The following is a 72089-nucleotide window of genomic DNA, read 5'->3' on the forward strand; positions in this document are numbered from 1 at the left end:
AAAATGGGATGTCACAGTCTTGGTAGCGGGATGCAATATGGTAATATATCTTGCAAATCACATTTCATTCCTCTCCATTCAGTCAAAACAAATACAATAAATCTCTCCCATCATCACTCCTTATCACCTTGCAACAATAAATCTACCCAAAAGCAACAATAAATCCACCCAAAAAAAAAAATACGCCTTCAATCAGTTTTTTTTTTTCATTTTGATCACCTCAATTTGTAATTTACATCAGAAAACCTAGGAGGTTATTTTTAATTGAGTCATGATTTTCACTATTGGGGATTACCACTTTGGTGAGTCATACTAGGCTTAATAAACGATGATTTGGGTCCAAGTTTCTGTGTGCTGATTATGTGCTTTGATGAGTCAATTGGATAGACCCCTAACCTAGTATTTATGCAAACATTCCTAGTAATAGGACACATATTACATGGACTATTTCATGTTCTCTTTCATGTGTTCAAACAGAGGAATATAAATCAATTCTTGATGTGAACTTCCGTTATAACATACAATAACTCACTCACTAAAAACTATTATACTGTATAACTCATTCTTAACATTTTGCAGACATTTGACACATTTCTATATACCGATATTTAGAAATGGAAGCATATATTCCATATTAAAATGACATCAATATTATTTCGCACTTTGAAGAAGAATTATTCTTAATATTCTCCACTTAAAAGAATATTTTTTCTTTGATAAAATGTGAAAGTGACTTTTATATATATATATATATATATATATATATATATATATATATATATATATATATATATATATAATTGCTACCATGAATTTTAAAATCCAAGTCTCTTTTAGTAGCACAAATAGTGTTGCATTCTTTTTATAATTTATATATAATTTTAACTATCATGATACATGGCCAATATTATAATTTTTTAGTTCATAAATTTATGACAAATATCATTGTTTTAGATCAAAGCCTACAAATACTTTTATTCTTTCGTATTATACTAATGTTTAATTTTAGTTTCTTTATGATTTTAGTCATGATTTCATTTTTTTTTAAGAACAAACACTTAGTTATTATTACATGTTGTTGATATATGTCTAGTTATTTAAAATATCAAATAACGTAATGTGAGAAAAACGAGACTAACAAGAGTTCGAGATACTTTTCAATCACATCAAAGAAAAAAAAAACATATAATGAATACAATTTCAATCTATCTATATACAAATAATATAAAAATCTGGTATACTATTACAAATATTTTTTAATAAACTGATGTTAATTATGTCATATATATAGTATGCATTTATTTCACTGTGCAAGCATGTTTTGGTTTTGATGGTTAATATATTGAGGGTAGATTTTAAGAATAATGCAGAAGAGGATACATACGATGTGGTCAGAAAATGATATCAATCGTTGTAACGTGGGATAATAGATGATGAGCATGCTTGGGTTGGGTGGGAAATAGTCACATAAGAGAGTTGAAATAAGGGGTTTTCAAACCATTGCATTCCATGTGCAACTTCTACTTTAGGTACTTTTACTAATAATTCATATCACAAACCTCAAATGCTTTGCTTCTACCCTTCTAATTTATTATCACAAGTCATAAAGTTACACGTTTACATTTTAAAATTGTGCATCTTAATATACTAACTTTTTAACATAACAACATGCAAACCGTGATACATTGAACTATTTTCATGGGTAAATTGTCTCATAGTTGATGTCTAGAACTAGATTTTTTGTTATCTAATAATTATGTATACATTAAGTTAGTTAGATTTTTGTTTTAACTCTAACTAACTTTTATCCATCTTATGTGTCTTACTTTCGATATATACAATGGTTAGAGTATCTCTTTTATTTTGTGTGACGTCCTAATTATTATCTTTTTCTTCATCAAAGAAAATTATAACATCTTTTATTTATTAAATATTTCACAAATCTTATTTATAAAGCTAATATTTTACATGAGTATACACCATAATTATACAATATAAACTTATATCACATATATCTTATAGTTATTTTCCTTTTCCTAATAATTTTACAACTTTATTTTTATTCTTTTTCAGAGTAGACTAGTCCACCTACATTGTGTAAAAAGGAATTCACATAAGTCGTGATAGTCAGAATTGTAAATATAACGATAATGGGTCGTGTCAAATTAATTAGGAGTGATGTGTCAAGAAGAGACAACACTTATGTTCCTTAGCCCTTAAAAATTATTGTATTGTTTTTGCACATCGATGGTTCATTGCATTCCGGTAAAGATGACTTGGATGATTGCATTAAATTTACTAATAAAAGGAAATGTTATCTATCCATTTGTTATATGCATATATTTTAAAATTTTATTTTTCATGCACAAACAACTAAATAGAAAAATAAATACCATAAAAATAATATGAAATAAAATTCAACATTTATGTACACTTTATTTTTAATTGAACAAGTGTAAATTACTTTTGTAGTGACTAGTCAGTATATATAAATGAGCTTCAAATAGTCAATAACAATAATTAAAGAACATCTTCTCTTGAATTAAATTTACTCATTTAAATCCCCAAAGATACAATCTTTGTAACGACACATTAAAAAAATAAACTTAATTAATGAAACATCACATAGAATAGTATAAAGGGCATTGTCATGGAGTAGAAATGTTACTGCTTACAATTATCCAAAATACTTATAGAGAAAGACTAAGACACACCACGATGCAATTAACAAAATGAAATAAAGGTTTAACGGTATCCAAAATACATGCTCATGGAGCAAGACAATACATAGGCCACAGTGTTAGTATTATGGTGCTTGATTTAGTCCCACATCGCTTAGAATTGTGAGATGTGGTTCTCTATTTTACTATATAAGAGACCTTATGTAAAGCTTTGAGATACACCAGAAATAAAAAATACTTCCTAGTGTAGTCGTGGACGTAGGCATACACATTGTACGCCGAACCACGTTAAATTCTCTGTGTCTATTTTTTCTCTCCTTTATTCTTTCCTTTATTGCCTTGTTCCTAACACACAATGCCTTAAAAGAAAACTTGGAGTAAGGGGATCCAACCCAAGATAAGCTAAGCAACGGAATTTCCATCACACTGATGACCACAAGGGGTTCCCACATCTGCTCACATCAATAAATTGATGATCATCGCAAAAGGAGAAAATCACACATAAGAAAAACAAGCAAACAAAAAGGGGGTAAGCTAGTGTAAAAATGTTTTAGCATACATTTGATCATACAGTTTAACAGCCAAGAATACATAATCCAACCAAGCATGTGATAGCAAACAAGTAAGACTCTAAAACTCGATTATCCAGATACATATTATTAGTCGGATTCACTAGATGCTTGCACTTGCGGTGGCCTCTACTGCTTTGTAGAGCCATTGCCAATGGGTTTCACCCTACCACGCACAAGGTTAGCCTTCATCTAAGGCATTATCCTGCCAAAGACTAGGGCCTCCTGCTACTCTCACCACTTGAATCAGTACACTCTACGTGAGACTAACTAACTCTTTAGAGCTTCAGGATGCAATCCTTACTCGAATCCTTACTTAATTATATACTAAGGCACCACCACGAAACCTTACTAAGAGGTTCGTGGAATTACGTCCATTACCTGAGGCACCACCATGAGCTCTCACTAAGAGGGTCATGGAATTACGTCCTTAGATGAGGCACCACCATGAACTCTCACCAAGAGGTTCATGGAATTACGTCCCTATATGAGGCACCACCATGAACTCTCACCAAGAGGTTCATGGAATTACGTCCTAACCATACCATAGCCATGTTTCACCAACCAGCCACAATTTATCAAAGCATAATAGTCTCATGCCAATATTCAACCAACCAACCAACAATTCATGTTTTCCATTTCATACTCAACAAAGTAAAATCTCATTCTCATTTAATCTCATACAATATACATGGCATCATACTTCATTCTTTTACAGTAAAACACTTTATCAGGCAGGCAAGCAACCACATCAGGGAACCAATCAGAACTAGAGCACGAAACTTGCCCCAGTATCGCTCAGGCTAGAAGTCCTCGCTCAGGCGGGAGAGGTTCTCTCACTCAAGCGAGCCCTTCTCACCTAGGCGAGAGCTCGAGCAGTGGAACAGTGGCTTCTGCGATTTCTCGCTTAGGCGAGACCTCCTCATCTGAGCGAGATTGCTCCTCGCTCAAAACGAAGGCTCGTCGCCTGAGCGACAGTTGGAGCAGAAAACCTGGGTGAGATTTTGCTAGTCTCGCCTAGGCGAGACACGCTCGCTTGGGCGAGAAAACCGGTGCCCCTCCACTATTCACGCGTGCAACAGCTAGGCATTCGAGACTCAATTGACATTTATCAATATTCCAAGCAATCACAACAACACCCAAGCATCTTAAACACGAAACAAAGCTAAAACAGGCAGATATAAAGAAAACACGAAAATCTTAGCTTCTCTTACCTAGAAAAAGGCTAGCAAAAGACACCGACAACTAAACAGCTGAGCATTATAGCTCCAAGAGCAGGTTCATGAGTTGAAAATAGTGGAATAGATTGAACACAAGGTTACTAAGGTGAACCCTAACTAGAACCATGAAATATCAAACCAGAGGAGAAAGAGTAAGAGTTGAGAACCAACTTACGTGAAAGAAAAATGGGTTTGAGCTAGCTTGACAAGGAGTAGATGCCAAACCCTAGCAGAGCTTGCTGCTACAGTTCAAAGAGGGAGGAGGGGAAGAGTTTTCTGAAAAATTGGCAGAATGAGAGTGTTAGGTCTGATTTAGAGGTTTTAGGCATCCTATTAACCAGTCTTAGGCCCAACCGATTAGGGTAGGCCTTTAAACATTGGGGCAGAATCAAAGTGAAGCTTACAATCTCCAAATGCAAATTACCTTAGATATTTAGGTTTCTCTCTCTGTATTGACCCTGCCTCTTTTCTTTTACTTATTCTCTTCAGTCCACTCTCGCTTTTTTTTCACCCTCTTATAATCACTTCACGTTGGTATTTATAGGAGAAATGATAATCATTGCATTTGGTTCAATTAAACTAATTTTTGAGTTCACTATTTTCGTTTGGTAGGGTATGAATTGCTATTAGAGATTTTTCTTTCTTTTGATTCACAGTAAAAAAAATAAAATTTATCATATGCATATGTCAACATATGATATCATTACGGTTATCTATTACCTTTTATTACTTTTAACAATAATAATAGTTTATATATAGATTTTAACCTTATATTTGTATATAACAGTTATTGCACTTACTAAATATAACATAATATAGATATTATAACATATAACTATTGTTCCATTTTTATTTTTATTTTAGTAATAATATTAATATTATTATGATTTTATCCATATAATAACTAAAAATTTATTTTACAATTATTGTAACCATTTTATTTTTCTATCAGTAAGTTTATATTATAAAAAAAATTACTTGACAAATTTATTTATTTATCCCTATATAATATAATAACACACACACACATATATATATATATATATATATATATATATATATTATTTATCCCTATATAATATAATAACACATATATATATATATATATATGATATGATCCTAATTTATTTTGTTTTGAAAATATGTTATTATAATTTTTTTTTGGGATGTTACAATTCTTCCTGAGTTACATATATTTTGTCCTCGAAATTTCTATTGAGTTAAAATAAATGAGGGTAAATTCCTCTTTTTTTTTCTTTTAATTTTTTATATAGTATCTTCATTAATTTCATTCCAAATGACTTTTACTAGTGGAATTGAGTATATGTAATCACTAAAGAGATGCTTAAATTGGACTAGAAAGATCTCAGTAGGCAGAATCTCATTCTGTAGAATTATGGTGACTCGTTGGTCAAAGGTGAGCTTGCTTAAGGAATCCAAAGTCAGAGAATTGATATACTTTGTAGTCACTGGTCGAGCATAAGCTCGTTGAGCATGTTTAGAGGAATTTATCTTTGAGAGCTCTAGTGATTCACTCGCTAATGAGCCATCTAATCGTTGGTCGAGTGAACTTTTGTGCACTTTTTGCCCATCGAATGGATGGTATTGTTGAGCGAAGGCATTAAAATCTAGCATTTACCTTATGTGATGTTTTTAGATGTGTGGTAGCAAGTGTGAATTATTTCTTAGAACATGAATGGTGTATGGGATTGAATATATGGTTGTGAGAATGAAATATGATATGGTTACTAGAATCTCAAGGAGAGATTCTATGTGATGATATTTTTAGTGTGCGCATTGATATAAGGATTCAATATGGAGGTATGATTTCTCTAATAACTACTCACACTCAAGTTGAGTAGAGTAAATTATGTCATTAAGAGAAGAATGAGGTCCTAGTTGCTAGATTTGCTCAAGTTCTAGGTGCAAAGAAGACTTACCTTATGAGTGGTTAGGTGATAACCCTTTGAGGCCAAAATTTGCAAAGTTTGGGAACCATCGCAGGTGCACACCACTAGTGAGTCCGATGTCAAATGCATGTATTCGGATAATCGACTCTAGTGTCCACTGATTTTATGATTATATGCAAATTGTGTGTGTTATCTTGTAACCTAATTTTAGTTTTCATAATAGTCCTTGTTTACATCAGCTTACCCTATTGCATGTTTGTGTGCTTGTTTTTTGTTATCTCTTTTGCAATGATCACTTAATGGTGTGAGTAGAGGAGGATGCAAGTGATGATACTCCTCTTTTGGCTAGTAGTGAGGATGTAGAGTAGAGTCTGATAACATAGAGGCAACTTTTGTGTTGCTTAGAGATGGAAAACTCTAGGTTTCTTTTTGTGCTTAGTTTTGTAAATAGGTTGATATTACTATAGTTATTCTGGGATGACTGTATTAATACTTTATATTCATTTTGCACTATCTGTTTTGCTTTATGATTGTAAAATATTTTGTTTAATAATTTTAAAATTATTAAATGGAATGTTACAATATAAAAAATAAAATACCGTTTTACCTAAATAGCACATTTACATTTAAAAGTTATCCTAATTGTCAAATATTTATATAGATAATATAGATTTTTTTAGTCCATTATAATTCAATTTTATTGAGAATTTGAGAACTTTTAAAAATATGAGAAGTATAAAATATATGAAAGATATATGATATAAAAGAACTTGTTATATTTTATATATTATATATATATATATATATAAATAAATGAAACAAAATGTAACATAATATCAAATATAAATTACTTATAATATCTTAATCTTAATATAAATAATAACTAATTTCAGAAAGATATTACAAATATTTGTTCATGTAAATAAAATAAATTATTTAAATATTCTCAACAGATTTTTAGAAAATCGAATTTTTCAATGAATTCTTTCTAAATCATAATGAAAAAAAATGATGTTTCAAGAATTAAATTTGAACTTATTCTCCAACATGCTTTTCCGATTATAATTGAAAATTGAATTATTCAAAAATAAAATTCTGACATGAAAAAAAGAAAGATATAATTTGTGTAAATATTTTGCTATCTAGATAATTTTTAATAGATGTGTGGTATTTAAGTAAAAAACATTAAAAGAAAGTGGAACTAGAAACGAAGATTTTGAAAGGAATCTATGTTAGAAAGATGATAAAAAATAAAGGTTATGGTGTAGTCGAAGTCCAACAAATGAGATGATGAGAAGCATTAAATTGTGCAGAGCTGCACATTGTTTAATGCCCTGTGAAGAAATGAAGTAACCAATGTTGAAGAAAGAGAAGATGATTGTCCACTTTAAACACCACAACCTCCATTAAAGGCACTGTACCATTGCTTCCACCCTACCCATTTCATCATCAACACCACAACAATCCCTACACCTATAGGACCATCCCTTACCTTCACATTTCACTTTCACCCTATTAAACTCACAATAAATAATTAAATCTCATCGCCTCGTAAATCCAATCGTAGAAATGCCAAACTCTCATTCTGGATTCTGTTTCCTAATTCTCCTAACAACACATGCAAATGTTCACCAAAAATATCAATATAATATACTATTCTCCTGTCCACCAAACATATATACAACAACCCACCAGAAGGGCACAAACAATTAATAATAACTATAATTCAACTTTGTGTAAACTATTTCTTTTCTTAATAATAATAACTGTTTAAACTCTGGAATTATTTTTTTGCTCTTTAAAATTGTTATACAGTTATAATCTGTGACGATTTTCAAAATTATAAATACCCACATAAACAATTATATATCAAAACTTAACTAAAATTAAAAAATATTTAAAAAGTCATAAATAATTGTATAACCTACCAACTAATTAAACTTTCTCAAACTCAAAATCAACAGTATGAATAGCATGAGAGGCAGTGAAGTCAATTTCTCTTAAAGCAACCAAATTTTTACTATTAACAGCAAAATTGTACCTGGAGCACAAATTAAATGAGCAGGTATAAGAATATGAACAATGTTTGCACTATTGGAATATCTATATTCACACATTAACTCAAAACTTTGTATAACGTATAAGATAGTTGAAAATTCAAGTGAGATACATCTAATAAAACATAAAAAAGGTGAACATCATATAAGATTTATAAATTTATTGTCTTTTGAATTGAAAATAAGGTGAATCATTTGTATAAGTTAAACTCAGATCATATTTATATAATTCATCTGCAAAGCATTTTTCTGTGAAAAGAATGACTCATAAGTGATATCAAGTCACATTTATGGTGATATTTTTGTTATAATATCTAAAACATGCTCATGAAAACTTGATTATCAATTGGATTAGGCAACTCTTGAATGCGTCTACTACACATTCTTCCCCCAAAATACAAACAGTGAAATTCAATGATAAGTTCAATTATTTGTACGATGAAAATAAGTGTTACCAGCATACACTGTTAGGTCCTTACCCTTCACCTGTGGAACTGTAAGGAGATGTGACTCGGAGACATTGACATTACTGTTTTGTATTCCATTTGTAGAGTGGCCCCTCTTGCTTTCTTCTTTCAACACTAAGAAAGCAAGTGTTCAGAAACTACTACTAGTGGTGACAATTTTTTAGAATCAAAGACTTGACCTACCCTTCATACAATTGTAATCACAAATGAATCATAGGATAGTTGTAGGAACCAAGTTGTACAAACAATGCTGCTGATAAGAACTTCATAAATATCTCTCTGTAAGTTTTTTCTGTTGATTGAAGTTTGTCTCAGGCTTAATCCTACAAGATTAAGGTATTGTACTTGTATGCAAAATCATTGAATAGAGAAATGAAATTAGATGGAAAAAAGAGTGTCAACTTGTGTCATAGCAAAATACAGAAGTACTACAATACAGGTTGCTGTAACTAATATCCCTATGAAGTTAAAGCCAAAGTTGAACTACTATATTGATTAAAGACCTATATAAGAATTTAGGAAGAGAATGATGATCAATGGGAAAGTCTTAGGGGCATAGCACAAAGAGGCTATGGAATGGAAAGTGTTGTTAACATCACCATCATTTGTGTTAGATTCTACCAATTTGATCTGCTGCTGGCATGGTTTTACCCCAAATGGAACATGATTTGTTGCCAATGCTCCAAGAGGGCAACAGAGGTTGGGGTTGTTCCAGGCCCCAAAACGTGTTCCCATTTTTCCATAAAAGTCCATAGAGAATTTGAGCTCTCCTGCAAGATTGTTACCACTAACATAGAGTGCGTTGAGAGAAGGGAGAGTTGATAGTTTTGGTGAAAGGTTGCCTGTGAGGTTGTTGTCACTGAGGCCTAGAAATCTCAACCTCTTCAATTCTAACATAGACTCAGGAATTTCCCCATTCAAGCCCATGTTAGAGAGATCCAAACTCACCAAGTTATGAAGGTTTTCCCAGTTCAGGGTCCTGATATCTCCACCTATTGCATTGTTGGACAAAACCATTTCCTCTAAAGAATACATCTCTTGAATGCTCAATGCCAACCCACCAGAGAATCTGTTATCCCCAAGGTCCAAAAGGCTCAGATTCTTCAGATAACCAAATTCCTTCAACAGATTCCCCTCCAAATGGTTCTTGCTCACATCAAGCTTCAAAAGGGAGGTTAAGCATCCAAGTGTTAAAGGTAAAGACCCGGATAGTGAGTTTCTGCTTAAATCAAGTATCAACAAGTCACTCAGTGTACTGAAAATATCTGGAATGTGTCCACTCAGATAGTTTTCTGCAAGGACAAGCCTTTTCAACTTGTTCAGGTTGCCAATCTCTGCTGGAATTTCACCTGTTAAACCATTTTCTAACAGTACTAGGGACTGAAGCTTCTTGAGGACACCAAAACTTGAAGGGATTTTTCCAATGAGACCTGTGTTTGATCTAAACTCAAGTGATTTTAAGCTGCCGGCCAGATTTTCCCAGTTTGCATTGGGGATTGTAACCTGATGCCTGCGTTGTGATCTAAAGCATTTGAATAGGGATAGAGATTTGAGATGCTTCAGCTCAAACAAATGTGGTTTGAATTCCACATTTTTGGCACAACTTAGAGAATTCTCTTGGGTTGGTCCAATGTTCAAGGCAGTAATATACCAAAATCCATCAAACAGATCACAAGAAACCCCCTGCAGCAGAAAACAATACTGAGTATCAGTTAAACAATCTTTTAATATCATGTAATGTTTTGGAACATTTTTGTAAAGAGAAAATGGCTTAATAGGAAACAGCTATAGTGATTACTTATTAGCATGCAATATTTTTCAAGGACCAGATTAACTGGCAGGGAAAAAAAGAAGACAAAATAACTGATGTTCATACTTTGAAGCCATCATTTTGTAAGAAAAAAGATAATAAGAATTTGAAATTCTTGAATGAAAGGATGGTCTCATAACTTCAAACAGAAATAGTTTAAAATGTGCTAAACTTTTCCACAGCACAGTGTAAAGGTAGTTGCTAGAAAATTTTGCACTTTGATGTATAGTTATTGAGAAGGGTGAAAACTGAAAGGCACCTGAATAGGAGTCCAACCACAAGGATCTGGATAGAGATCTGAGCCATTCCACCAGTGACCAACAAAACCTTGAATGGTGGAGAATAGAGCATCTTTCTCAGCCTTCTCCATAGGAGCAATGTCAAGTTCTACTTGTCCATGACACCAAGCACTGAGAGAGATGATGAAGAGAGCAATGATGGCATGAGAAAAAGGCTTGAAGTTCCTCATGAGGTAAAGAGTGAAAGCAGCAGTAGCATGAACAGGATAAACTCAAGGTGTGGAGGGAGCAAAATTGATGAAACAAAGACAAGCAAAAGGAGCTATTGCACAATTTGCATAGTGATTTTGATACACAAATGATTTTTGACATAGAAACAAGATGGAACTAAATTACAAGAAAAAGGACAGACAAAGGAGGAGGAGGAGCAGGTGAGTTAATCCCTCAACAGTAACGAAGCATGTGAAGACAAAAGAAATAGCAAGATGGGTCCCTACGGTATTTTAGGCAGTGGTATTTTGCATCAGGAAAGGAAGAACAGGATCCTGAAATTGTGTTCAAAACTTAAGAGGAAAAGGAGAAGAATAATTGTAGAGGAAGAACAAATGCATAACAAGAAACCTGACTTCTTTTCCTCTTTGTGTTTATGGAAAAGCTAAGGAAGTATATAGCAGATATAAGGGAACAACACAAGATGTTTTGTTAGCTCAGTTCTCGAAGCTCAAAGTCATAATATTAAACACCCTAATATGGCCAGAGCTGTATCAACTCACTGAAGGCCTATATATAAGATGAAAGCGACATTATTGAACACTCTTTCTCATTCAATTATTGAATGCCACATTATTATCATTCTTATCTAACCAATAAATAAGGAAAATACTTAACATTTTCCATCACAAAGTCATAATATCTTATATCTTTTCACCAATACCTTAGAGACTGGTATGCATTTTTCAAAGTAAAAACTTCCAACTATTTAAGAATAGAATGGTTTTTAAGGTAGTATATATACATGAACTAATTACTCTTCTTATTATACTTGTGTGTAATTTTAACATGTCTCATTAGATTGATTAAGGGTATTATGAAAAATGTTTTTAAACTTTGATACATTTTTTATCTCCCAAATTTTAAAAATGAAATTGCGTTAATTTTTTTTACATGTCAAACATGTTTTAAGATAACGTTTCATTGGTTTTGACATGTTACAACTCAAACCTCACTTTTAAACATTATTTAACAAGTCCAAAAACATTAACGTCATTAAATTAAAAAAATTATATCCATTTAATTTTAAAATTTTGAGACTAAAATATATCAAAATTTGAGAGAGAAATAAATTCTAATTTCGTGTCCCCAAACCTAAAACATATTTAACCCAAAATTTAAAGTGTGATTTTGGGATATAGAAGGAGAAAAATGACATTAGTAGGGGACCATATCATGCATGCAAAAAATGAAAGGTGCATGTAAGTGCATGCAAGACAAAGTAGGTTTTTATCTGTTATTGCCTTGTTGTCTTGTTTTGGTGGTGGTGGCCTGGGGGATTTTAACAGCCCTCTGAAACTGCAGAGGGTAAAAAGGACAACATATCACAGTGCCTTTGAAAACTGAAGCTAACCATATTGTTTTCATTGCATTGCATTGCGGTTGGATCATGAGGACCACATTATTTTGTACCATAAAAACCACTTCTGAGTTTTGCTGGTGCTCAAAATTTGTAGGGTGTGAATGCAATTCCTGTCTCTGGCAAAAGGAGAAGAAAGATGATAGTAATAGTATTGTTGTATGATTATTTAGTGGAAAAATGTTGTGGTTTATAAAAAATGTGAATAATCATTGAGTGCCTTTCCCTTTGTATGAGTATGGGTTAAGGAAGAAGAATTTTTGCTTTATTATTATATATTTTGACAAAAAAGGAAAACTTTCATGTCTTTATTCAAGTACTTTTGTTTGGATCCTATAGTAGTTTTAAACCAAAGACATTTTTTTGAAGTACAAAGAATACTTATACCATCTTTGATCAATTTTAAGTGCTGCAAGTATTGGATATGGTTTTTGTTCTTTTGTAACTCAATGATTTTGCAGGACTTAATTGGATACTTTTGATATCGTTTGAATTGGTAGTTTTTATACAAATTAAGTTATACAACATTATATTGATCTGCATGTTAGGTAATGAGTAATAACTACTGTTTTCTTGATACCTGAGAAATTATTATAAATTATTTCAAATTATATGTCAGAGAATTTATTTTGTAAGTGAGTTTAATGGTATGATAAAATTTTAGTTATAATTAAAAAGTTGTTGTAAAATGAACTAAGGACGATAAATAATTGACTCTGCATAAGATTTAATTTTACTTGTTCATAATTATAAGATTAAAATACTCCATTCATCCATGTTTTTGTTGAAAAATCTTAAATAGGTCCTAAGATTTTTTTTAGTATCAATTAGGTCCATATTTTTGAAAATGTGTAACAATTAGGCCCATTCCGTTAGTATGATATTAACGGTGTTAAGGACATGCCACGTATGAGCTCCTCATTTTTTTGAATTTTGAATTTTAAATTTTAAATTTTTTTAAATTTTTTTTAAATTTTTTTAATTTTTTTTTGAAAATTATTCATGCTACGTGTCACATCAATATTGTGCCACGTGTCAAGTCAGTAAGGTGACACGTGTCAAGTCATTGTTTGAATCTCAATTTGGTCCATATATTTGTTATTTTAATTATATTTTAGTCCATTTTTTTTTTAATTTTCAATTTCATCTTCTCCAAATTGAGATCAAATTTAACTTTTATATAAATTTTATAATGATATTTTTATTAAACAATTTTAATAATATTAAGTTTATTTTTATTTTGTTTTAAAATTTTAAAATATTTATTTTAACTTGTTACAAAATTGTTTTAAATAATTTATATACAAATGTTAGAGTTGGTTTAAAAATAACAATTTTATAAATTTAAATATAAAATTTTAAAACAATTTTGTAAAAGGTTAAAATAAATATATTTAAAAAATTTTAAAAAAATGGACTGAAATGTAATAAAAATAACAAATATATGGACCAAATTGAGATTCAGACAATAATTTGACACGTGTCACCTTACTAACGTGACACGTGGCACAATATTGACGTGACACGTGGCATGAATAATTTTCAAAAAAAAATTAAAATTTTAAAAAAAATTAAAAAAAATTAAAAAAAAATCAAAAAAATGTGGAGCTGACACGTGGCATATCCTTAACACCGTTAACATCATACTAACGGAATGGGCCTAATTGTTACACATTTTTAAAAATATGGACTTAAATGAGACTAAAAAAATCTTAGGACCTATTTAAAATTTTTCAACAAAAACATGGATGAAGGGAGTATTTTAACCTAATTATAATACCGGGATCCATAATCTTATAAGTATATACTTCTTTTTTACTGTGTAGCCACCTATGACATAATACTAGCAGCTGTATTAATTACCTTTAACAATAAATAGATGAATATTAAACATTAATAAATATTTGCACTTTTTTTTATTAAATGATTATAGAATAATCCAGAAGAGAATGGAAAAGACAAAAAAAAAATGAGGAATCGTATCTAGACGAGAATGGAAAAGACAAAACGAAAAAAGAAAAAAGAAAAAAAGAAAAAAGAGAAGGGTGAGAAATGGTGGCATTAGGGAAGGCAACGGCCAAGCTGCAATAAGTTAAGGCCTAAGCCTAAAATTAGGTTGAGAGGTCGTTTTCTTCCCTGTGTTTCTTCAGCTACCCTCTCATGAGTAGTTTAGGATAGCACAGGCAGTAAAAAAAACATTAATTTATGTAGTTTAATTTTTTTTCTTCTTTTACTTTAAATGGAACTAAAATAAAAAAATAAAAAATACAATTTATTTATAATTCCTATGAAATAAATATTTATTATAAAAAATATATAAAATTTAAGTAATAATTTGTGAAAAAATTAAATATAAACAATAATTGATATTTAATATTTAGTGATCATTATTTAAAATTTAATTATGTAAGAGTTAAATGTGCATGTTCAGAATTTATATAAATTGATTTAATATAATTATCATTAAAATTAGATTGAGGTAAATTTAGTCAAGTTTGGATATTTTTCCGACACGTATTGTTTTGTAAGTTACAAATCATTATATTATATCATTGGACAAATAGTTTAATGCTAGCTAATAATTAATAATTTCTTTTAACGTGTGATCATTATAAAAATATTTGATTAATGATTTTTTTTAGTAATAAAAAATAATTAATTATTATAATGATTAATTTATAGACAAAAATTATTGGTGACTAAAATAATTTCAAAAAATTATAATTGATCTCTAAATTAGTAACAAAAATAGTTTCTATTATAAATTGGTTTTTAAATTTATCACTGACATGAGTTATTTAGATTTTGACTATCAAAAGAATTGGTCTCTAAATTAGTTTCTAATTACAAAATTGATTTCTAAATTGGTCTCTAAACATATTTTTTAGTTATAAAATTAGTCACTATTTGATAATTTTTTTGTAGTGGAAGAAATATTCGTCTAGAAGGGGAATAAAGCATGCTGACATATTATAATTTTCTTGTGTAAAGGAAGTATGAACTAAATGTTATAATTTGAAAAGCAAGCACACCCAATTTTTATATTGTTTTATCGAAACTCGGGCTATGTCTAGTTTTCCTTTAAATGCATAATCTAAGAGGTTTCACTAATCAAATTTATTTGATTACAAGCAAGTACATAAACCTTTTCAGGTTATTAGTGTCAACCTCTTCAAGTATTAGAGTGTCTTAAGTATGTTAACTATTTATAAGGAAAGTTTCAATATAATCATGAGAGATTTATGTTCTTTTCATTCTTTCTTCTTTAGTATCTTTTATGAATTTTGTCTTTCTTCTTCTTCAATGCAAATGACCATCGAAGGTTTTATTTCAATCTCATTAATGTATATGAGTATCTTTACATTCATCATTTCAAAAGAAAATTATTGATGTAATCTTTGAGATAGTCTTTAGCTTTTCTTCCTTTAAATATGTTGTTTATGAGATTTCTTCTTTTGATTACTTTCCCCTAGTGTCTTCTATATTTGTATTTCTTTATTGGAAGTTTTCAAACCATATGACCATTGAAACTCTTGAAACATAGAACATTTGATTTCATCTCAACCTCTTTGTACACATTGCTTCATAAAGAAAGTCTTGATAGAGTCTTCAAGTTCATCTTTGGATTTTCTTGCTTGAAGCTCCTATGTAATGAAATATCTTTATTGAAGCTTCAACTCAGTATTTTGTTCTTTGAGATCAACAAATGCTTGAAGTGGGATGTTCAAATTCTTTTTCTACTAAAATGGAAACTTTGTAAGACATATTTCATTAGTAGTAAAATCAATGTTAAATGACATTTGATAGTTAAAATAGTTTTCTATTTCAATATATTTAATTTTCTTGTGATTTTTTTTATTTCAATTTGTTTATCTAGAAATAATTTGATCGTTGTAATGAACCGATGATAATAAATCATAGGAATAGGGAAATGTAATGCAATAACATCATTAATGCATCAACAAGGTGTTGCAGTCATTTATTGGACAATCCAGCTTCATATTGTCTGATCAAGCCAAAATTACATCAAAATTACATCATCTGATAAGTAAAGTTTGTATTATGATCAATTAAGCATGTTTTGGTCTGATCAGTTCAAATACTAAGTCTTTTGTGTAATACATGTTGAATCGTGTAATCAATGTAAACATAAACTTTGATAAAGTTATGTTCATTCAGGTGATGAACCCACTGAAGAACAATTATACACCTATATTGAGTTTGATTTGTGGATATTTTTTTTTATGATTAATAAAAAAATCAACAAAGTTCATCTTATGTACTCACCTTCTTTTACTAATCTTTGTCACACTAGACACTATAGTTGGGGAGCAAAACAATAGGTGGGTGTGCATCATTGTTGCAATCATGGGCACAGTATCACATAACATATATCACATTGTTTTCCACCAACAACCTTCATACCCCATATTGAGTAGATGGAGCAACAACAAAGTTCCGAATTTTCAGAAATATCTCTCACAGTGACCTTTTAGGGTATAAGTTTGTGATTGATCACATTCAAGCCAATGAGGTCATACAAAAAATAAATATCATTAAATTCAATTCCACAAAGTCCTTAAATTTTATAAATATCACATTCTGTAACGTACATTGATTTATTGTAGTTTATACAAAATTCATATAGAGACTTAGATACATCCACCCTGGTAGAAGTCTACAAAGATGTTCAACTATGGACCATATAATGTCATGCTTTGCTTTACAGTAGTTCAATTGACCAGTACAATAGAGTGAATTTACAATTTGGTTAGTTTCATAAGGTCCATGTCCCACCAAATAACTTGAAAAGCTCCACAGAATGACATGTGGGAATGATCAGACAAAAATTGACTAACAAAGCATGCTCAATATATTGAATATGGAACAATTGTTGTGAATTAATGTTGTATAGTCATTTAATGCAAGGACCTCTATTCCACGCCCATGACTACATGGAATCTAATAAGGCCAATTCCATATACTTATTATGTATGTTGCAACTACTATGAGATCCATGGACACAACAAAATTCACCAGAGTTCGCATTTCATATTGTAAACAATAATAATTTGTCATATGTGGACCCTTACCATCATTCCTTTGTAGTTAAACAATTCATTACTTCAGCACCATAACCTATGGATGATAAAAGACACTCATTTGCATATAATTTAACTTATTTCTTCTATAATTTGTTTGCATCAAGTCTCATAACACTATCTATCAACCAACACTTACATCCAATTTATACATCCAAGACACTTTGATAATCAAGTTGATAGTTCTTTAACTTTATTCCAAATAAGAGATATTAGGGAACACAAGTAATGCCTTACCTCAGTCTTTGATCTCTCGAGCTAGCTCCTTCTCGGCTTGCACACGTCATCTCCTAAAGTAAGCGGTTTGGACCCTTAAGGGATTACCTGCGGAAGGGGCTCCGGCGATCAAGTCAGCAAAAAGGCTCTCAAAAGTCAAATATCAGATTAGGGAATTAATGAAAGCATACCTTTAATTGTTGGGGTCCACTCGTATTTAGAGAATCATTAAACGTGTTTGCCCCTTCTTGTGGGTTAGGCCTTTTTTGAGTCATTTTGGGCCAATACCCAGATTCCTTATGGGCCTGGGTTGAGCCCAAGTTCTGAGCGTATGTGAGAGGCTTAAATTCGAAGTTAATGACCTTATATTCAACATGATACTTTATAGTAGGTGGCCTAAGCCGCTATGTGAATTTGTTTAACTGATTACCCATATATTGTTTCTATTTGTGGGACTATACCTAGGTGGTTTTGGCCGTGTAGTTATCCAAATATGCCCAGGTATAGTACATCAGTCTCCCAATCTTTGGTGAGATAGATATCGTGTCGAAGGTTTGGATGTTTATCAATTTGGGGTAAGTAACGAGTTGTATTAGTGCATGCAATGTATATCCAACATATCGGTTTGGTGAATTTTGGCAATGCGGGTTATCATGACAATTTGCCTACTGGTCCTGATAGTTCTCGGCAAGAAAAAAATATTTCTTGATATGGTATGGTATAGTAGTCCCCTAGTCTTGAAATGTGAGGAACATTGCTAAGACTAATGTCAGAAGCATCGAATGTAGGTGGAGGGGTGTCAGCTGTTAGGAGTCTTAGCAGAGGGATTTGCGCAACCGTTTTGAGTCCTGTGACGCTTCGCATTCGTCGTGACGTTTCGCCTGATCATTGTTTGGGCGGGAAAACTTGTAGTGGTTCAAATGCTGGCTATAAATAGAGGTAATGAGAAATATTTGTTCACCTTGGTTCATTTCCTAAAGGTATGTCAAGTGCTAGTGGTAGCGTGTCTTCGTCTAGTTTGGGTAGTGGGAGTGAACATACAGGGGAAGGGGGTAGTAGTCGGTCAAGGAGTGGAGTTAGTGGTCAGTTGGCTAGTGAAGGGAGGATCCCAATGGAGGTGACTATGGAGACAAGAGAAGATCCACCAAAGGAGATAGCGGAGAGTAGCTTGCCGGCAAGGGCCGGATACAGATGTGTGGTCGAGGATGTGTGAACTAACATTCTTTGTTCAGATGGTCTCAGTTGTTAAAATCTTGGCTTAACTGCATACCTGTTTTCGAGAGGGGTGCCCGGAGGGATATTGTGGCTTTGGAGAGAGTCAGCGCCATCGACTACGTATGTCATGGCCAGAAAGGTGCTTCTGAGGGGTTTTTCTATATGTATATGTGCCATTTCTCACAGTTGTACGTGAGGTTGCCTTTTGATGACTTCACAATAGGGGTATTACGTTTGTTGAATGTTGCCCCTACTTAGTTGCATCCCAACAAATGGCGTATCTACAAGCTTTCCGGGTGTTGTGCCGGTCATTGTATTTGCAGCCATCTCCGCAATCATTCTTATACTTTTATGATACTCGACCCAAGAATCCAAATACATGGTTGTCGTTGATAAGCTGGCCAGGAATAAGTAGGCTGGATGGTTTTACACAGTCGTTTAAGCACTTCAAAGATGGACTTTTTAAGGTGGTAGTCAAGGAGCTTGGGCGTTCCTACTTTTACAATGATGATGGGAGCGCTAAGTTCCCATTCAGCTGGACCGACAATCCTTGGCGTTATAAGGATATGAAAAGGGAGAAGTTGTCGCTAGCCGATAGGGAGGTGGTGGAGACCCTGATGAAGTTTAACGATAAGATGCCCACTAAGGGCTTAGTTAGGGTTTATTATTTCGTACATCCCATTGTTGATATAGAAGGTATATTTTTTGTGTTTTAAGTGATATGTTGTGTTTGAGAGAACTGACCGATGTTTTACTGTTATTATAGGTCACATGGCACAGCTTGGAAAAAAGAACATGAATTTGTTCCAAGCCCTTTCGTAAGGAGAATACTGAATTTCCCAACCTTCAAGATCCACTAGTGGAGGTGCACGTCCATGTCGCACGAAGAGAAAGGCGGACATGCCAGCCAAGCAAGGTGGTGGAAAGGATGTTAAGAGGGTGAGGGCTACCTTATTGGGGTCGGGGTCCTCTTTTGATGCGAATAAGCTTGGGGCCAGGCTGATCGAGTTGCTAGAGACTACCGTCCGACGTGATAATGATATTAATTTGTTAGAGTCTTTGGTTAATTCTATTGACAACATGGAGCCTAATGCCATGGTTAAGGCTATGCTCGAGTTTAGAAGCAAGGCCTTGATATTGGGATGTAGGGTGGGAAGCTTGTACCAGAGAGAGCTGAATGAGGGTAGCTGGTCCAAGGTGGAGGAGTTGAAAGAGAAGCTGAAGGTCCAAGCCAATGAACACGCAGAAGAGAAGGCGACTTGGAAGAAGGAGAGGGAGGAATTGCTAGAAAAGAGGAAGAGGTTGGGCTCCTAGAGGGTGAGATGTTTGGACTCCAAGAAGAAACTTAATGAGAAGATTACGGATCTTGAGACCGACTATGATGAACTAAAAGAAAAACAGGATGGTTTGGAGAGCAAACTTGAAGACCTGAACTATCAGATTATCCAAGAGCATATTAACGGCTTCCATAAAGGTTTGAGGCAAGTTGCCTTCTTCCACGAGGATATAGATGTGTCAGACGTCAAGTTTGACGTGAATAAAGATGTGGTTGATAGGCAACTAGTAAACGAAGCAGATTCAAACCCGGAGGAAGAAGCGGAAAAGGTGGCGAATGAAGCTGTGGTGAATATTGATGAGGTTGCGACCGTGGAAGTGAACATGGATCAGATATAGACTTAGGATTTATGGAGCTGAGTATTTGATTCACTTTTTTCAACCTAAGTCTATAATAACCCGTACATTTTTCTTATTCTTCTAATATGATGAATGCTTTATGTATATTTGTCGGATGAATGTGCTTCATATACCTATTGTGTTGTATGATGCCGCTAGTTTGTGTTATAGGCGCACGTTGTCTGATATTTATGTCAATTTGGTACTTGTTATAGCTGTATGATATCGACATTATAGACTGTATACTTTGTTGATGGGAGTTTTTAGAAAATAATCAAGGATTTGAGAAAATGACGTAACAACTTTGATATTCGACCCAAGCCGCCTAGTTTAGTATGTGGTGGTGAACTTCGAAAATTACTCAACGATTTTGTAGAAAACAGCGTGATGGTATTAGTGTTCGACCCAGGCCGCTTATTGTAGTAGGTGGTGGGGAAGTTTTTAGAAAATCTCTTAACAATCGTTAACAGAACAACACAATTGTTTTGATATTCAACCCAGGCCACCTACTTTAGTATATGGCGGGGGAATTTTAATGAAATTAACGTAATAATTTATGTTTGACCCAGGTCGCTTACTTGTTGTAAGTGGTGGAGAACTTTAAGAAAGAAACGTAATAATTTGTGTTCGACCTAGGCCACTTACTTTGGTAAGTGGTGGAAAACTTAAAAAAATTAACGTAATAATTTGTGTTCGACTCAGGCCGCTTACTTGTTGTAAGTGGTGGGGAACTTAAGAAAATTAACTGAATAATTTGTGTTCGACCCAAGTCGCTTATTTTGGTAAGTGGTGGGGAACTTAAGAAAGAAACGTAATAATTTGTGTTTGACCCAAGCTGCTTATTTGTTGTAAGTGGTTGGAAACTTAAGAAAATTAACTGAATAATTTGTGTTTGACCTAGGCCGCTTATTTTGGTAAGTGGTGGGGAACTTAAGAAAGAAACATAATAATTTGTGTTCGACCCAGACCGCTTACTTGTTGTAAGTGGTGGGGAACTTAAGAAAGAAACATAATAATTTGTGTTCGGCCCAGGCCGCTTATTTTGGCAAGTGGTGAGGAACGTTTAAGGAGTAATTTGCGAATCTGTTGAATATAGGAAAAACCCTTTGCTTTTATTCATGAAGTTTGGGTGCCTCGTTAAAAACTCCATGCCAAAACCCTCCTTAGGGAAAAAAATGTCAGGTGAGTTAAAAGAGTACACCCAGGGTTACAAGTTGTACTCATTATATTGACAAAGTTAGCTAAAGTAGAACTTTATGTGAGATACATTCCACGTGTTCGGTATCTCTTCTCTTGATAGCGGCTCGAGTCTATAGGCGCCTCCTCCTGCATCCTCTTATATTCGATATGGGTCATCCCAATTGGCTAAGAACTTGTCGTCCTTTTTTATTGCATTACTGACCATTCTCCAAACTATGTCTCTTTTAACGAACGTTCGTGGGCATAAGTTTGAGTTGTATTTTTTGACCGCTCTCTGTTTTACCCTTATGTTCTGGATTTGCGCTTTTTATCGTAACTCAGTTAATAGGTCTAGGTGGGTGCACAAATTTTGTTGGTTCTGGTTGGGGTCGTATACTTGACGACGTAAGGAAGGTTCTCCAATTTTGATTAGTATCATTGCTTTCGCACCGTACACCAAGCTGAAAGGGAATTCGTTAATGGTGGATTGGGGGTGCATCTGTAGGCCCATAATACTTCCAACAAATCTTCTGGCCATCAGCCTTTTGCACCATCTAATCGTTTTCGCAACTCGACCAATATGACCTTGTTGGTGGCTTTGGCTTGTCCATTGGTCTGTCGATGCTCTACGGAGTTGGTGATGTGTTTGATGCCAAGGCCGGTGTAGAATTTGGCGAGCTTCTTATCTATGAATTGTCGGCCATTGTCAATTATGATAGTGTGCGGGATTCCATATCAACATATGATGTCCTTCCATACAAACTGTTGGACTTGTTGTGATGTGATTGTGGCCAATGGCTTAGCCTCTATCCATTTCGTGAAATAGTCAATGTTGACAATGAGGAATTTCACTTGTCCTTTCCTTGGGGTGAAGGGTCCCAAGATGTCCACTCCCCATTTCGCGAATGGCCATGAGGAGAGTATGAAGTGCAACGATTCTTGTTTTTGGTGAATGAGGTTGTCATGTTTATGACATGGTATGCATTTCTTGACGAAGGCTTCACAGTCTGCCTCCATGGTTGGCCAGAAGTAGCTGGCTCTGAGTATTCTGGTGGTCATAGTTCGTGCACCTGAATGGTAGTCGCATATTCCTTCATGTATTTATCTAAGTATGTATTCTGCTTGCTCCCATGTAACACATTTAAGTAAAGGTTGCTCATACCCACGCTTGTACAATTTGTTGCCTATCATCGTGTATCGTGTCGCTTTTGCCAGCCATCCCTTGTCGGTATTGGGTGGAAGGTTACCGATTTTGAGGTATTGGATGTATGAGGTTGTCCAATTGTCGGTATGGCCTAGGTTGAGGCAAATGTTTGTTATGGATGGTGCAGATAGTGTCTGTTGTAGGAGGGATTTATGCCTACTTTGAGCTTAGTACTCGCGAGTTTGGACAAGACGTCCGCTCGTACGTTTCTCCTCTAGGGATATGCTGGATATGTACTCGGTCTAATCCGGATTGTATAATGTTGTGGACCAGGTGATAGTATTGGAGGAAAGTTACGTCTTTTATTTGAAATTCATCGTTGAGGTGGCCAACAGTGAACTCGGAATTTTTTTTGCATATTAGGGAGTGTATACCGACTTTGCGTGCTAGTGATAATCCCGCGATGATGGCTTCGTATTCGGCCTGGTTGTTAGAGATTTTAAAGGCGAAATGTAGGAATTTTTCGATGAGGGTGTGGTTGGGACCCTCTAGGAGGATATCAGCACCTGTGCCCCTTGGATTAGAGGAACCATTAACATAAAGTGCCCATTGGTTTTCCTCGGGGGTGTGTTGGAGGTCGTTGACAAAGTCAAGTAAGCATTGGGCTTTGATGGGACCGTGTGGTTCGTAACAGATGTTGAATTCAAAAAGTTCAACGGACCAGGACGACATTCGTCCGGCAAGGTCAGGTTTGTGGAGGATTTTCTGGATGGGGTAGTCGGTCTTAACAATTATATGGTGGTTTTGGAAGTATGGGTGTAGCCGTCTTGCTGTGTGCACCAAGGAGAGGGCTAGTTTTTCTACCATTTGGTATCTGGTTTTAGGATCTTACAAGGTTCGACTGACGAAGTACACTAGATGCTGGATCCCGACAAATTCTTGGACCAGGGCGGTGCTGACCGTGTAGTCTATTGCGGTGATGTATAGTAAGAGTGAGAGGTGTATATCTGGTTTGTGGAGGATTGGGTGGGGATGTAAGGGTATTTTTGAGGTCTTGGAAAACTTTTTTACAATCATCATTCCAAGAGAACTTTGCGAATTTTTTGAGGAGCTGGATAATGGGTCGGGTTTGTTCGGCCAGTTTTGGAAGAAATATGGATACGAGGTTAGCCGACCTACTAGGCGTTGTACTTCTTTGACGTTGGTAGGGTTGCACATCTCGATTATAGCTTTGCATTTTTCAGGGTTGGTCTCAATTTCACGTTGTGTGAGCATGAAGCCTAGGAATTTCTCGTTGTCGACGCCAAAAACACATTTCTCGGGGTTGAGTCTGAGGTTATACTGTCGTAGAGCGGAAAATACTGTGGACAAGTCTTGTGCATGTTGCAGGTGGCTGGGTGATTTGAAAACCATGTCATCAACGTATACTTCGACACACATGCCCATCAAATGGTTGAACACTTTGTCCATTAACCTGTGATAAGTAGCGCCTGTATTTTTGAGTCCAAAAGGCATAACCTTGTAGAAGTAGTTATCATCACTAGTAATGAATGCGATTTTGTTCATGTCGGTTGTGGCCATTGGTATCTGATTATATCTGGAATATGCATCTAAAACTGAGGACTTTGTTACTGGCTGCACCGTCTACTATCCGATCAATGTTGGGTAAGGGGTATGCATCTCTAGGGCAAGCTTTATTAAGATTTGTGTAGTCAACACACATTCTCCATTTTCCATTAGCTTTTTTGACTAGGACAACATTAGAAAGCCATGTGGTGTAGTGAGCTTTAGCAATGAATCCGGCATCTAGTAATTTTTCGGCTTCTACCTTTGCTGCCAACCATCTCTCTTCTCCCAATTTCCTTTTCTTTTGTGAGATGTACCTGGCTTCTTTATATATTGGCAACTTATGGACTGCTACTTGAGGATCTACGCCGGGTAAGTCTGCAGTTGACCAACATTCCTTTGAAGTTAAACAATTCATTACTTTAGCACCATAACCTATGGATGATAAAAGACACTCATTTGCATCTAATTTAATTGATTTCTTCTATAATTTGTTTGCATCAAGTCTCATCTATCAACCAACACTTACATCCAATTTATACATCCAAGACACTTTGATAATCAAGTTGATAGTTCTTTAACTTTATTCCAAATCACTCCACAATCGGTATACTTTGAAATCTAGTGACCAAACACAACCACAACAATCACAATTATCACGATGCAATTCACACATAATCGACGCATCACTATAGAATCAATCACTATTACAAAAAATAAGAGCTTATCATTATGATAAAATTATACTTTAAAAATTTCTCAACTTATTAATGTGAGATCCCAGAAATTTTAATAATTAGAAAAATATGCAAATATGGTTACATATTTTAAGTAGAAGATAAAACAGTTTGTTAGTTATAATTTAAAGGATTTATTCTAGTTTAAGATTTATTTTATAAGCATAAGATTTGGTGAATAATTATTCAACTAGAAAAAATATTATTAGATATTAGGAGATATTCTTGGATATTATTATATATTAGATATTGTTACAAATTAAAAAATATTCTTATATGTTGTTAGATAATAATAGGTGATAATAAAATATTGTATTTGCCTTTGAGATATTAGCCTTATAAATACAAGAGGACAAGGTTTACGAGAGAGAATTTTAATAAAAAATGTGGCAAGTAAAGGAGGAAAGGAGAAGGTTTTAAAGGTTGAGTTTTGAAGGGAAAGAAGGAAGAAGTGAAGAGTAAAGGACAAGGGGAGCTAATTATTTTAATTGTTTCAAGATGTTCTAACTTGTTTAAACTTGTTTTTACATCTTATTTATTAATATATATATATATATATATATATATATATATATATATATATATATATAATGAGGTTTGGTGGTGTATTCATGTTGTGTGAGAAACCCTGTATGGACAAGGGAAAATTGTTGATATGTTTGTGTGTTTGTCTCTCAGCAAAAGTCTTAGGTTCTTAGTAACTTTGTGTGGTTATACAGCTGATGAACTTCGCTTGTAAGTCTTTTTGAGAGAGCAGTGGGGAGTGAACTTCGTTCGTAAGACTCTGGGAACCATGAGCAGTTAGGAACCTGTAGACTGAGATATTTGCGTAGGAGACCACACATGTGTTTGTATGATGTGGTTAAAACTATTATTATGATAACTATTGTTGCTCACCCACCTGTCTGTGATTGTTGATTCGTTTATGTGTGATTGTTGATTGACCATATTGTAAAATGCAATGAAGGGTGAAGAGTGCATCTTGAGCTTAATTTAACTAATTTTATATAAATTCAACTCACTCATATTGACATCACATTGATAAGACTTCTAATGATTTGAAGATAACATCGTAAACTTCAACATCATCTAGATCAATTTCAAATTCACTATCATTAAATTGAATAGCAAGTTCATGTAAAGTGACCTCATTCATAGTTTGTTCAATTTCTTCTAGGATTTATTATATGATTCATTGTTGAGAATATTTTTTAATATCTTTTGACTTAAATTACTTTTTTAGAAAATATTTCTATTTTTAAAAATATTTTTAATTTTAGAAATTAGTTATTATTTTAGAATTAAAATTTTTTAGATAATGTAAATATTCTTATATTTTATATTCGTTATATTTTTAAATTTAAAATATTTATATAAATTTTTTTAATTTGTTATAGTAAATTGATTAAATAATTTATTAAATCATCGTTGTGTTAATAAAACATTTTTAACTAATTATACTTTTTTTTGTGTTCTTCATGTTTATAAATGTTTAAATCTTTTTCCTTATTATAAATTTAAAAACTCTAATTTTAATCGTTCTATATTTTATATCGCATTTCCTAAATTATTTTTAAAAAGTTATTTCATGAATAATAATAATAATAATAATAATAATAATAATAATAATAATAATAATAATAATAATAATAATAATATAAAAGTCTATTATTCTTTTGTCTTTCATAATTTATTTTTATTTTAAAATACCATTACTATGATAAAAGATTATGCTTAATTATTATACAAAACTAATATTTCAAAATCATAGTGTATTTGTAATATCCAATTTAATAGTTTTTAAGTTACTAAACAAAACATTATATCATGATCAAACAAAGCAGAGAGTCAGAATAGGCCATATAGAATGTTAATACAGTCATCCAAAAATAATCGTATAAGTCGCAAACTATAAGTGTAGCCTATGCTAAGGAAGAGATAACATATACATCCAAAAACTCTATTCCAAAGCATGAACAAGAACCACTATCAGGCATCTCTATCCACGATCAACTCCTGTCCAAGAGGGGAGTATCATCACCTGGATCCTTTTCTGCTCACACCAATTCATAGGTGATCATTGCAAAAGAGGACATACACAAAAAGAACATGCACAAACAAGAAGGGTAAGCTAACTAAAAGAAGAGAAATCATGCAGTTCAATTATAATTATGGGCAAGAGTTTTCACATCCATCAGAATTACTTAAACCACCACAACACAACACAGATACATGACTCTAGACTCAATATCCAGATTATGTAAGCGACATTGGATCTCTTGGTGGCTTGCACCTGTGAAGGTTCCCAAACTCTGCAGAGTTTGGGCTCAAGGGGTTATCACCCAACCACTCCCAAGGTAAGTCCCCTTCGCGTCTATGACGGATCGGGTCCACAGACTAGGACCTCCTGCTACTCCTCATGACATAATCCATTACACTCTACATGACCCTTAATGGTTATTGGAGCGTAAGGATACCAACCAAAATTGAGTCCTCATGTCCTTACATATACTAAAACATTTCCCTTAGAATTTCCCTTAAAATCCTAGTACAATCACACTTCTCATATTCCAATTTCATACAATATCATTACCTAGTCTACTAGTTATGACAAACCAAGCATAGTATGAACAAATACCACATTATCTCGTTTAAAATACAGCTTCATCCATTTAAAATAGGGAATTAATCATAACTCTGCAGTGATTCTCGCTCAAGCTAGAGGATCTCGCCTAGGCTAAAGGATCTCGCCCAGGCGAGAGGGCTATCTCGCTTAGGCGGGTCACACTCGCCTGAGCGAGGCTCCAAATAGAGGCAACTTGAAATCTGGTCGAATTCTCACTCAGGCTAAGTTGTTTCGCTTAGATGAGAGTGACTCTCGCTTAAGCGAAACAAGCTCGCCTAGGCGAGGTTTTGCGTAGGAACATGGGTGGGTTTTCTGGCATTTTTGCTCAGGCGAGAGCTGCTCACCTAAGCAAAAATACCATATTTCCAATCTGTTCCCACATGTACAATCCATGAAATTTATGCCAACAACTCCAATTCAGCACAAATAAGTGATCCAAGCATCGAACAAACATAGATTCATGCAATCAAAGGTATCAAGGATAATTATATACGAAATTTTAAGCAAAACAGTCAGCTTCCCTTATCTCTAGAAGTTACTAACTAGCCAGAACACTTCCAACAAGGGGCACCTTAATTGCACAACCTAAGGAGCTGAAATCTAGGTTCACAAACTGAGAATAGGATCCTAATTTGCCTCAGCAAAAATGGAGCTCCAGAATTCCAAATTGGAGAGAATTGGGGAGGCTAGAATTAACTTACATGGAGGAAAAGGAAATTCGGCTAGGGGAAGAGGTCCTATTTTGGTCTCAGGTTCACTTGCTGTCACAGGAAGGAAAGAGGGATCAGAATTGGTGCTCAAGCCTCCTGGTTAGAGAGGAGTGAGAGAAACAGGGAGGAAGGAGAAAAATATGCTGAATGAGAGTGAAAGAGTGTTGTTTTGTGCACTGGCAAAGAGAGAGGGGAAAGAGTGTCTAAAAAGGGGGGTCTCACATCCTCCCCAACAATAAAAATTTTTGACCCAAAAATTGAGACTTACCAGAGAACATGTGGGGATATGACTTTCTCACATCCTCTTCTAATTCCCAAGGGGAATCACCCGTCCTCTTGTCCCAGATGACCTAGACTAGACTGATGGACTTCCCTCTCAACTGCCTTGTCTGGATATCACCAAGACCAACAGGCTGAACCTCCACTGAAAGATCTCCTCTAATTTGCAAGTCTTCCACCTCCAGCACTTGAGAGGGGTCAAGCACATACTTCCTTAACTGCGAAACGTGAAACACCGAGTGGAGGTTGGTCAACTAAGGAGGCAAGGCGATCTCATAAGCCACTGGTCCAATCCTTCTCAAGATATGATATGGACCAATGAACTTAGGAGACAATTTCCTCGAGCGGATTGCCCTTCCCACACAAGTGGTCCCCAAGTGCAAACTCCAAAGGTCTTCTCCTCTTATCAGCATAGGATTTCTGCCTACTTTGGGATGCTTTCATTCTTCCTTGTATGAGCTTGACCTTCTTAGTAGTCTGCCTCAACAACTCTGGTCCCACCACCATTGACTCCCCATCTTGGTACCCGCATAAGGGAGTCATTCACTTCCTGCCATAGAGAGCCTCGTATGACGCCATGCCAATGCTTGCATGGAAGCTTTTATTATAGGTAAACTCCACCAAAGGCAGGACCTCATCCCAGGCACCTAGATGGTCCAACATGCAAGTCCGCAAGAGGTCCTCAAGTGACTAGATCGTCCTCTTTGACTGACCATCCGTCTGAGGGTGATAAGTTGAGCTTATAGCAAATCTACTGCCCAAGGCACTCCATGCAACTTCACGATTTCACTAATTTACATCATCTTCGCCATGGACATCCTCAGATTCACAGCTAGGAAGTGGTCGCTCTTGGTCAGGCGATCTACTATAACCCAGATGGCATCGTGGCTCCTCACAGTCCGTGGCAAGTGGATAACAAAATCCATGGTAATGCTATCCCACTTCCACTCTGGTATCTCCAACTGTTGCAGCATCCCTCTAGGTCTCTGATGCTCTGCCTTGGCCTTCTAATAGGTCAAGCAGGATGATACAAACTGGGCAACATCTTGCTTCATGCCCAACCACCAAAAAGATTCCCTCAGATCCTGATACATTTTAGTCATGCCTGGTTGCATGCTAAAATGGCTCTTGTGCCCTTCTTCGAGAATCATACCCCTCACCTTCATGTCCTTAGGTATACAGATTCTGCCTCTGAATCTTAACACCCCATCACCTCCCATCACCAAGTCTTTGTCTTTCTCGGTGCCAAACAACTCCACCATTTTCTGCAACTTGGGATCAGACAGTTGTCTTTCCTTTATCAAACCAAGGAAATCATTAGACACCACTAGATGGTTGCATCTAATGACGCCCCCTCCTAAAACCACCTACAACCGCATATCTCTGAATTGTTCCACTAAGTCCAACTCCTTGACCATCATGTAAGATGCATGAACTTTTTTTCTGCTCAAGGCGTCAGCTACCACATTTTTTTTCCTAGGTGATACAGCAACTCGAAGTCAAAGTCTTTTAAGAACTCCATCCACCACCTCTGTCTCATGTTTAACTCTTTCTGGTCAAACAGGTACTTCAGACTTTTGTGGTCACTGAAAACCTGGAAATACGCACCATAAAGATAATGTCTCCAGATCTTCAGGGCAAACACCACTTGATGAAGGATTGACCCCAACCAAGGATGGAGGCATATGCTTAAGAAGACTAAGCATGTTTAGAAAGGAAGTTCACTAATCCTTCATCCCTTTCATTTGTGTTTGTTATTTTTGATTCCCTAAGTTGACTTAGTTTAATCAACTTTAGTTGACTTGTTGACCTTTGTCTAGGTTTGACTTGTTGACTATAGTTGACTTGACTTAAGCCAACATGCTAATCTATGTTTATTTGCTTTGTAGGTTAATTAGGAGTAAGAAAGCAATGCTAGGTGGCGCGTGGTGATTGGGGAGCATAAATGATGTGGAGGAGAGAGTGAAGCAAAGGCATAAAGCATAAAGTAAAAGGCATGAAGCAAGTGTACCTATGTACCTTTGGTCTTCTTTGTTTTTAGCACACTTTGGTCACTTTTTGGAGACATATAAGACACATTCTTTGTCTCCTTTTGTGCTAGAACGAAATTAGCCTTGCACACACCATAGTTAGCTCTTTTGTCTCTCATTTCTTGTAACCTTATTTGACCTAGTTTCTAGAAGCTAGGATTAGGTTTCTGTAGAGACATCCTTATGTATCTTTTATTTGTTGAAAGGCCTTTAAACTCTTCTATATAATGGGTGCTCCTAGACATGTAAAAGGGTCGAAGATTTTGAAGTAAAAGCACTCTTGTGTCTCAACCATTTGTGAGAGTTTCCTCCCTAGGAAGTGAATACTTTTAAGCCTTATCTTGCACAACAAGTGGTGGCACACATCCACTCATCTTCAAGGTTGTCATGGCTTCTAGCCTAGCCTTGTAGTGGCGTGCTTCTCACATTTTTACCATTCCTTTCTTTTCCATTTTATGTTTTCTTCTTCATTTAATTGTTCTTGGTTTTCTATTGTTTATGTGCTTTCCATTTCCTTTTTGTTTTGAATCAATCCATCATCTTCTTCTCTTGAGCTTTGTGAAAGGAACCTTCACATCTAAATAGCTTGCTATCTTAATGTCTAGTGGGGATTTCACTTAGCTTTCTTAATCAACTCACACCATATTCAATAATCTTAAAAAGGAACAAGATAATCCTTCATCACCACTGCTGCTAGCTCCAAGTCATGCGTGGGGTAGTTCTTCTCATGATTCTTTACCTGCCTTGAGGCGTAGGCAACTACTCTCTTGTCTTGCATCAGAACACACCCTAATACCTTATGGAAAGCATCAAATAAACATCAAAGGGGCTACTGGTATCACGAATCACCAGCACGAGGGCATTATTCAACTTTTGCTTCAATTCTAGGAAGCTCTCTTCATACCGGTCAGTCCAAGCAAAAGGCTTATCCTTGCGAGTCAGCTGTGTCAAGAGTGCCACCATCTTAGAGAATCCCTCAATGAATCTCCTATAGTAGCCTGTCAGCCCCACGAAGCTCATAATCTCAGTCATTGACTTAGGACGCTCCCACTTCAACACAACTCCCACCTTGGATGGATCCACAGATATGCCCTGAGCTAGATCATATGCCCCAAGAATTGGACGGTGGTCATCCAAAACTCGCACTTTGACAGTTTCACATACAGTTGCTTCTCTCTCAAGATGCTCAGAACTGTCCTCAGATGCTCTGAATGCTCTTCACGAGTTCAGGAGTATATCAAGATGTCGTCGATGAAAACCACCACGAACTTGTCTAGAAACGGCCTGCAGATTATGTTCATATAGTCCATGAACAAGGCAGGGGTGTTAGTTACACCAAAAGGCATCACTACATACTTGTAGTGCCCATATGGATCTGAAAGCGGTCTTCTGCACATCATCAGACTTAACTCGAATCTGATGGTATCCCGATCTCAAGTTGATCTTAGAAAACACTGCAACACCGTGCAACTGATCCATCAAGTCATCTATCCTTGGCAGAGGATATTTGTTCTTGATGATCAACTTGTTTAATTGCCTATAATCCACACAAAGCCTAGAATTGTCGTCTTTCTTCTTGACCAACAACATTGGCGCTCCCCAAGGTGACACGCTCGGTCTGATAAACTGTTTTTCTAGCAGCTCTTTAATTTGTTTCTTCAATTCCACTAACTCAGCAGGAGCCATTTTGTAAGGTGCTATTGATACTAGTCCTGCTTCAAGCACCAGATCAATGGAGAACTCTATCTCCCTAAGAGGAGGCAAGCCAAGCACATCCTCAGGGAAAACGTTTGAGAAATCCCTTACTACAGATGTCTCAAGATTTCCATCTCCATTCTCAACAGACCACTGATTAAACATCTAGCACACATCGTTGAGGTTCTGACCAAACCAGAAGCAGGCGTGGACACCACCAGATCAAACTGGAGTTCCCTCACCCGAAGACCCAACTCTACCACTTTAGATTCTGACACAAAGGAGTGTGTCGCTCCAGAATCATATAAAACGCACAAACTCCTACCAGCAATCATACATGATTCGATGATGAGGTTACCTGATATGACCGCTCTGTACCCGTCATGGCATATACTCGGCCAGCCACCTGAGGCCTTGTACCTCCCCTCGTCTGTTGTGGTTGAGACTGTGTTGGAGGCCTCAGTACTGCACTCCTACTGACGGGGCAATCTCTGATGAAATGACCCTCCTTGCCACAACTGTGAGACGTCCTCCTGCAAAGAGTTGAGGGAACGCATTCTTCATATGGGGTCCCCCACAAAGAAAGCAATGTGGTCTGGAAGGCTGAGATTGTTGAGGCTGATATGAGAACCTCCTAGGACCCTGAGATTGAGGCCTAGAGTATGGTTTCCTCCTATCGTCCTGTCTGCTCGTGGACTCAGATGGTCCTCCCACCTTTTTCTATGATCACTGCTGAACCTCGACCTCAGCTTTCAACTTCTCCATTACTCTTGCTTTCTCTACCAAGGTAGGGAATTCCTTGATAGAGAGTGGGTCCACCATGAGCTTGAGATCGCCTCTCAATCCATTCTCAAACTTTCTACACTGTCAATCCTCTGCCATTTTCAGGGTTTGGAATATGCCCAAGTGTTTGAACCTTTCAGCATACTCTGATACTGACATATCTCCTCGCATCAACTGCAAGAACTCGACCTCTTTGGCGTACCTCACATTCTCTGGGAAGTACTCAACATAAAACTTTTCTTAAACAGCTCCCAAGTGATAGGCTCATTGCTGTCCTCCAGCATCATCTTTATACTAGACCACTAGTGGACGGCCTCTCACGCCAGAAGATACTCAGAATATGCCAATCCGTTCTTGGCGGGACACCTCTTCGCGTCATAAATCCGCTCCATATCCCTCATCCACTAATCCACTTCATTCAGGCTAGTCTTACCATAAAAGCGAGACGAATGATGTTGAAGGAAATCCTCCAAACTCCACTCTTGCACTCAAGGTGGTGGAGACTGGGAAGAACCAACTGCAGAAAGATTCTCCCCTATCTGATGCAGGGCTTCCAAGTGCCTCTGCTAAGTCGCCTTCACTGCTAGTCTAGCAGACTCCATCTGCTGCAAGGCTAGGTTGTGATGATTCACCATGTTAGCATTCTGCTGTTGCATGGATACTATCATTGCCTTAATTGCTCCCACCAAGTAAAGGTTATCCGGGTTTGGAAGAGGAGGAGGAGGAGGCCTAGGTGCCATAGCTTTCTGACCACACAAAGAAAGAACCATCAGTCTGACTAACAGATACCAAAACTATGCCAAAGACATCACAAGGAACACACAACAGAAACTAAGCAAGCTCACACCTACAGATCCTAAAGGAACCACTGCTCTGATACCAAAAGTGTAACATCTCATTTAATAGTTTTTAAGTTATTAAACAAATCATTATATCATGATCAAACATAGCAGATAGTCAAAATAGGCCATATGGAATGTTAATACAGTCATCCAAAAATAACTGTATAAGTCGCAATAGGAAGAGATAACATATACATCCAAAAACTTTATTCCAAAGTATGAACAAGAACCATATCAAGCATCTCTATCCATGGTCAATTCATATCCAAGAAGGGAGTATCTTCACCTGGATCCTTCTCTACTCACACCAATTCATAGATGGTCATTTCAAAAGAGGACATACACAAAAAGAACACGCACAGACAAGAAGGGTAAGCTAACTAAAAGAAGAGAAATCATGCAATTCAATTATAATTATGAGCAAGTGTTTTCACATCCATCAGAATTACTTAAACCACCACAACACAACACAGATACATGACACTAGACTCAATATCCAAATTATGTAAGCGACATTGGATCTCTTGGTGGCTTACACCTGTGAAGGTTTCCAAACTCTGCAGAGTTTGGGCTTAAGGGGTTATCACCCAACCACTCCCTAGGTAAGTCCCATTCGCATCTATGCTGATTGGGTCCACAAACTAGGACCTCCTGCTACTCCTCACGACATAATCCATTACACTCTACATGAGCCTTAATGGTTATTGGAGCATTAGGATACTAACCAAAATTGAGTCCTCATGTCCTTAGATATACTAAAACATTTCCCTTAGAATTTCCCTTAAAATCCTAATTCAACCATACTTCTCATATTCCAATTTCATACAATATCATTACCTAGTCTACTAGTTATGACAAACCAAGTATAGTATGAACAAATACCACATTATCGCGTTTAAAATACAACTTCATCCATTTAAAACAGGGAATTAATCATAACTCTGTAGTGATTCTCACTCAAGCTAGAGGATCTCGCCCAGGCGAGAGGGCTATCTCGCTTAGGCGGGTCACACTCGCCTGAGCGAGGCTCCAAACAGAGGCAACTTGAAATCTTGTCGAATTCTCACTCAGGCTAAGCTATTTCGCTTAGACGAGAGTGACTCTCGCTTAAGCGAAACCAGCTCGCCTAGGCGAGGTTTCACACAGGAATAGGGGTGGGTTTTTTGACATTTTCACTCAGGCGAGAGCTTTTCGCTCAGGCGAGAGCTGCTTGCCCAGGCGAAAATACCAAATTTCCAATCTGTTCCCACATGCAGAAGCCATGAAATTTATGCCAATAACTCTAATTCAGCACAAATGGGTGATCCAAGCATCAAACAAACACAGATTCATGCAATCAAAGGTATCAAAGATAATTATATACGAAATTTTAAGCAAAACAATCAACTTCTCTTACCTCTAGAAGTTACTAACTAGCCAAAACACTTCCAACAAGGGATACCTCAATTGCACAACCTAAGGAGTTAAAAGGCTAAAATACAAGTTCACAAAGTGAAAATAGGATCCTAATTTGGCTCAACAAGAATGGAGCTCCAAAATTTCAAATTGAAGAGAATTGGGGAGGTTGGAATTAACTTACATGGAAGAAAAGGAAATTCACTGGTGGAGGAGGTCCTGTTCTAGTCTCAGGTTCACTTGCTATACAGGAAGGAAAGAGGGATCAGAATTGGTGCTCAAGCCTCCTGGTTTGAGAGAAGTGAGGGAAACAAGGAAGGAAGGGGAAAAATATGTTGAATGAAAGTAAACGAGTGTTGTTTTGCGAATTGGCAAATAGAGAGGGGAAAGAGTGTCTAAAAAGGAGGGTTTCACAGTATTCATTTTAAATTATTTTTGTTTTGTTCATTGACTCAAGGCAAATAAAATTTAATTTTCATATTTTTAGTTATTTTAAACTACTTTTCTCTACAATAGATTCAGTACCAGCCATGTCATGAAATTGCTTAATTTTATGAAGGGTTAAATATGTTTTTGGTTCATCAAATTTCAATGAATTTTGGAATTAGTCCCTCATCAAAACTTTATACTAATTTAGTCCTTCATCTTTCAAAATGCATAAATTTAATCCTTTTAACCAAATTTTGTTAAGTTTATCTAACGTTTCAAACACATTTCATGATAGTATTTAAGTTAACATTGAAGCAAAAATATGTCAAAGAATGTAAATAATTGAAATACTATCATGAAATACGCTTGAAACATTAAATAAACTTAACAAATTTTAGTTAAAAGGACTAAATTCATACATTTTGAAAGATAGAAGACTAAATTGGTCAAAAATTTAGATGAGAAACTAATTTCAAATTTTGCTAAAACTTGAGGAACCAAAAACATATTTAACCCTTTTATGAATAACACAAACACTCGTAATAGACAATTAAATTGGGCTCCATTTAGTTCATTTCTTGAAAGCATTAACTTTCTTAGCAGTAAATCTATTTTTGCAAGGAAACAGTTATTGAGAACACAGGCAGCAGAACAATGCTTCTCAACTGCCGGTAATAAATGCTAAACAAACATGGATGCTACCCCAATCTAATATTACATGCCTAATCTCCTAAATAAGGAATCATAACATTTGTATATCTAATGTCATATAAATGAAATATAACTTCTTCCATCACGTTGTAAAAAATCTGAAGATCTTCTTTCCGATGGACACCTCACCCGGATGTTCCTCATCATCCTCCTCCTCATCATCATCATCATCTTCATCATCATCATCATTTTCAACATCATGGATTGTGCTTCCATCTTCGTCTCGGTATTCTGGTGTACCATTTTCCTCCGCAGCACCATTGTCATCAACAATATCTCTTGGTACTTCAAACTGAAAAAAGAATGTGTAAAAATAGAATAGAACGTATGTACAGAAGGTTTGGTCAAATCAATGATCATAACAAGTCTGTTACCCTAACAACTCTTTCATCTGAGACATCCACAGTTTTTGTTGTTGTGACCTGCACCATGCTTTTGTCTTCTACTTGTACATTGTCATCAGCTTCTGCTAATGAGGTTTCAACAACTTCAGGGCTCATCTGCCCCTCCAGTTTACCCGCAGTCTCTTTCCCCATACTTCTTGTTGCATTTGGTATGGCCTGTTTTGATGAACCTTTGCCCGCACTGCTCCAGAACAATAAAGAAAAACATGACCACAGCTCCGAATATAAACAGACATGATGCATCATGGTTTTGCTGCTAAATATACTTAACAGCCACAAGCAAGACACTTGCAATAACAACCCCTTAACATCCTCTCACATAATTCCAAACGGCATTAAAACTCAATCAAGCAATTCAATTTCCTACTATTATACATATCTAAAATACTATTTACTACGGAGAAAGTATCCACCACACCACAGGGCATCCAAGTAAACTAGTGCTGTCTAAACCCAAAATTACTTTGATTTAGGATCTTTTTCAGTTCAGTAAAAAGGAAATCACTTCTGAATAATCAACAACAAAGCATTATCTCACTATGTAAGAACATGGATTTCATTGCGCCATTGGAGTCCGTTAAAGACCAAATTCTTAAAAATACTATTAAGCATGGGGCCATATCAACAAATAAAAAAGTTTCTGACCTTTCATTATTAGTAAAACCAATTTTATTTTAATAAACATACTACAGAACAAAAACTGTCATACTTAGTATCTGAATTTAGTGTTTATGCCCATATAATATTATTAAATGATCTCACCACCTGAGTGATTTACGCTAAAATACAATTTCCTAACCAGTTTAATAATGAGAATATAATAAATGTCATTCTTGCTATTACAGAAATCTACCTATCACAATAGCAAATATCAATTGGCCTTCAGAAATCAACCATGAGTTTATTTCAAACATATCATTCCTTTCGAGTTAATATAAATCTAAATATAGCCGTGTATATTCAGTTCACACCTCACACACAAGAGAATCCCTCCAATAAATACACAACCAGCATAAGATATAATGTAACCTGCTACTGGTCCAAATGGGGCCTGATGAGACCTGAGAATAAACTTACGTCTTGTGCTGCCTAAGATTGTATCGCTTCTCCCCAGTAACCTGTGCTGGCGGAGCAACTGTTTGCCTCTTCTTCCTGCGCCCACCAGCTGTAATACTCTCTGATTGCCCTTCACTATCACCAGCATTCTGTTCACTTTCTGTAACTCTAGAAGTTTGTGCCCGTTGACGCTTTCTTCCAGTGTTGGCTTTCTCAATGTGACTTGAGTCTTCCCGACTGTCTTCTTTGGCTAGGAACTCTCTGGCCTCTTTAACAACAGCCTTCACTGAGCGTGTTCTAGCAATTCCAGATTTGCTTTTCCTCCCAGGTCTGCCCCTTCGAAGCTTTGGAACAGACTGTTGAGAATCATCTCGATCTCCATCAACCAAACTATCAACCCAGCTGTGATCACCTATGGATAAGGAGTATTCATCACCAACCTCTTTATCAATGTGATCAGATTGGAGGTGCGGTGTATCTAGAGAGTGATAGGCCATCCCACCCGCTGGTTGACGTTCATCAAGAATAACTCTAGCTCCTTCTATATTAGCAAGAGATCCAGGCTCATCTGCTTTGTTTACACTATCATTCACATTTGAGGGTGGTGATGTCCCAGCCATGTCAGAAGCCCTAATAGCTTCATCTCTTTTACTTGGAGACAGTTTGAAAATCTTGGATGTGCATTTACGGAGCCAAGACACAGGTCTTACAGATCCAGAATTGTTAATGTCAGAAGTAGCTACAATGTCCTGGGAGTTCTTAGGAGGCTTATAATTCAGAACAGGGGAAATAGGCAAGGGAATGACCACACTTTCCTTTAAGTCGGGTAGTTTAGTATCAGATATAACAAAGTTCTCAACAACTTCACCACAGACCTTGCAATTCTTCAGATTCTCAACAAGTTCAAGAAAATTTTTTCTTTCAGCCACAAGGCGTTGACGTCCTTTCTTAACTTTCTGACTGAGATTCATAAGCATTTCAGAATCTTCACGCATCTCAAGTTGGCCTGACATAAGTTGCTGCTTGTTCAATTCAAGTTCCTTCCTTTCTTTTTCTAATCTAATCCCCTCGGCCTTTGCTTCTTCCCATTCCTTCTCAGAAACATTCTTCAATATATTAATGTTGTCAAGCTCTCTTTGCATTTTCTCCTGAAAATTTCTCTCTCTTTCCTGCAAATCTTTCTCCGTTTCTTCCTGTCTTTTCTGGATTTCATTCTCAAGATTCCTCATCTTTGATTCAAAATCTTGAATCATTTTAGCCTGTTCATTTTTCACCTTTTCAGACAACAGGTGTTTCTCTTGATTCATTGAATCTCTAAATGATTCCTTCTCCAATTCAAGCTTCTCCAGCTCTTTCTTTATATGTTCTTGCATATTTTGTTTCTCGCTTTTCAATCTTTCTTCTTCGCTGTTCTGAAGCTTTCTTAAACTTTCTTTCTCCACATCAATATCATGCTGCTTCCTAGTAATTTCTTCTCTTTTTTCATCCAGTACTTCCCACTCTTTCTCAAACCTCTCTCTCTCCTCCCTTAAGTTTTCAGCTTCCTTCACAAGAGAGTCCTTCTGCAATCTGGTATGCTCTATCTCCTGTTTCAGTTCCAATCGCAATCGAGAATTTTCTAACTTGTTATCCTCAACAAGCTTCAAATTTTCAGTCTCTTGGCGTATTTGCAGCTCCTGCAGAGAAATCTCAGCTTTTATCCTCTGAAGTTCAGCATTTAAATTCTCCATGCTCTCCCTATCAGCAACCAATTGTTGGTTTTCCTTCTCCAACTCTTTCTCCTTGATTTTCAGAGTCTTCTCTTTCTCCTTTAAAGATTTCAGCTTTGCTTCAATCTCCGCAGTTTGTTCTTTTATTCTCTCAGCCTTCTTACTCAAGGCCTGCTCTTCTTTTTCAACCTTTTTTTCTCTATGGTTGACTTCGACCTCCCTCTGCTCCAAGGCTTCCTCCTTGATGCTAAACTCATCAAGAAGGGATTTCCGCTGGTGTTCCATTTCAAAATCAACCTGCTGCATCTGCAAATCCAGTGTAGCCTTTTGTTCACCAAGGAGCTTCTGGATCCCCTCCTGTAGAAACCACAGGTTCAACCATCAGAATGCCATAAAATCATGCAAGTAACTAATGTCAAACATGTACACTTCTGCTCATAACTTCTTTTTCTGATTTTGAGTTTATATGGTGAATTCCCACTTTCAATTTCTTTCCTTACTTTCACTTGAGAAAAATTGTGTAGAGTTGTCATTCCCAGAGTAAAACTTAAAAAAGTTTATTACCATGTTGACAATAAAGGAATTCAGTTAAGCAAATAAATCTTTAAACTATCATCTGCTAATGCATAAAGCCAAAGCATAGCTTCAGCGTTTGGTCTCTCCCAATGATGCAAACAGTATCCTTAAAAAAGTCGTAAGTTCTTGTCAGTGAAAAAGATGTTTTAATCTTTTATTATCCTGTATAAATATTAGAAATAAAAAATGAACTGACAAAATGAATATAGATGATACTCAAAATAATAAATTTGTCAATTTTAATATGAAATTCACAAACGAAAGGCAGATGTCAAGATGCTAATATAAAAGCAAAGCACTTCTAATATCGTAGTCACAGTTTTCAATTGTGAACTAATATCTGCCTGGGACATTGCCCATATGCAGAAACTAAAAGAACCCCTAGCCCTAGGAAAATTTATTCATTCACAATGGAATTTATACAGTACTCTAAGAAATTTGGAAGCATCAGGTCGTCTGATTTTACTCCAAAAAAAATACCAGTCTTGGACCTCAGTATGAGCGAAAGAATATGGCAGGGGTTAAGAATCTTCAGAATCTATTTGTTTCAAGATGAATCTATCTCAGTGATATCATTTTGAATTTCATTTCTAGGTCATGTGTGCTAAGTAGTTATTCATTAATGTTATGTAGTTTTTCTTTTCTTGAATTTTGCATGTCATTTTATTGCATTGCATAGCAACAAGATTCCTGGACTTACTCTTTCTCTAGAATTAAGTTTTGATTCCAATGCATACAATTCTTTCTCTTTTATCTCCAGCGTGCTCTTCAAGGAATTCACTTTCTGCAACCATAGTCACAACATACAAAGAATGGAAAGTATCAGCAAAATACAAAAAACAGAACACAAATCATCAAGACACAATGAAAAAGCATGACCTTCTCTTCCACATTTATATCGGCTATTCTTCTAATAATCTCAGCTTCCTTTTCCTTCAGTAAAGAACTCGAAGAATTAACCTTTTTCTCCAACATGTCCAGGTCTCTTTCTTTCTGTTTAAGGTTCTTCTCGGTTTCAACTATCATTTTTTCTTTCTCACTGATATTTTGCCTACCATTGGATAGCATATTTTCTCTTTGCTGTAGCTTCCTTTCCCACTCCTTCAAATCTTCCCTTTCTTTATAGAATGTTGCATCAAATGATTGTCGACTGCAACGTAGAATACCAACTTCATGTTAAATTGAAATGCATAAGAGCTCAAAAAATTTAATGAATAGAAACAATGATAAATTGTAGAGAATAGGCATACTCAGTAGCTAAAGACAAACGCTCCTTTTGAAGCAAACTTTCACGAGCCTCAACCTCTTGCAATTTCATATCCAGCTCTGCATTTTTTCTGTTTACCTCAGAAAGCTTAGCCTCTGCATCAAGCAGTTTCTTGTCAACCACTGAAGACTTCTCTTCAATTCCATCAACCAATGCACTAGCTTCAGCTAGCTTTGTATTGGAGTTAGACTGGACTTGGGCATGCTCTTCATGCATTGCACGCAGAGCTCTTTCAAGCTGCAATTGAATGATTTATGCAAACATCAATATAAAATAAAGGAACATCTAAACAAGAATCTCAAACTCCAACCCTAACATGAGAAACTCCAGAAATATCCTACAAATCTGATCATAAAATTGAAATAGAAATAAATTGGTAAAGTACTGAACAATCTGAAGAGTAATAGAGGAAAGAGAACATGCATCCATGGAAACACCAAGGCCAGAGGTTTAAGAAGATGATTGATATTATCACTATTTCTATTATCTGTTGTTTTCACCATTTCCTATACAAAATCTTTTAAAAAAGGAAAGCTAGTCAAAATAAGGTGACCTTTTTGTAATAATTAGAAAGGCGGGAACCAAAAACAGATAAAACTGAAGTTTTCAGTGAACCAAAAACAGATAAAACTGAAGGTAATGCCTAAATACTCCAGAATGATGTCATGGAAAGGGGTGAAGAGGAAGTGAGGAAAAAACTGAAGCCCAACCAATGATAGGCTCTTCTTCCAACAATAAGCAAATTAAAAAGGATGACAACACAACAGAGGAAAGTAGAAATGCACGAAAGTAGATAAATATAACAACTATATAACTGAAGATGAAAACAAAAAACATACATCAGCCCCACATTGCCTCTCTGTGCTCAATGCTTTCCTCAAATTCTCCTCTCGCTTCTCAACTTCAAACAAGGCAATTAAATGTGCTGACTGTTCTCGTTTTAGAATCTCCTCAGTTTCAGCTAGTTCTTGCCTCAGCTGGTCAAATTTTGAATTCCATTCTTTCTTCTCCATCAATAGCAGGCCCATGTTGTACTGGTAGTCAAAAAGCTATGAAAAAATGAAAGAAACAAAATAGTTCATCAATGAACAATCAATCATCAGGGAGATGACATTATATCCACAACATACAGAATCTCTGCAACCATAAAATATTTTAGAAATTGTAATGCAGAGGCCACCCAAAGAATTTGCTTGTTTACACCCATAGATATGTTTTCGTACTTCTATTTACATTCAGTATACAATACCTGTTCCGACTTCATTTTTATATCATAACAACATGTGCATAGCAATTAGCTTCTAATGAGTTAGAAACTTTGAGTCAGCAAGTTTAAGGGAAATTAATGAAACCAAGAGTCAGAATCACGGCCTATAAATCTGTCATAGAATGACATGAATTACCTTATTCCTACTGCACTATGCTTCTCAACTTTAATTTATCATTTGACTCGAAGCTACAATCTTCAAAATTACTCCCTTAGGTCCTTAATATATAAAAGGCATAGTTTAGAAGAAATTGGTCCATCCAAAGTCAAAACCATGTCATAATTCCAGGCCCTGCTGTATCAACCCTTGACATGAAATAGCATAAAATGATTTGCCTTCATGACTTTATCAACTACAACACTTGTTTCAACAAGCTTCAACTGCAGGTACAATATCACAGTTTTGAAGTCTCTACGACTGCATTGCAACTAAAATCACAACCACATTTTCTAGTAATTTCTCCAACACATCAAAGACTTCTTTTAGGGATGATCGGGGGGATCTAAACAAAGTTAGTTGCTCTCAAGCTACTTAAATCCACCAAAAGAGTTCCTTTCTCTAAATTACATAAGCACCAATAGCTATGTTAATATCAATATTAATAATATTATTAACCGACTGCAACTATAGATTCAAATTAACTAATCAATCATAAATATCGAGCGCTAAACACCAATCAATCATAAATTTAAACAAAATGTTATCTTTATAAGCTAAACAAAAACCATAAACAGATAAAGTTCCGCTCTACCGCGTCGAAGTCGAATAAAAACACAAAAACCCTAGAAACGCGCCTCAGATCAATATCGGTGAAAATTCGCAAAACCTTTACCCAGTCTAACCTCTTTTTCGAGCCTCGAGACCTTCTCCATGAGTGCTTCGTGGTCCTTCCTCTGCATCACACTTTCATCAAGCAACCCTAACTCCGTGAACCGCCTCCAGTCGTCCGCGTTCCCCGTGTCGAACCCCACCGCTACGGTGGTTTCGGTCAGAGACCCCAACGGCGGCGGCGGCGGACCATCGGCGACTGCTTTGCCCTTCGCAGAGGCGGAAACCGTCACAGCACCGCCTCGGTGCGGCGTGAAAGGCGCAGCGGCATTCGGCCACACCTTTTTCTGCGGCGTGAACATTGTACCGTAACCGACAATGGGAGGAAAAGACGCTGCGCAGTCAAAGAAAACGAAAAGACGGTGAGGGTTCCGCCGGAAGAAACAAAGGAGGGAGGGATCGTGTTTAGTTTGAGGGAAGTATGAAATTTTGGAAATTGAAAAGGGTTTAAACGTTATGTGGAATAGAACTGTGTACTTTTAAGACTGTTTTGTACCACCAATTTGGATTGCAGTGAATTGGTGACGAATGACACATTTATTTAATATAGAAAAATTAAACTTGAATTTTTTAAAAAATAATGGTGATAATAAAATAGAAAAAAGAATACGAAAATGAAAACAAACTTTTGGATTAAGTTCGTTATATCTTTAAATATATATATATATATATATATAGAGAGAGAGATATTTGTTGAAATTTTTTACCATCCATGTACATAGCTAAAAAGATAAGAAAAATTAAATTTTTAGTTGAATTGGGTTTAGTGATGCTTGTTGGAAGTAGCTTGCGAAGTTCGTGAGTAAAATCTTGTTTAACATATAGTTGTGGAAGCTAGGTTTAAAAATTTATCAAAATTTGAAATTCTCTCCAAATATCAACTTTATATGGGAGCACTCAGATAAACTATGCATAAGTATGATACATGTAACGATGATTCTATGGGGAGTCAACAACATATTTTAAATTTTTAGATTCTTTCAATATATTTTGTTGTAATTTAGATTTCATTTTTCATTTTACTTCTTGCACTGTTTTTTCATTATCTTGTATTTGCTTTCATAATTTTTTATAATTGAAGAACTTTTAAACATTATTGAATTACCAATGTTTTTGGTCTCTAGACCATAACATGATTTTTTTAATCTCAAACTTTGATTATCTTAGATTTTTATACTTAAGACATTCATGGAAGTAATCCTTCTTGCCTAACGACATTAACAACTTTTTGATTTGGTATTTCTTTGGTGAACACCTAGAATACATTAACATATAACCTTTTTTTTTCTTCCTTGTTTTTTTCCCATTTTCTCCATTCCTTTTTGCCTTCATCATCTTCAACCAAAAACACCTATTATAATCATCCAAAATTAGCATCAAAATCAACACACACCAAAACTAGTACACTCACTACACATTTGCATTTAACGATTGGATTCGTTAGGTGGTTATTGTTTATTTGTGGTAAGAATGAGATATTCGACCCAAGGAAGTGAGCACTATCTCTGTACTCATAGGAAAACTATTGGTGAACACATGTGAATAGGAGAAATATAGGAGTAATTTTCCTTTATGGTACAAGAGTGTGTGTGTGTATGTGTGAGTACAAGATTGTGTGTGTGTGTGAGAGTACAAGATTGTGCATTTGTGTGTATGTGTGTAGGTGTGTGTGGGTGGTTGTGGGTGGGTGGGTGGGTGGGTGTGGGTGTGCACGTGTGCGTGTGCATGTGTGTGTGCGTGTGTGTGTGTGTGTGTGTGCTTGTGCATGTCTAGAAGCACGCAACGCCTAGTGGTACGTGTCTCCCGCCAGGCGATTTTACTGCAACAGTATTGGTGTTCTTATTCTTGATGTGCGCGATCTACAAAGCTTTTGTGATGCCTTAAAGTTCGGCTTACTGGTGTTCCTTGAGTTGTGGCTCAGAACGTATCCCTTGAGTTGTGGCTTAGGATAGGGGTTAAGCACGGGGCATTCTCTGGGTTGTGGCCCGGAATGACGTCCCTTGAGTTATGGCTCGGGATAGCGGATGAACACGAGGAACTCTTGAGTTGTGGATCGGGTTGGCGAGTGTTGCCGGTGTGAGTGTGCTGGTTGTGGCCAGTACGGATGGGTCTAGATGGTTTGCCGTCCTCAGTAATTAGTTGTTGAGTTTGGTAGTCTTGGGACGTTACAAACTATGTTCGTATATGGGAACTCCACCTGGCATTACGGTGTATGATCCATAGCGTGGTTTCCCGCACGTGCCCTACCGGTTGTGGCCGATAGGTATGGCAGCAAGACATCTTGAGGTAATCGCTATAAGACGTAGAACTCGATTATTATGGTAGTGGCCATGTGGTATGGGATCAAGGAAGAGATTCCTTTGGTGTGATTGTGTGATATATATAATTGTGCAATATTTATATATATGTGGAATTTGTTAGCTCACCCTATCTACTTGTGTTTGGCGATGATCGTGTACATAGTACACGGGAGCAGATGATATTGTAGGTGGATCTAGTGAGGCTTAGAGACGGAACGAAGTATTGGGAGAAGATTTTTTTATCAGAGTTTTTATTATGTTTTGGAACAGTTGTAATATTTTATATTATTAAACTTGGTTTTTTTGTTATGGATTTTATGTTTCAGTTATACTAGAGGTTTTGAGATTATTTATTACTACTATACAGTTTTAATTTTCCCGATTTTGGGAACATAAGTTATAATAAATGAAGTTTTATTATATATTTCTTTATTTTATTATTTAAATCCGTAATATCCGGTCGGGATGTTACATTTAGACATCAAGAAAAGGATGAAGAACTTATTGATCCAGAAGTACCATATCTTAGTGTTATAAGAGCACTAATGTATCTTGCCAATTATACTTTACCTGATATAGCATTTGCCATAATCTTAACCTACAAGAAGACATTGGTCTGGAATAAAATATATACTTTGTTACCTTAAGGGTATAACAAATATGGGCTTATTTTATCCAAATGATTCAAAATCATATCCAATGGATTATCCATATGCAAGTTATTTATTAGATGCTCATAGTGGTCAATCACAAATAGGATATTTATTCACATGTGGTGCTACAATAATTTCATGGTGGTATATGAAACAAACCATAATAGCTACATCGTCAAATCATGCAAAAATGTTAGTATTACATGAGGTAAGTCGTGAATGTGTTTGGTTAAGGTTTATTGTTCAATATGTGTGACAAACTTGTGGTCTATCATAAAAAAAATGGAATCAACAATTATATATGAAGACAATAGTGCATATATTTCTCAATTGAAATAATGATATATTAAAGGTGGCAGAATAAAACATATTCTTCCAAAAAATGTTTTCACTCATGATCTTCAAAGAAATTGTGATATACAAATTCGAAAGATTCTCATGTGAAAATCTATCAGATTTATTTACCAAGTTTTTGCCAAGGAGAACCTTTGGAAAGTTTGTTCACAAGATTGGACTCTATCATCTTAATGATTTAAGTATTCATGAGGGGGAGAGATAAAATATGTGATGAATAATATTATATCAAAGAATAAAAAATGATGTACTCTTTTTTCTTCACTAGGTCTTTATCCCAAAGGATTTTTCCTAATAAGGTTTTGACAAGATACATTCTTTGATCAATGGACACCTAAGAGGGAGATGAAGTGTTATAAAATTAATGGATGTCCATTGACTTGCTAACAACTACTCATGATTGATTTTTCTTGATGTTATCATTAACTATTGTAATCATTGAGTTGCCTTTTGTACATATAAATAGAGACTTTTTATATTGGTAATGACACATAAAGTAGTCTCTACTATCTCTTCTTTTTTTTTCTCTTCCTTTTTATAACATATTTATCTAACATTTAACCAGACAAATTGATTTAATTTTCTCCATGTAATACAAGTTAAATCCAATTCATCTATTGATAAATTTTCATTAATAGATATCAATTTATCTATAAAAGTTACATTTTTTAAATTATTAAAAATGTTTCTGGACAATATTTTTATGAAAAGGTAAATTTAAGATGTTTACTTATGAAAAGATTAGTTGAATTAACTTTTATACATAAATATTACATTTTGAGAAATAATTTGTGGATAATTAATTATTTACAAAATTGATTGCTAATTTTAACTTATCTTTCTTTATTGTACTATTTAAAAGGTATTTATTAAATGAATTTTCACATAAATCAAACGGATATACGATTAGGGATGGCAACGGAACGAGACGGGGTGGAGACGAGTTTCGCTATCTCATACACATCCCCGTAGAAAAAATCCTACCACATCCCCATAGAAAAAATCCTACCACATCCCCATACCCAAATCCAACAGATATCAAACTTTTGTCTCATCTCCATCTCCACCGAGTAACGGGTATAATCTCGTACACATATCCATACCTGTTTTTTTTACTACTTCAATATTAATTTTAATTAATTTTTATAAAATAAAAAAATTACAATAAAGGAAACATAATATTATCAAATATTCAATATTAGGAGCAAAATTGTTTCTTCGATATCAAATACTTTGAAATAAATTATAATTATTTACATTGTAGATTATAATACCAAACAAAATTTCATGAGAATCAAAACATTTATTAAATTTGCAAACATTAATGAAACCTAGTTGATAAAATTTAAAAATACTTTTCAAAAAATAAAAGGAAAACAAATATTCAAATTAAAATATATTTTAAATATTTGTTTACTTCAATTTTTTAATTTCTAAGAATCTATTTTTTATCTATAACAATATATAAAGGGGATTCCCCTTTTTGTGTCCACATTTCAAAATACCAATTTTACCCTTTAAATATAATAATTTATTAAATTTTTAAAAATTGACCATTACTTTTACAATGTTTTATAAATTCGGCTATTTCTGTTTCTTCTCTTCTTCTTTATTTATTAATGATTGATCTTTTATTTGATATATTTCACTTTATTTTTAATAAATATATATAAATATAATTTTAGTTTATATAACAACTTAATAATATTACAATATTATCATCTACTAATATAATATCACGCATATTTAAAAAATATATACACACAGACGCTGCGCGATAGCGCCTGTGTTTATGTTAGTAAACTAATAAAAGTTATAATACATCACTACATCAAAATGACACAAAGAACAAATAATAAATAATAATAACATTTTTGACATAGATCTTGTATCTTTTGAACTCTATACAATTATAGTGAAAAAATTATAGTATGATTGATAATGAGTTAGAAAATAAAAAATAATTAGATAAAATATATTGAAATAGTATTCTACATGATGAAAATAAACAAAAAATAAAAATATTAAAAAATTAACTGATGTGTGTCTCAGAAACAAATTGAGAGACTAGTGAAATAAATCGCAAAAAAACAATGTATAATTAAAGGTATGGTAAGATGAAAAATACCTTAGAGATCTAAGCAAACTTTTCAAATATCAATTGTATTGCACTTAGGCGGCCTAACAAAAATACTCACACTTCTCATCCTTTGCCGCTATAGGTATACCGACACAGGTTGGGGGACTGGTGTACTGCACCTAGGCGGCCCAACATGACTATAATCGTAAAATCTGCCTACATAACCCCCAAGGATGCAAATAATTACCAGATAAGGTCAAACGGACAAGAGTAAGCGGCTTAAGCCGCTTACTTGCCTACATAACCCCCAAGGATGCAAATAATTACCAGATAAGATCAAACGGACAATAGTAAGCGGCCTAAGCCGCTTACATCAGAAAATGAAACGAGAACCTGACAGAATCAAAGCATTACTAGCAAAGCCCTTAGGACTAGGCCCAGGCCCACCTGCGGCCCAAACAAGGGCCCACCTATGACATGGCCAAACATAATTAATAAACTATAAATACGCGTGGACCTCAGCAATTAAAGGTATGCATTCATTAATCCCTTAATCATGAGATTTGACTTTTTGAGAATTCTTTGCTGACTTGAGCGTCAAAGTCTTCTTCGCAGGTAACCCCTCTTAGGTCCGAACCGGTCCAAGCCGAGACACAAGTAGATAACATTTGCAAGCCGGAAGGAAGCCTACTAGGGAGATTGCGAATTGAGGTAAGGTGATATTTGTGTCTGACATCTCTTATTTGTTCTCCGTAGGAACATCAACATATATACTCAATGGTTGAGAAATAACGAAAATTATTTTAGCGAAACAAAAGAGTTCTTCAAATGAAACAAAAATGAATAATAATAAATATATAATATAGTTTTTTATATTACCTAGTAAATGAAATGTTTATGCTATTAAACAATAAAATTGAGAGTATTAAACATTCTCATGTGAAAGGAAAGTATATAATAAATAAAAATATGAAAAAATAATAGAAATATTCAAATGTGAGACATACAATTTTTTTAATTGACATACATCATTTTAACATAATTACATAAAGGTTATTATGATAAGATGAAAAATATATTGGATATGCGGATGATTTTCATGACAGACCAAATAATTAGAAGAAATAAAAAATAGAAATTAAATATATATAGGGTTACTTAATTAATTGTGAATGTTTTAATAATTTAAATGGGGACAGAGATATGACGGGAGCAGATATTATGATGAGGATATATGTACATCCACATACCCATCCCTATACCCAATTGAAAAAGATGGAAATCTCTCATTCTCATACCCAAACAATGCAGAGATTCCCCGTCAAAACGGAAATGGGTTCGGACAATACCTACTAAAACAAGTTTATTTGTCATCTCTATATATGATCCACGAATAGATTGCTGCCACTTCCGTAGTTATAATACAATATCAGCATAAAGTTTACTAATGAAAATCTAGTTCATGTATATCCTTTATTTTTTATTATAGATAATTATTTTAATATAAAAAATAACTGAACTAGATAAATAATCATTTAAAATAACTAAATAATTTTCTTGATTTAAAAAGTAATTAAATTTAAATTAAAAATTATTTAAAAAATATAAATATAATTATTTTAATTTAAATTAACAATTACTTAAAAATGAAAATTAAAAAGAATATATATGCATGAAAATGGAAAAATTATCTATTCATATAGATATAAAGATGACAATAAGTCAAGTATAGTATAAATAGTGTTTATTCATTATTGATCCGAAGAAAACAATCGACTTGTTACCCAACTATTGTTATCCAACTATTTATCTCAGATACTCCATTATAAAATATTAATAGTTTTCTTTTAAAACCCGCATATATTTATAAATATTCACATAGCCATAAATATGTAAATATTTAAAAAGAAAATATATATCATAAATATTTTAAATAAAATTATAAAAAATATAAAAATAATGTACTATACCTAGACGATCTTCGGTAACTACCCGGTCTAAACCGTCTATGTCTAGCTGAATTGTGAAAAGATGGTTAACTAAACAAGACAACACACATGGTAGCACAGGCCGCCTACTCCAAAGAATGGAACATAAGGAAGAATCATTAACCCCAAACTTAGAAAAGTGCAGCGAGGCCTCTAGTGTCAATTCACTAACATAGGGCTTCTGCTTGCCCCATCCCATTTAGAACCTGAACATTGGCCCAACGTGATGAAGGCGTGACCACCTCCTTACAAGCTCCCTCAAGAAGGATCACTAGAAGCATGTCTAGAGGGGAGTCTTCTATTCCATCACCTTTATCTTTGTTTTGCATTACTTTAGTTTGAATTCCCTAAGTTGGTTTCTAGTTGATTTATTTTGGTTGACTTGTTAACTTTGATCCAAAGTTGACCTTTGACCAAGATTAGATTAACTTAAACCAACATGTTAATCCTTGTTTGTCTTGTTTTGTAGGTAATTAAGAGAAAGTAGAACATGGCTAGGTGGCACTTGGTGATTGGAGCACTTGGATGAAGTGGAAAAGAGAGGAAAGCAAAAAGCATAAAGGAAAAGGAAAAGTAGACATGTACCTTGTCTCCTTTTGCCTTTGTGGTTTATGCCTTAGAAGGTCACTTGGCCTAGAATCCTCATGGGAATGCCTCCACCAATCATCTCCCTTCACTTGGCCAAGACTCATTCTCACATTAGGTTTAGGGTTTGCTAGTTAATCCTTTTTCATGTTTTTGTATTTGCTAAAGGACCCCTATGAACTCCTATTTAAAGGGTGCTCCTTGTCTTGTAAAAGGGTTGATCATTTTGTTTCTAAACTATTGTGTTTCAACCATTAAATTTTCGTGAGCTCTCCTTCCTAGAAGTGAACTCACCTTTGCCTTATCTTACTTACAAGTGGCGGCACCATCACTCATCTCTAGGGCTTGGTTGGCTTAGATCCCCCCTATGAGTGGCGTGCTTCTTCCATGCTTCATCTTCTATGCTTTCCATTTTTAATGTTTCTTCTTTCATTTTGGTTCTTTAAGTGTTGTTAATGCCGTGTGAGTTTAAGCTTGAATCCAACTCTCTTCTTCCTTTCATGAGCTTGAGAAATGAACCTTCACATCTAGATAGCTTGCTATCTTAATGTCCAGTGGGAATTTTCAAAAAAGCTTTCTTAAATAACTTCACCATATTCATAACTCTAAAAGAAAACAAGATAATCCTTCATCATTTGGTATCTAGAGCTTTGGTTGTCCTTGAATATGGTGTTTTCATGTTCTAACCTTGTCTTGTGTAGCTTTCTTTTAATGGTCCACATAAAATCAATGCTGGCAGAAACTGTTCACGATTTTAAAAGATTAAACTGCACCTGCTCAGTGGTCCAAAAATTACGTGCTTGATGTCCAAAGAAAGCTCGGTTAGTTTAGTTTTTAACAAAAAAAGAACCAATGCATTTGGAGTTCTGTGGAGAGAGTTATGATTGAAATAGTGAGCAAAGGTCAGAGCTGCCGAGATCACCGCGAATCAACGTTTTTCAGGTTATGTTGGGCAGTTTTGGCTACTGTTTTTGTTACTCTTCTTACTCCTAAATTTTGTTGGATAACATGTCTTTGTGTGCTTAATCATTGACCTTCATTTCCAAAAGTTTAAATGCATGATAGCTACATGTTTGAGTCTTTAAATGTGCCTAACTTTTGCTTGAGTCATATGTCATATGTTAGCTTGAAGTTTTCTTATTCTTGTTTTTCCAAGTATTTGAATCTTGCTTTCACTTTATGTCTTGCTTGATGTATGCTCCATGAAATTGATTTTGGCCTAAAACTTGAGGAACTAAGTGTCCAAGCCACCTAAAACTCTTTCTCACCATTTTATGAAACTAGTTGTGAAAGAAGAAAGTTTTGCACCAATTTTTGCCTAAAAACCGAGAGCAACCTTGCTCCTTGGTGAACTAAAAGTGTATTTTTCACTTGGTGTTATGCTACTAGTTTTCATACTTGAGAATTGGGTGATATTGGCTAATTTGTTCCATACTTTAACTTGGTTATGATCTTTCTTGGTGTATGCATAATTTAAGACTTGAAGATGCTTGTCAAGTACTTTCCATATAGTCTTTAAAATGTGCTTTTCTTGTTTTAGTCTTGTTAAAAGTTTTGTCTCAAACTTTTCTTCTTTATAGTTTAGCTTTCCTTGTTTTTTGTGCTTTCCTTGCTTGTCACTAGGTGTTCTTTGTTTTGTCTTACTAGTTTTCTTTTCTTGAAACTCTTGGGGTGTTGTGGCCGAATCACTTGTCTTGCATTTGAAAGGTTTTGCACAAGTTTTTAAAAGTGTTTTCTTCAATCCTTTGGTGGATTTTGAGTGCTAGCCTTGCCTTGTTACTTTGGGAGTGTGATAAAAAACACTTGGGTGCTTGAGAAGACCACACTTGGTCTCGGGTTTGGAATTGTTTGTTAGCTAACTTCTTCCTTGTCTCGGTTTTTGGTGAGTATTTGGTGTAGGAACATGAATATGGATCCAATCTTGGAGGTAGAAGAAGAGGAGGAGTCGGCCTCACCTTATTCCCCTCTCATGGTGACTCCTATGGCCCAAGAAAGTGAACAAATGACCCTTGCCAACATCTTACGTGAGATGGAAGTGAGTAGGAGAGAAACTTTTGACCAATTGAGGGCGGATAGGAGGCAAAGTGAGATCATCCTACAAGAGCACATCCAAAGACTTGAGCTTAGGGAAGATGAGAGGAGAAGAAGGAGGTCCTCTTTTGAGGACTCTAGCCATGGTGGAAGAAGAAGAAGGCACGACTATGATGGTGGTGGAAGGCGCAATCAACTCCCACAAAGACAACCTCCACCAATCAAGATTCCAAAGTTCAAGGGGGAGAATGACCCAAACCTCTACATAGAGTGGGAGCAAAAAGTGGATCAAATCTTCAACATTCATTTAGTTGGTGATCAAGAACAAGTAGATTTAGTAGTTTTAGAATTTAAAGATTATGCCATGACATGGTGGCATCAATTGTGTATGGACAATAATAACCAAGAGCCACCCGCGACCTCTTGGATGGACATTAAGACTTTGATGCGTGCTAGATTTGTTCCTTCCTACTATAGGAGGGAGACTCTTTTGAAGCTCCAAAGGCTTCAACAAGGGTCTATGTGCGTGAATGAATATTTTAAAATGATGGAGTCCATGCTTCTCAAAGTAGGACTCCAATTTGAAAGTGAAGAAGAAAAGGTAGCTAGATTTTGTGAGTGGTCTTAGAAGAGAAGTTCAAGATGTAGTTGAGTTGTATGAGTATTCCACTCTTGACAAAATTTTACACTTGGCCTTAAAAGTTGAAAATCAATTGAAAAAGAAACAAGAGGCCAAGAGGAATACTTCATACAATGAATACTACTCTAGAACTTGGAAAGGAAAAGAAAAAAAGGATGAGAAACCTCCTTCCAAAGACCACCCACCTAGGACCAATTCGTCTAGAACCTCCCATGAAAATACAAACTCTTCTCAAAGTTTAAGAACTAGTTCCATCAAATGTTTTAAGTGTTTGGGCTATGGTCACATTGCTTCAAATTGCCCAACAAAAAGGAACATGATCTTGAACCCTAAAGGAGAGGTTGAAAGTGAACATTCTTCTCCCCCTCCCCTAAAAGTTCTTCCTCCCACGCTTCTTCCCAATCTTCAAGTGAGAATGAAATCAAACCTAATGAAGGAGGTTTGTTGGTGGTTAGGTTCATGTTAGGCCAAGTGCCTAAAGAATTTGAAAACCAAAGAGAAAATATTTTTCACTTAAGGTGCCAAATCAACAACAAAACTTGCTCCCTCATAATTGATAGTGGAAGTTGTGTTAATGTGCTAGCACAAGGGTTGTGAACAAGCTTGGCTTGAAAACCATCTCTCATGCCAAGCCCTATAAGCTTTCTTGGCTTAGTGAGGAAGGTGAAATCAAAGTGGACAAACAAGTCCTTATTAACTTCTCCATTGGAAACTACAAGGATGAGGTATTATGTGACTTAGTGCCCATGAAAGCAACTCACATTTTATTAGGAAGGCCATGGCAATTTGATAGAAAAGCTTTTCATGATGGCCATGCTAACAAGTTTACCTTTAGCTTCCAAGGCAAAAAGATCACATTACTACCTCTTTCACCAAGAGAAGTCAATGAGGACCAATTGCAAATGATTAAGAAAAGAAAAGAAGAGAAGGCGCAAAGGCATGAGTCCAAGAAGAGCATGATCACCCTCAAGGGGGTGAAGAAGGTAATGCTTGCCCAAAAACCCATCTTCCTAGCTTATCCTAGTGAATCTTCCCCCTCCTTCCAAAACCCTCACTCTAGATGTCCCTTAGACTTGTCATTAGTCTTAGATGAGTTCAAAGATGTTTTTCAAGAACCTCCAAAGGGTCTCCCACCCCTAAGAGATATAGAACACCAAATTGATTTCATACAAGGCTCATCTTTGCCTAATAGGCCAGCCTATAGGACTAGTCCCGAGGAGGCTAAAGAAATTCAAAAACAAGTGAATGAGTTGTTAAAAAAGGGGTGGGTGCAACATAGCATGAGTCCTTGTGCAATGCCCGTGATCCTAGTCCCCAAAAAAGATGGAACATGGAGAATGTGCATAGATTGTAGGGCTATCAACAACATAACCATCAAGTATAGGCATCCCATTCCTAGGTTAGATGATTTGATTGATGAGTTACATGGTGCAACCATATTTTCCAAAATAGACTTGAAGAGTGGGTACAATCAAATTAGAATCAAAGAAGGTTATGAATGGAAAACCTCTTTCAAGACTAAGTTTGGATTATATGAGTAGTTAGTCATGCCTTTTGGCTTGACCAATGCACCTAGTACATTCATGAGACTCATGCACCATGTTCTTAGAGAGTTCTTAGGGAAGTTTGTTGTGGTATACTTTGATGACATTCTCATTTATAGTATGTCTCAAGATGACCACTTGCATCATTTAAGGAGTGTGTTAGAAACCTTAAGGAAGGCATCCTTGTATGCTAACATGGAGAAATGTGTGTTTGGGATGGATCATGTGATCTTCCTAGGTTTCAAAATAAATCAACATAGGGTCCATGTGGACCAAGAAAAAGTGATGGCCATCAAGGATTGGCCTCCCCCAAATAATGTAAGTGAGCTTAGGTCTTTCCATGGGTTAGCTAGTTTCTATAGGAGGTTTGTGCCAAACTTTAGCACCATAGCCGCCCCTCTCAATGAATTGGTCAAGAAAGGTGTGGCCTATAAGTGGAGCAAAGATCAAGAAAAGGCTTTTGAAACTTTAAAACAAAAATTGATCAATGCACCACTCTTAGCCCTTCCTAACTTCTTCAAAACTTTTGAAATTGAGTGTGATGCATCCAATGTAGGCATTGGGCCCGTGCTTCTCCAAGAAGGGCACCCCATAACTTATTTTAGTGAGAAACTAAAGGGGAGTCACATCAACTACTCCACCTATGACAAAGAGCGTTATGCTCTTGTGAGAACTTTGCAAACTTGACAACACTATCTTCTTTCAAAAGAGTTTGTGATACATAGTGACCATGAGTCACTCAAATTTTTGAAAAGCCAAGGCAAGTTAAACAAGAGACATGCTAGGTGGGTAGAGTTCTTAGAACAATTCCCATATGTGATCAAACATAAGCAAGGAAAGGCTAACATTGTGGCAGATGCACTTTCAAGAAGGCATTCCCTCCTTTCCATTCTTGAAACTAAATTTCTTAGTTTTGATCATATTGAGGAATTGTATCCAAAGGATGTTAATTTCTCCCCCATTCTTAGTGAGTGTCACCAAGGGGCTTACAAAGACTTTTACCTTCTCAATCAATATCTTTTCAAAGGTAAGAGACTTTGCATTCCCCAAGGTTCCTTAAGAGCCTCACTCATTAGAGAGGCACATGAGGGAGGATTAATGGGGCATTTTGGGCCAAACAATACTTTGGAAGTCTTGAAAGAACACTTCTATTGGCCTCACATGAGGAAGCATGTAGATAGGCATTGCAAAGGTTGCATAGCATGCATGAAAGCCAAGTCTAGAGTCCAACCCCATGGTCTTTACACCCCCTTGTCTATCCCTTCCAAGCCTTGGGTTGACATTTCTATGGATTTTGTCTTAGGCCTCCCAAGGACCAAAAAAGGTAGGGATTCCATTTTTGTAGTGGTGGATAGGTTCTCTAAGATGGCTCATTTCATTCCTTGCCATAAGATTGATGATGCAACTTATATTGCAAATATTTTCTTCAAGGAAGTGGTAAGACTACATGGCCTACCTAGGTCCATTGTAAGTGATAGGGACTCCAAGTTCCTAAGCCATTTTTGGAGAACCTTGTGGGGTAAACTTGGCACCAAGCTTCTTTTCTCCACCACTTGTCATCTCCAAGTGATGGCCAAACCGAGGTGGTTAATAGAACCCTAGGGCAAATGCTAAGATGTATGATAGTGCAAAACATTAGAGAGTGGGAGGAACTTCTTCCCCACATAGAGTTTGCCTACAATAGGGTTGTGCATTCCACTACTTCTCATTCCCCTTTTGAGGTTGTGTATGGGTTCAATCCCTTAACTCCCTTAGACCTCCTTCCCCTACCCACTTATGAGGCATGGACTTGCCAAGATGGTGAGGCCAAAGCCAAGTACATCCAAGACTTGCATTCACAAGTCAAGGAAACCATTGAGAGGAGAGTTAAGAAACAACAAGAGGATGCTAATAAGGGAAGAAAGGAAGTCATTTTCCAAGAGGGAGATTGGGTTTGGCTTCACTTGAGAAAGGAGAGATTCCCTACTCAAAGGAAGTCTAAGCTCCTCCCTAGAGGGGATGACCCCTTTCAAGTCATTAGGAGAATTAACAACAATGCTTATGAGTTAGACTTACCCCCAAGCTACAACATAAGTAACTCATTTAATGTTTGTGACCTTTCTCCTTTTGATGTAGGGTTTAAGAATTCGTGGTCGAATTCTCTCAAAGAAGGGAAGGATGATGAAGGCGTGACCACCTCCTTACAAGCAAACTCAAGAAGGATCACTAGAAGCATGTCTAGAGGGGAGTCTTCTATTCCATCACCTTTATCTTTGTTTTGCATTACTTTAGTTTGAATTCCCTAAGTTGGTTTCTAGTTGATTTATTTTGGTTGACTTGTTGACTTTGATCCAAAGTTGACCTTCGACCAAGATTAGATTAACTTAAACCAACATGCTAATCCTTGTTTGTCTTGTTTTGTAGGTAATTAAGAGAAAGTAGAGCATGGCTAGGTGACACTTGGTGATTGGAGCACTTGGATGAAGTGGAAGAGAGAGGAAAGCAAAAAGCATAAAGCAAAAGGAAAAGTAGACATGTACCTTGTCTCCTTTTGCCTATGTGGTTTATGCCTTAGAAGGTCACTTGGTTTCCTTCCTCTTTTGGCCTAGAATCCTCATGGGAATGCCTCCACCAATCATCTCCCTTCACTTGGCCAAGACTCACTCTCACATTAGGTTTAGGGTTTTCTAGTTAATCCTTTTTCATGTTTTTGTATTTGTTAAAGGACCCCTATGAACTCCTATTTAAAGGGTGCTCCTTGTCTTGTAAAAGGGTTGATCATTTTGTTTCTAAACTATTGTGTTTCAACCATTAAATTTTCGTGAGCTCTCCTTCCTAGAAGTGAACTCACCTTTGCCTTATCTTGCTTGCAAGTGGCGGCACCATCACTCATCTCTAGGGCTTGGTTGGCTTAGATCCCCCCTATGAGTGGCGTGCTTCTTCCATGCTTCATCTTCTATGCTTTCCATTTTTAATGTTTCTTCTTTCATTTTGGTTCTTTAAGTGTTATTAATGCCGTGTGAGTTTAAGCTTGAATCCAACTCTCTTCTTCCTTTCATGAGCTTGAGAAATGAACCTTCACATCTAGATAGCTTGCTATCTTAATGTCCAGTGGGAATTTTCAAAAAGCTTTCTTAAATAACTTCACCATATTCATAACTCTAAAAGAAAACAAGATAATCATTCATCACAACGCGACGAAGAGGACCCAACCCATAAAAAGGGAAAACATAATTAATGACTCTGTAAATGCACGTGGACCCAAATAATTAAAAGGTACACTTTCATTAATTAATTATTATAAGATTTTACTTTTGAGACCTTTGTTGACTTATCGTCGGAGTCCTTTCCATATGTAACCCCTTAAGGGTCCAAACCGCCAACATTAGGAGAAGGCACATCCAAGCCAAGGAGTAACCAGTCCGAGAAGTCGGTGATTAGGGTAAGATGAATTTGTGTTCCCTAATATTCTGTTATTATTTCCGCAGGAACAATTAGCCCTCACCGTGGGGCACAAGTTAGCATCTTACTAAGCAAACTAAGAACTTGCGATAATGGTTTTCACACATAGCAGAACTGAAATTGTGAAGTAACCTAAGGCAGGGCCAAGCATGCTTGTGGGCAACACCTTGAATTTGGCCGCTATCTTGGAAAGGTAGGCCAAGATGCAACAAGAGCTTGCTGATCTTAAAAAGCGTAGTGCTGACGAAATGGAAGCACTAAGGCAAGAGAATTCTAGGCTGAGAAGGAAGATTTGAAGCTGATCTCACCTAGACGGGGAAGGGTAAGGAGCTACTAAAGGACCCCAAAACCCTAGTACACCAACCCAGCGATGAGGAAAGTGAACATAACCCTACCCCGCACACTTTCACCACCACTCAGCAAACACTCACCATATCCGCCCATCGGGCAACTACGCAAGACCCACCCACCCTCCCGGTACAACCCACAACTATCCATCCTGTCGCTACCCTTCCCACCACCCATATCCCTCCCCATCATTACACCACAACCTTCCCCACCATCATCTAATACCTCATACCACCACACCCCTTACCACCACACCAACCCAGACGCCGCCATCCCTTTGTTGATGTCATAACCACCACCCCTCTTCCCAGCCAATGGGAACCCTTCACACTAGAACACTACGTCGGGGACACAGACCCTGATGAACACCTCAAAGTGTATGTCACCCACGTTGCTCTATACACATATGAGGATGCCATTTTCTGCAAGGCATTCCCTACCAACCTAAGAGGCCGAGCCCTAGAATGGTTAACCTCTGTACCCCCATACTCCATTGATTGTTTCACACCCTTTTCCATCTCTTCACCACCCACTTCACCGGAAGCTTCCCCCATCAAGCCACACCTTTATCCCTCTTCAGCGTCAGACAAGAAAAAGACGAGACGCTAAGGGCCTTCATAGATTGCTTTGGCAAAGCTGCCCTCCCTATGCCAAACTTCACCCAAGATATGATCTTACAATGCATGACAACTGAAACCTGGCTTGTTTACCGACAATGTCTATCTTAGACACCAGCCTCTATGCACGAGCTCAAGTTGCGTGCTGCGGATTACATCCGTGTGGAGATGAAAACCCTACACACCAGATTCTGTATTGACTACACACCTTCAGCTCCCAAGACCGACAAACCACCATCACGATCCGATTCGAGGCCTAGAGAGCCTAGACCACCCCGATTTTTGAGATACGCCCCGCTAAGCGTTCCCTGATCTCGCCTTTTGGACGAAGCCCTTTAAGCAGACCTTATCCCTTCACCCCGCAAAACCCTAAACCCACCCAACGCCGACATGACCAAATACTGCAAGTATTATCGGAACAATGGCCACACCACATATGAGTGTAAAGCGCTTCAAGACAAGATTGAAGAACTGATACGAGCTGGCCACCTTCGATAATTCGTCACAAAAGACGGACCGTCCCACCCTAGGCAATCCGACAACTGCATCCCCACACATGATCGTCACAATAATACTTGTCAACCAAATAATAGCCGTAGAGACCACCCACCAACACATACCGACATCAACCACGTTAATCCCCCTAACTCTGCGACACCATAAACACCATATCTGGCGGGTTCGTAGGAGGAGGCTCCACCTCATTTGCCTAGAAGAAGCACCTCTACAACATTCAGTCCATCAACCACATCACTCGCTCACACCATAGGCGAAGAATGTCGTTCATCACTTTCACTGACGCCGACTTTCATGGCGTCGACCAACAACAGGACGATCCCATGGATATCACCATAGAGCTCGAGAACTTCGTTGTGAAGAAGGTCCTTATAGACCAAGGAAGTTCAGTTGACATCCTGTATTGGACGACCTACCAAAAACTCTAACTCCCCGTCACAGCTATGGTACCCTACGACGAGCGCATTTATGGCTTCTCTGGGGAAAAAGTATCCACTCGAGGGTATATTGATCTCCATGCCGTGTTTCGTGAAGGACACAAAACCAAAATTGTACCCATCCGTTTCTTGGTCATTGAGGCACCCACATCCTACAACATCCTCCTAGGACAACCTTCCCTTAACATCCTAGGAGCAGTAGCCTCCACACCCCACTTAGCCATGAAGTTTCCTTCTTCCTCCGGCGACATCATCACCATCCATGGTAACCAAAGACTTGCACGTGAATGCTACATTACGATCTTACGACCCCAACTACCCATTCTCCAAATCCACAATATTGAACGCCAACCCGGTTCTGGCCTAACTCTATTCGGCGAAGACCTTGACCTCAAAATAAGGTGCGACTCGCGTATCAAACCAGTAAAAGATACAAAAGCCTTAGAGCTTTCACCTAGAATAACTATTATACTAGCACAAGCCTGCAACAAGATGGTCTTAACATAATTGCACCTACACTAACTACCAACGCCGACCTGTTTGCCTGGTCAGCTGCAGACTTGCCCAGCGTTGATCCTCAAGTTGTCGTTCACAAACTGTCTGTTTACAAGGAAGCCAAGTACGTCTCCCAAAAGAAGAGAAAGTTAGGAGAAGAACGAAGGCTAGCAACAAAAGCAGAGGCCGACAAATTACTAGATGTCGGATTCATCGATGAGGCCCACTACACCACCTAGTTGTCCAATGTTGTCCTTGTCAAGAAAGCTAGCGGCAAATGGCGGATGTGTGTTAACTATACGGACCTCAACAAAGCATGCCCCAAAGACGCATATCCTCTACCTAGCATCGATAGGCTAGTAGATGGCATAGCCGGGAAGAAAGTGCTTAGTTTCCTAGATGCCTACTCACGATACAATCAAATACCCATGGCTTCATCCGACATGATCAAAATCGCCTTCATAACTGAAGACGCCAACTACTTTTAGTAGTCATGCCCTTCGGACTTAAAAACACAGGCGCTACCTATCAAAGGTTAATGGATAAAGTATTTAGCCACCTGATGGGCAAGTGTGTCGAAGTATATGTAGATGACATGGTCGGCAAATCCCCCAGCCACCTGCAAAATTCAAAGGACCTGTCTAAAGTATTTTTTACCTCAGACTTAACCCCGAAAAATGTGTTTTTACCGTAGATAGTGGAAAATGTTTAGGCTTCATGCTAACACAACAAGAAATCGAGGCCAATCCCGAGAAATGCAAGGCCATAATCGAAATGTGCAGCCCGACCAATGTCAAAGAAGTACAACGCCTAGTGGGCAGCCTCACCGCCATATCCAGATTCTTGCCAAAGCTAGCAAACCAAATCCAACCCATCATCCAACTTCTCAAAAACTCCGCGAAGTTCTCTTAGAGCGATGATTGTGAGCGAATTTTTCAAAACCTTAAAACCACCCTGACATCCACTCCAATCCTCCGCAAACCAGATGTAGGAATCCCTCTCCTAGTATACATCATAACAACTGACCATACAGTTAGTACCGCCTTGGTCCAGGAGTCAGCCGGTGTTCAATATCCAATATACTTCGTCAGCCGATCTTTGCAAGACCCTGAAACCAGATATCAAATGGTGGAAAAACTAGCCTTATCTTTGGTAAATGCGGCAAGATGACTTCGTCCTTACTTCCAGAACCACTAGATTGTCGTCAAAACGGACTACCTCATTCAAAAAATCCTCAAGAAGCTTGACCTGGCGGGACGAATGTCATCTTGGACTGTAGAACTGTCCGAATTCAACATCCGCTATGAACGACACGGCCCAATCAAAGCTCAATGCCTATTCGACTTTATCAACAACCTTCAACACACCCCAGAAGAGGAACAATGGACACTATATGTTGATGGTTCCTCCAACCCAAAAGAAGCAGGCTCCGACATCGTCCTAGAAGGCCCTAACCATATACTTATAGAAAAATCCTTACATTTCGCCTTCAAAACCTCCAACAATCAGGCCGAATACGAAGCCATCATGGTCGGCCTATCCTTGGCACGAGAGGTCGGAGTATGCGTGCTGACATGTAAAACAGACTCCAAATTAACAATTGGTCACCTCAATGACGAATTCCAAATTAAAGATGCCACTCTGCTTCAATATTACCACCTGGTCCGCAACATCATGAAATTCGGCTTCGACGAGGTAAAGATACAACATATACCAAGAGGGGATAATACGCGCGCAGACGCCTTGTCCAAATTAGCAATTACAAAGCATAAAGGTCGACACAAGTCCTTCCTGCAATAGACGTTAGCAGCACCATCAACGACAAACATATGCTTGAACCTAGACAAGGTCGACAATTGGATGACTCCATATATCCAATACCTAAAATCCGGAAACCCCCCAGCCAACACCGACAAGGGATAGCTATCAAAAGCAGCACGATACATAATGGTCGGTGATGATTTATACAAACGCGGATACAGACAACCCCTACTTAAGTGCATTCTGAAGGAACGGGCCAATTATGTAATTAGGGAAATCCATGAAGGGATATGCAGATACCATTCAGGATCATAGACCATGACGACCAAAATACATAGAGCCGACTACTTTTGGTCAACCATGGAAGTAGATTGTCATACTTTCGTCAAGAAATGTATACCATGTCAGAAACATGGCAATCTCATTCACCAGAAATAGGAACAGTTGCACTCCATACTCTCCCTATGGCCATTCGTAAAGTAGGGGATGGATATATTGGGACTGTTTACACCAGGCAAGGGGCAAGTTAAGTTCCTCATCGTAGGAATTGATTAGTTCACAAAGTGGATAGAGGCTAAACCATTGGCCACAATCACAGCACAACAGGTACAATAATTCGTATGGAAAAATATAAAATGTCAGTACAGGGTGACGTACACTATCATAACTGACAACGGACGATAGTTCATAGATAAGCAACTCGCTAAAGTCTATACCGGCCTAGGGATCAAGCATATCACCAGCTCAGTGGAGCATCATCAAACCAACGGACAAGCCAAGGCCGCCAACAAAGTCATACTAGTCGAATTACACAAAAGGTATTGTGTACGTCACCTACAGATGGCCAGAGGAACTATTTGAAGTATTTTGCACCTACAGATGTACCCCCACCCCCCAATCCTCTACGAACGAATCTCCCTTCAATTTAGTATATGGGGCGGAAGTTATGATACCGGTCGAGATCGGGGAACCTTCCTTATGACGACAAGTATACGACTACAACAAGAACCAATAGAGTTTATGCACCAGCCTAGAGTTGCTAATAGAACTACGAGAAAAAGCACAAACCAAAAACATGGCAGTAAAACAGAGAGCGGCGAGAAAATATAACTCAAAACTTTGTCCGCGAACTTTTGTCAAAGGGGACCTGGTATGGAGAATGACTAGCAGTGCAAGAAAGAGAGATGACAAGTTTTCGGCTAATTGGGAAGGACCATATAGAATACGAGAGGATTCAAGAGGAGGCGCCTACAAGTTAGAGCAATTATTAGGAGAGGAGATACCAAACATGTGGAGCGTATCTTACCTGAAGTTCTATTTTAGTTAGGATTGTCAATGTAATAAGCACAAACAATTTGTAACCCTGGGTGTACTCTTTTTCCTCACCTGACATTTTTTCCCTATGAGGATTTTGGCCAGGGAGATTTTAACAAGGCACCCCAACTTTATGAATAAAAACAAGGGTTCTTCACATATTTGATTGATCAAATTTTATTTTCTTAAGTTCCCCACCTCTTACCAAAGTAAGCGGCTTGGGTCGAACACTTATTCATTATGTTATTTTCTTAAGTTCTCCACTACTTACCAAAGTACGCGGCTTGGGTCAAACACTTACTCAATACGTTACTTTCTTAAGTTCTCCACCACTTACCAAAGTAAGCAGCTTGGGTCGAACACTTACTCATTACGTCATTTTCTTGAGTTCCCCACCACTTACAAAAATAAGCGGCCTGGTTCAAACACTTACTCATTACGTTATTTTCTTAAGTTCCCCACCACTTACCAAAGTAAGTGGTCTGGGTCGAACACTTACTCATTACGTTATTTTCTTAAGTTCCCCACCACTTACCAAAGTAAGCGGCATGGGTCGAACACTTACTCATTAAGTTATTTTCTTAAGTTCCCCACCACTTACCAAAGTAAGCGGTCGGGGTCAAACACTTACTCATTATGTTATTTTCTTAAGTTCCCCACCACTTACCAAAGTAAGCAGCCTTAGTCGAAAACTTACTTATTAAGTTATTTTCTTAAGTTCCCCACAACTTACCAAATAAGCGGCCAGGGTTGAACATATCGCATAATCACGAATAATTCAAACACAATCATAAAGTCATAAAGCGATGTGCCTATAATCAAACTAAAAACGGGGGCTAACGACATCACACAACACAATAAGCATAACAAGGCATTCATCAAATTATAACTCCATAACGATCAAAGATGATTGTTCAAAAAGAAGAAAATTGTGCAAGTTATTACAAATATAGGATGACTACGAATCAAATTTAAAACATAAATTCTAAATAATTGGCTCTGCATCAACCTCCAGCACCACGATTCCATCATCCACAAGATTCACATCCTTGGTAGTCGCCACCTTGTCAGCCACCTCCTACAGGCTCGATTCCACTTCATTCACAAGACGGTCGTCCACCACATCCTTGTTAACATCGAACCTGGCATCAGACACATCCACGTTCTTACTGAAAAAGGCCGCTTGCCGCAAACCTTTAAGTTCACTTTCGAGCCCATCATTCTTCTCCTTCATCTCGTCATAGTCTGTCTCCATGTCATGAATTTTCTCATTCAGCTTCTTCTCGAAGTCCAGACATCCAGCCTTCCACGAGCCTAGTCTTTTCCTCTCCACCAGCCATTCTTCCCTCTCCTTCTCCCAAGCCGCCTTCTCCTTTGCATGCTTCGTGGCCTGAACTTTTAATTCTTCTTGGACCTCCTCCACCTTGGCCTGCCCACCTTCCTTGATCTCTCTCTGTAATAGAGTGCCCACTCTACGACCCAATATTAAGGCCTTACTGTTGAACTCCAACATGACCTTAATCATTGAATTGGGCTCCATGTTGTCTATAAAGGAGACCAAAGACTCCAGCAAGGAAATCTCAATATCACAGCGCACGATTGTCTCTGGCAACTCAATCAGGCAGGCTTTCGACTTCTTCGCCCAAAGGTAGACCCCGGATCTAACAAGGTGGCCCTTACCCGCTTCAAGTCGTTCCCCACACCTTGCTTTGCAGGCACAGTTGCCTTCCTTTTCAATCCACCGTGGACGTGGACCTCGACCAACGGTTCCTACAAATTGGGAACATCAGTATTTTCGACATTTTTAGCCTTCTCAGCTTGCTCCTTGCGGAGAGCCTTGAACAGATTCAAGTTCTTCTTGCCAAGCTGAGCCATGAGACCTACAAAGTAGGCAATTTCGGTTATTTCTCTCGAACACAACATAGCGGTAAAAATACAAAGTGATACCTTCTAAATCAACAAGTGGATGCATGGATAAATAAACCTTAACTAAACCCTAGTGGGCATCTTATCGCTAAATCTCATCAACGTATCCACCATCTCCCTATCAGCCACCGATAACTCCTCCCTCTTCATATCCTTATATCGCCACGGGTTGTCGGTCCAACGAAAAGGGAACTTTGTACTCCCATTGTCATTATAAAAAATTGAGCGTCCTGGCTCCTTTATCACCATTTTAAAGAAACCATCTTTGAAATTTTTTAATGATTGAGAAAAGGCGTCCAATTTGCTTATCCCTAGGCGGCTTATCAATAACAACAAGGTAATTGGACTTTTGGGTCGAGTGTCATAAAAATACAGAAAACATCATGGTGATGGTTGGAAGTAAAGAGATCGGCACAACACCCAAAATGCTTGTAGATAACCCCAGCTATTAGGATGTAGCTGGGTAGGAGCAACGTTGAGTAGGCGAAGTACCCCCGTCGTAAAGTCGTCAAAGGGCATTCACATATGTAACTGAGAAAAGTGACGCATATACATATAGAAGAATCCTTCTATGGCACCCTCTTAGCCGTGGCAAACACAATCAACGACGCTCACTCTTTCCAATGACACTATGCTCTGCCAAGTACCCCTCTCGAGAATGGGAACATAGTTCAACCAGCCATTCAGTATGCGGGACCATCTGAAAAGAGAATATTAGGTTCCAACATCTGCAGCTACCCACTCATACCTGGCTTTTGCCGACAAGCTGCTCTCAGCTATCTCCTCCGTCGGATCCTCTCTCGTCTCAACAGTCACCTCCATTGGAATCCCCCCCTCACCGGCCAGTTGGCCACTACCCTCGTCCCCTACCTTCCACTCCTCCTACCCAAATCAGACACACACTATCACTATCGCTAGACATACCTTTTGAATATTTTTAGGATGGCAGCAGAAACAATGAATATATCGGACAAATTTCAAAGGCAATCGAGGTACTTTTCTCAGACTTTAGCAAATGAAGCAGAAAAATCAAATCTTCTTCTCCACCTCTATTTATAAGAACATCTACGTATCCATAAAGTTTTCTCGCCTGAACGATGTGAATGTGAAACATCACAACGAAAGCGAAACATCACAAGAAATGTGAAGCGTCACAAATAAAAATCGACTGTGCAAACCCCTCTAATGAGACCCTTGACAATTGGCATCTCTTCAACTACTCCTATCACTTCTGACATAGTCTTAGCGACGTTCTCACTTCTCAAGACGAGGGGACTACCATATCCCCTAAGAGTACCAAGAAAAAGGCAATTTTTTCTTGCAAAGACGTGACCTATTCTGCTAGAGTCTGGGGGACTAATGTATCGAACCTATGCCACCAATATCGATATGGTTAACCACCCATTTCAAGTTGACAACATATAACCTTCAACGTGACACATCCCGCCAAAGGTTGGGAGACTGATGTGCTATACCTAGACGATCCTAGGTAACTACCCGGTCTAAACTGCCTACATCTAGCTCAATTCTAAAAAGATGGTTAATTAAACAAGACAACACACATGGCGGCACCGGCCGCCTACTCCAAAGAATGGCGCATAAAGAAGAACCGTTAACCCCAACCTTAGAAAAGTGTAGCAAAGCCTCCAGTATCGATTCACTAACATAAGGTTTGGGCTTGGCCCAAGCCCCTTTAGAACCTGAACATTGGCCCAACACGACGAAGAGGGTCATCTCATAAAAGGGGAAAACATAATTAGTGATTCTATAAATGCACGTACACCCCAACAATGTACACTTTCATTCATTCACATCCAAGTCAAGGAGTAACCTGTCTAAGAAATGTAATTGAGGTAAGATGTGATTTGTATTCTCTAATATTATGTTATTGTTTCCGCAGAAACATATAATATAATATAAATTTTAATTTTAATTAAATTTAACTAATATAAAATATAAATTAAATTTTAATTTTAATTAAATTTAAAAATAAAATATAAATATAAATTGAATTTTATTTTATATTATATTTTTTTCACATATAACAATACATGATAATAATAAATATATATAAATACTAATTACGCATTACGAATTTTATCCGCGTATACCCACGAGAGATGTATTTTTTTATCATAGGTAAAGGTTATTACAACAATAATAATCATTAGATTTTATCAATGATAAATAACAACGATGACGTTATCTATCATCTCAATTACGATCATGATATAATTAAGATCAATAACGTGCATATTTATCTTCTCAAAAATACTTTAAAAAGTAGAGAAAAAAAGAACAAAAAAGTGTTTTGTCATATCCAACTCCAAAATGTTTCTAAAATATTAATTTCTTTTTTATTTTTCTACTTGTACTTTTAAAATAAGTTTGTTAACAAGTAATTATTTTATTTAAAAAAAAAGGTCAGACTTTTAGTAATTACAATACAACAAAGACTATAACAAGCAATAATGCGTCCTAAGAAAAAAATATATCTCTATAGCTAAAATCCAATTTCACTCTACAATTTGAAATTAAATTAAAAATTATTGTCTATTTTCACAAAAAAAAAAAAAAACAGATTTTATTCGAAATTCATATATGGAAACTAAACCCTGCAAGCACTGTTACAAAACATAAGGTAATCAAAAGCAACAAGACATAAAAGTTAATAGTAATAGTAGCAATTATTTATGATGCCCTTGTAAAATTGTCTGCTTCTCATGCAACCATACAAAAAGATTGTCAAAATCTATGACAACTACAAGCATCATAAAAACAAATTTATCCAGAGTTTATGATGAGTTATAGGTCAATTTTCTATAAAAATACGTTTAACAGTATCAAGTTTATAGTAAAAATAAAGAAATACATTAATGGTCATAGCGGAACCATTGAACACCAAAATCATACAAATAATAATTGTAGGGCTAAGAATCATTTGCCACCCCAGCACAAATGACAAAGCTGCAATACTGCAAAAAAACTGTCTGAACTTCTCTGCCTTGTTGATATAAACTAAAATAAAATGGTGTACAAACATGTTTCCACCAAACCAGGTAAATTTGGTAGAGGTGTAACAAGAGGCATGTATCATGCAATACAAAAAGTCGTTATTATTCTTCTGTTAAACAAGCAAAGGCAACCCAACAATGAAGGATAATAAACCCTAACATAACTAAGGTACTTGTTGGAGGCTACCTAGGCTCTTGCCCTCCACCATCTCCATAACTAAACATTACCTGCCACCTATAAAGCTCGACCAGGCATGGCGCCACCACCACTGCCACGACCCCTGCCTCGTCCAGAATAACCATATCCTCCTCTTCCATAATAACCACCACGCATTCGTCCACCAGGGCCACGGCCACGGCCACCTCGGTTTCCATGGTACCTCACAAAATCACCAAACGTCTGCACCACAAATCCGCAAATGAATTTGATATTGTCCCTAGAAATATGAAATCTACCAAAGAGAAAAATTACCTCAGTATCAATCTTCACTTGTTCAGAGTATCTAGTCCTTCCATTCCGTGAAGTATTATCATGCACGTTGGAGGAGAGGGAGTCAAAGAAGTCATCCTTGTTATAAATAGGCTGCAAAAATCATGAAAAGCAGAGTCAAAAACACAATACAAAGACTAAAAAACTAAATCATTAGGTGAAAACTTGATACATATCAAGCTGCACACTCATTTATATTACCTTAACATCAAGGTTTGATAAATCATTATTCTCTTCATCTTGGTAATCTTCATCATACGCTATTTCTTCCCCATCTTTTGAGTGAGACTTGCTTTTACCAAGATGACCCCATACTTCATCCTTTTTGAATTTCTCATTCATTGCCATGAAATCAAAATCTTCAGTGAATTGTGTGACTGGGCCCTGAAAGCATTAATAATTTTTACTTAGGTATAATCCCAATGGTCCAAAAATTGTTTAAAAAAGACAAAAAAAGAAAGGGCATGTTGTTTCATGGTAGATAATTATAATAAGTGACTTGAGAAATGACTACAGTTATAAATGAAATAGTAATTTGAATGTTGTTACCCCAATTCCTCTTCCTCTCCCGCGTCCTCGGTAACCATAGCTATGATGAGTTTGAGTTGGAGCTCCACCAGGCTTAAGAAAATGCAACCAAATATCAGAAGTCCTTCTCAATCAAACGAATAAAAATTCTAAATACAATAACTAACATAATAAATTATTCATGCGTCACTTGATGCTAATTTTATTTCATAAAAGCAAAAGGTATACGAATTAAGAAACAATCATCAATCATTATAATTTATGTATGGAAGCTGACAATTAAAACCATAGACAAAACAAATCAAATCGTACTTTAATTCTCAGCAAAAGAAATGGAAAAAATTACAGAAAAGTTTATCAGCGGAGAAGTGTTTGTAGACTATCTAAATTACAGAGCACAATTTCACCATATTCCTCATTAGATCAAAGCCTAGCTTAATGGATAAGGAGAGCAAGTTGTCATGAAAGATTTAGAGGGAAGTCTGATGATTTTCACATTCACAACATTTAAACTTGTCAAAATGTGATTTTGCTTAAGAAATAACGTTTGGTTTAATTTTTTAAAACACTTTTGCTAAGAAGTGAAAATATATAACTTCTGCATTGGGCTGAAAATTTTGTATCATACAACGGACTTGTTTTTTAGATTAAATTTTCAAATGTAAACCACTTTCTTCAAAGTTGGTACAATTTGATTCACGGCAAACAGCTTTAGAATTGCTTTTGCTTCCAGTACAACATGATTTTAGTAAAAATATAGATTTTTTGTTGATGTCAGTAGTGTTGATTTTGCCCCCAAACCTAGGTTTAACAAGTGATAAAACTCAATATGCCAAACCTGCTTAACACATCCAAACAAAAATCACTTACCTTATAAATCAATTTTACAAAATTAATTACATTCATAAAGAATTTTGCAAATGCTCAATCAAACATGCACTTCGTTCTAACCAAAATCAGGATAATCTAAAATCGGTTACAAATGTTCATCCATGGAAACATA

At 36.6% G+C, this 72089-nt stretch overlaps 5 protein-coding genes across 6 annotated transcripts in view; 1 reads left to right on the forward strand and 4 right to left on the reverse strand.

The window, feature by feature from the left end:
* Window positions 1-9282: 9282 nt before the first annotated feature.
* LOC114173155 (piriformospora indica-insensitive protein 2) lies at window positions 9283-11660 on the reverse strand. Its single transcript, XM_028057401.1, has 2 exons — window positions 10974-11660; window positions 9283-10587 (listed from the first exon to the last, which is right to left on the reverse strand). The coding sequence occupies exons 1-2, from the start codon at window positions 11181-11183 to the stop codon at window positions 9400-9402; spliced, it is 1398 nt and encodes a 465-aa protein (XP_027913202.1). The 5' UTR covers window positions 11184-11660; the 3' UTR covers window positions 9283-9399.
* Window positions 11661-29102: 17442 nt separating this feature from the next.
* LOC114174437 lies at window positions 29103-29538 on the reverse strand. The gene is made up of 2 exons (XM_028059280.1): window positions 29365-29538; window positions 29103-29249 (listed from the first exon to the last, which is right to left on the reverse strand). The coding sequence occupies exons 1-2, from the start codon at window positions 29536-29538 to the stop codon at window positions 29103-29105; spliced, it is 321 nt and encodes a 106-aa protein (XP_027915081.1).
* A 7207-nt stretch (window positions 29539-36745) lies between these two features.
* LOC114170308 (protein CROWDED NUCLEI 3) lies at window positions 36746-44495 on the reverse strand. Of its 2 annotated transcripts, XM_028055791.1 has the most exons (8): window positions 44039-44491; window positions 42768-42977; window positions 41912-42165; window positions 41541-41811; window positions 41362-41445; window positions 38398-40442; window positions 37291-37501; window positions 36746-37208 (listed from the first exon to the last, which is right to left on the reverse strand). In XM_028055791.1, the coding sequence occupies exons 1-8, from the start codon at window positions 44324-44326 to the stop codon at window positions 36999-37001; spliced, it is 3573 nt and encodes a 1190-aa protein (XP_027911592.1). In that variant the 5' UTR covers window positions 44327-44491; the 3' UTR covers window positions 36746-36998. The 2 variants fall into 2 exon arrangements, with proteins under 2 accessions (XP_027911592.1, XP_027911598.1); XM_028055797.1 differs by lacking the exon at window positions 36746-37208 and having other exon boundaries at window positions 38350-40442; window positions 44039-44495.
* A 17069-nt stretch (window positions 44496-61564) lies between these two features.
* Window positions 61565-62292, forward strand: LOC114174438. Its single transcript, XM_028059281.1, has 2 exons — window positions 61565-61959; window positions 62034-62292. The coding sequence occupies exons 1-2, from the start codon at window positions 61565-61567 to the stop codon at window positions 62290-62292; spliced, it is 654 nt and encodes a 217-aa protein (XP_027915082.1).
* A 7656-nt stretch (window positions 62293-69948) lies between these two features.
* The window catches only part of LOC114173661 (protein decapping 5-like), a 5476-nt gene continuing 3335 nt past the window's right edge, over window positions 69949-72089 (reverse strand). The window contains exons 5-8 of the mRNA XM_028058168.1: window positions 71108-71179; window positions 70760-70942; window positions 70541-70651; window positions 69949-70468 (exon numbers count right to left, since the gene is read on the reverse strand). Of these exons, the coding sequence (XP_027913969.1) occupies window positions 70304-70468; window positions 70541-70651; window positions 70760-70942; window positions 71108-71179 (531 nt within the window). The 3' untranslated portion in view covers window positions 69949-70303. The remainder of the gene's footprint in view (window positions 70469-70540; window positions 70652-70759; window positions 70943-71107; window positions 71180-72089) is intronic.

This window comes from Vigna unguiculata, chromosome 2 (assembly GCF_004118075.2).
Source record: "Vigna unguiculata cultivar IT97K-499-35 chromosome 2, ASM411807v1, whole genome shotgun sequence".
Lineage (NCBI taxonomy): Eukaryota > Viridiplantae > Streptophyta > Magnoliopsida > Fabales > Fabaceae > Vigna > Vigna unguiculata.

Coding starts and splice junctions, on each gene's coding strand:
- LOC114173155 (XM_028057401.1), bottom strand. CDS start 11,183: ATGAGGAACTTCAAGCCTTTTTCTCATGCCATCATTGCTCTCTTCATC. Junction 10,588..10,973: donor GTGGTTGGACTCCTATTCAG/GTGCCTTTCAGT, acceptor TTTCTGCTGCAG/GGGGTTTCTTGTGATCTGTT.
- LOC114174437 (XM_028059280.1), bottom strand. CDS start 29,538: ATGGTGGTGGGACCAGAGTTGTTGAGGCAGACTACTAAGAAGGTCAAG. Junction 29,250..29,364: donor GCAATCCGCTCGAGGAAATT/GTCTCCTAAGTT, acceptor CACGTTTCGCAG/TTAAGGAAGTATGTGCTTGA.
- LOC114170308 (XM_028055791.1), bottom strand. CDS start 44,326: ATGTTCACGCCGCAGAAAAAGGTGTGGCCGAATGCCGCTGCGCCTTTC. Junction 42,978..44,038: donor TCTCGAGGCTCGAAAAAGAG/GTTAGACTGGGT, acceptor ATTTTTTCATAG/CTTTTTGACTACCAGTACAA. Junction 37,502..38,397: donor AATCTTAGGCAGCACAAGAC/GTAAGTTTATTC, acceptor GTTCTGGAGCAG/TGCGGGCAAAGGTTCATCAA.
- LOC114174438 (XM_028059281.1), top strand. CDS start 61,565: ATGGTACCCTACGACGAGCGCATTTATGGCTTCTCTGGGGAAAAAGTA. Junction 61,960..62,033: donor GACCTTGACCTCAAAATAAG/GTGCGACTCGCG, acceptor CTATTATACTAG/CACAAGCCTGCAACAAGATG.